The sequence below is a fragment of the Chiroxiphia lanceolata genome, chromosome 1, assembly GCF_009829145.1.
Source record: "Chiroxiphia lanceolata isolate bChiLan1 chromosome 1, bChiLan1.pri, whole genome shotgun sequence".
Classification (NCBI taxonomy): Eukaryota; Metazoa; Chordata; class Aves; order Passeriformes; family Pipridae; genus Chiroxiphia; species Chiroxiphia lanceolata.
Window position 1 is genome coordinate 26,107,324 of NC_045637.1, and position 55,365 is coordinate 26,162,688.

The window sequence follows — 55,365 nt, forward strand, 5'->3', positions numbered from 1 at the left end:
AATTGGAATCTTACAAAAATAAAACACATCAGCTTCCATTTAATTTAATGTTTTGGTTATTTCTCATAGACTCTCAAATACATTAATCAGTTTTTTATAGAACAGTTTGATTTCCTAGAGTCAAATGTGAAAAACAGTTTCCACAGAAAATTTTCAACATGATGCAAGAAAACCTATTTTATTACAAATTGTATTAGGGACAGAATATGACCAGCTTGTGAAGTCTCAGGCCATGATCTCTTCTTTACCCACTTCTTACAAAAACATTTGCCTTCCACATAAGGTATTTCAAGAAGTGTCTTGCTTCTGGGTAATCACACCGCATGGACATAGGGTGGCACTTGGCAGCCGTGTCCACTTGTGTACAAACTGCTTTTCTTCTGCTGTTACTACAGCCTGGCAATCTCCGACTGACGGACAGTAGAAGCACATGATACTTGGCTGACTAACATCTGCTTTATCTCAATATAATCTGAAAAATTAACCAGGGAAGGCTATTTTCCCGCTTTGCCAGAGACTTCCAGATGGTGCCCGAGTGCGCTGTCTAGCAGAAGGATATTAAGTCCTTCCGTCCTGAGAGAGCTCACTGACACTGAGAGGTTACCCAGTTGAGCAGATTTGCTAACGGGTAGATTTATGTCCACTCGTTTAGAGCGCCCTTAAAGGTTACCACCACTTTCACACCTGGGTAAGTGCCACCTGAGTCGGTCTGCATCCCCAGACTCCTAGGAAAGGCAACTGGTTCCAGTTAGATCAACTATAGCACTTCCTTGGTACTGACGTCCATATCCACACACAGAGCTTAAAAAAAAAAATAGAACACCCCCCTCCCCAACAAAACAACAACCAAGAAAAAAAGAACAACCCAGCAAATGCACTTTCTTTTGGAGAAATTTATTTACAGAAGAAGGTTGTTACGTTCCTCCTGCAGACACCGCCCCCGGCCCGCCCCGCTCATTAGCCCGTGCCGGGGGGCGGCCGGCCCAGCCCCCGCCCCGCCGTCCCTCCTCCCCGCCTCACTCCCATTCATTCCCAGCCCCTTCCTCTGCGCTCCTTCCCCTTCCCCGGCGCCGTCGGTCCGGCCGCCTCCACGCCGAGCGCCCGGCCGCGGCCAGGGCCCTCCGCGCCGCAGCCATGGCCGCCGAGGGGGTGGACGAGCGCTCCCCGCTGCTCTCCGCGCCCGGCTCCGGCAATGTCACCCCGACCGCGCCGCCCTACCTGCCGGACAGCAGCCCCCGAGGTAAGGCTGTGCCGGGCGGGGGGCGGCGGGGCCCTGGGGGCGGCGGGGCTGGCCCTGGCGCTGGCAGGGGCGCGGCGCCTCCGCGCGGGTGCGGCGGTGCGGGGGCTCCCCCGCCTTGGCCGGCGAGGGGCGGCGGGGCCGGGCCGGGGGAGCCCCCGCCCTGCCCCGGCTGTAGGGGCGCGGGGGGAACAACAGGTAACGCCGCGCAGGGCCGGGTGTAGGCCCTGCTCCCCGCCGTGCTCCCCGGCCTCGGCGCCTCAGCAGGAAAAATAAAAGACATTAAAATAATTGTTTGCAGGGGCAGAACAAGCCCGAACCGGTCTTCTTATTATAACTCTCTCGCATGCCGCAGCTTGCAGAGTGATTGCTGGACTTGGGTTCCCCCATTAATTAGGAGCAGGATTAGGTGGAAGATCCTGAGCCGAGCTGGGCACTGGCAGCTGCAGGAGGGGCGCAGCGCGGGGGCTTCACCGCGGTGTCAGGCGCAGGTCGCCGCGCTGTGCCGTCCATCGCAGTGCCACAGCCCAGAGGTGCCCAGCTGCCATCGGCTCCTGTGCTGGCAGTCGGATTGAAATAACGAAGGGACTCGGTGCAATGTGGTAGTTGAAGTCCAAAACCACTAGGATGTCCTTGCAAACGCGTTTCAAGGCCATAGCTGGCTTTGGCTTTATTTTTAAAGCAAGTCAGATGCTGTGGTTCCAAATCTGTAATCGTGGCATAATTATATGGTATTACCTTTCTTGCACAGACTTAAGAAAATCATCTTGTTGATCAATACTGAATATTTAATAAGTAGGTGAAAAGATTTTACTTAGCAACTATAAATCAGGATGTTTACGAAGTACATTAGTAGGTTTTTTTTGGTTTTTTTTCAGTTAATGTTTTAGAGCAGAAAGTGAGGTGTGGAGAAAGCTGAAGGAACAAAGAATCAATAAGATTAGAGTAGCTTTGCTAGCAGTAGCCTTTAAAATGTAAGATTACAGTCCTTATCTCCATAGCTCTGGTGTGTTGGTCTTTTCTTGTGGATTTCTATGTAATTGTATATGTTTATGACATATATGTAACTAGAATGAGTGAGCATCTGTCTCTTTTGAATAATATTTAAACTCATGGAAAACTAGTCCTCTTTGTCTTAATATGAAAATATATTTCAGTTAGGACTGTAACTGGTATTGACTGTTTACTTTCATTTGAATTGGACAAAGGAATATTGCAAAATCAGCAGAGGTTGGGGATTTTGTTTTGTTTATTTGTTTTTTCCCTAATCAATTTGTGTAGGATTAGCATAATCTCCTAAATTAAAAAAAAAAAAAAAATAATCCAGAAATCCATATGAATTTGAATTCTGGTGTTTGATGTTTTTATTCTTAGTAGTCTTTATCCTGTAACCATTACTTTTGTATGCGTTTCAATCTGTTGGGGTTTTTTTTAAAAGTTTTTATAGATTTAAAAAGTAATGAAAATGCATTAGATCAGTGACTCTTGTCTGAACCCAGGGTAAAACTCATGACCTGGTAAGGAGCTGGACCCCAGATTCTCATTTCAGTTGGTAGCTGTGTCCTGCTGAGCCCTCTGTGGGCATCTGTAATTCGTGGTAACTGGCTGGGCACCTGCAGTGGGGTGTGGTGCTTGAGATAAGTGGCTTGTTCCCAGAAGTGAGGAGGAACCAACTCTAGAGCTTTCTTAAACATCAAAGACCTTTTGTTCAGTTAGTCCACGAGCAAGCGTACTAGGTAGCCCTTCAAAACTGCTCTACAATACTTACAAAAAGATAGCCGCAGAACAAAATCTTGCAGAACTGTGATATAGGCCCAGTAGCTCTTCTTCCCTTGCTCTGTTTTCCTTAGTAGAAGGATCTATGCAAACTAAACCACCTTTCTAGCTAACAGGCAGCTTTTATCTCTCTCCCTAGTACAAGTCTAGATGTAGAGGCAACAAGCATTCTTGTGGAAAGTTGGGGTTTGCTTCCAAACCTCCTTCTGCAAGAGCGTCTTTGTTTAACATCACCTGACTGGTGTGGAGTGGCAGAGGAAGGAGGAAGAAGCCCTTTGCCCTTAAAACTACCACCTGAATGTACATTAATAGACTTATCCGTGTAATTAACTACTGTGCCCAATATGTCATCCTGAGCTTTGAGAGGCCACAGTCTGAAAGTAGCCTTCTCTTCTCTTGTTGGGCTGCAGCTGGGAACTAGTTGACCCTTTTCAGTATAAGCTGAAGTGGTTGAATCCTGGTAATGGCTCAGTGTTTGTTCCTAATGATGGAAAAAAGCAAGAAAAATCTTTTCAGTGTAGATGCAGGCCAGAGAATTTGAGAAACTTTTCACATAGACAAAGGGTGGGACTGTCAGCTCTGCTCCCTGTAGTAAGGTGGTTATTCAGTGCCTTTTTTTTTTTCCAGGGTGCCCTCTCCCCTTCCCCCCCAGGCTTTCTTAGTTCTTAACTACCTATCTCTGACATAAATCATTTAACTTTTTCCCCTCACCCACCCCCTCCTGGGTCATGATTAAGAATTATTTAATTTTTTCTTCTAAATCAAATAAACAAAACAAACTCATTTGTTTGACCCAAGTAAGCTGCAAGTGGTTCTCTGTGGTTTCCGCCCTTCAAATACCAAGGGAGGAAAGTGCACAAGCACCACAAGGAATTTCTCAGGTTGAATATGGGATATCTTCCATTCCATTGCTCTCCTGTGGGGGTGAGAAGGGACTCAGATGTACTGCATGGTAGGGCATTTTGCTAATCTTGCTGAACTAATTAGTGTTAAATTTTCTTTATTTTTTTAAAAGAAAAATTGGTAATATAGCTGCAAATTGGTATGTCAGCAGCAGGAAATTCAGTATCTCATTAAATGTCTCATGGTGTGTATGTGAAACTTACCTATAATCCAGTCGTGTCCAGCGTGACAGACCTTTATGAACTGGTTTTAGATATTATAGTTAGGCTGAAATTCAAGCTGTCAAAAAAAAGAAAGGTCATACCAAAGTATGTTAATGTGCTTTGAAACATTTTTATTAAGGGGTAATAAGCAGCAAACTCCGAGACAATGCCTTTATTTTCCTTTTCACCACCCCCATGCCCTCACCCTCTCCAATATACTTTTCTTTAAACTTAATTTTGGTGGCTTTTGCTGGTTTTGTTTTTTGGAGCTCTTCCAAATGCATGTTTTCTTTAAGCATGAAGGTTGCAGTGCCAAGATACTTCTGGCTTTCTGCTCCATAGCAAATGTCATTTGCTGCAGCACCACTCTGAAAAGCAGCCATTATTTCCTTGCTATCTGATATTTGCTGAGCCAGCAGGACAGGAACAGCGAGGCTGCTTACCTGGAAGCCAAGCAGCTCCAGTATGAGGCTGGAGAAGTGGCTGGCAGTGTCTGCAGGGGCTCATGCACCTCAGTTAACTAGCTTTCAAACTCCTAAGAATTGTCACTTAGAAATAGGGTACAGAAAATTATAAATGTCTAGAAGGGTATAGTTACCAATTTTTAAAGTATTCCAGGATCATGGAAAGCTGAAAGGCTGGGGGCTGTATGTCCATTTTTACGTTCTGGTACCCTTCCAGATATTGTTTGCCTTTCCTCAGTACTGCTGCCCTATTCCCAGCTGATAGAGTTAAGAAATTGCACTTTAAATGGAGAGGACAAAGTGAAAAAGTTCCAGAACACAATTGTTGCTTTTCAGAAAAGCACCCTTAAAGCTGGGAGTGAACTGTAGGGGTGTCTTGACAGAGTTTGATATGTGGTCTGCTGAATGTGCCTGTTGTTCTTTTGCTACCTTTTTCCCAAGCCAGAAAGCGTCAGCTGCTCGCTGCAGGAGCAGTTAAGCAACCTGCTGACTGCCAAAACCCCCTTGCAGCAGCCTTGACTTTGCCACATTGCTGTTCCTATCATCCAAAGCTCTAACCTGGTTTCTCCAGTGATCTAGTAGACTTGAGGTTGTTTCCAGTTGCCAAAGTGTGTGTGTATTGGGGTTTTGTCTTGTGTGTGTTTTGTTTTGTTTGTTAATATCTTTTAATATCTCCTGTCCTATATGTGGCAGTCTTACTTAAAATAGGGTATCATAGTACTGCAAAACATTGTGGTGTTTGTTTTTTTTTTTACTGGATGCTGTATTTTTTCAGGAATGTTATTCCTCAGAAACAGAAGAAATCACAACATTGTTACCTCATATCTCTTAATGATGTTGGTTTCTCTAACTGGTCTATCAAAGCTGAAGGTGTGAAGTTCACTTGCTCAAATAATGGAGCATAAGTGTGTGTTGTTACTTCAAAATTGTATTGCTGCATATAAGTTAATTTTTTTCTCATCTGAAATAATTCAAGTATGTTGGATATGATTCTGACACTTTGAAGGTATCCAGTGTTCTCCTGCTGCCTCTGTGAGTTAAAATCAAGCACAGGTCTGGGTCATTTGTAGACCAAGTGGCAAAGAGAGAGAGTGAGAGCACACTGAACAGCAATGCTGGTTCAAAGGTGTGGGATGACTTTTGGATCTGAAGGGCAGACAGGGTTTCTTATATCTCTCCAGCTTATGACATTCACTTTAAGAAGGTGAAGGAGTGATGAGTGCTTTCTTACATGCTTAAATTTAATACTTTGGCTTGTCAGCTTTGATAGCAGCCCGTGATTTCCCTTGCCACCCTCCAGCAGATACTGTTCTGGTCAGTGCTGTTGGTAAACTGAAAGTAGGCTCATCTCTCATTGCTGCTCTGAAGAATTTATTAGCTGCTTGGATGTAATTTTAAAAAAACTTACTGAAGTCCAAGGCTGCAGGTATTTCAAACTACTAGTATTAAAAAAAGCTAACTATGAACTGCTGAATATGCCAATTCCATATTTGATTACCTGAAGAGCCTTGAACTTGGTGAAATAAAGTTGGTGCTATTACATGCCAAATAATTGTCATAATAAGCTTGTGAGAGATTGCCATGTTGAATTATTTTCATTCCATGGATTCTTAAACCTCGAAGGTTCTTTAGCGTTTCTTCCCTGTTGCATTGTGGACTCAAGACTGGCAAAGTTGAAGTTTGCTCTTCCACAGAGGCCTAAGGCCACTATATCCTTCCCTGTGTTAGCCTACCCTGATTGACTAAAGACCACCTTGTCCATCCACACTTTGGCTCTTGGACAAGAAAAATATGCGGAACCCTTAAAAGCACAAACTCTGACTTCATCTTTTTTTTTTTTTCGAGATAGGATAAGTATGCTGTTGTTGTGCTCAAAAAAGAAGCATTTCATGCCACTTCCCATCCAAGATTTGTTTTCTTTACAGGACTTTTCTGTGTTTTTACCTGTAGTATTTGTTACTATATGATAAACACTTGTCTATGTTTCAGTCTTTTCAGATGTTTGTAAAGGCTGTTTATGACTCCTTTGCCTACCTGTGTCTTATTTTCTGGGGTTTTTTTCTTCCAAAACCAGTCTCTGGTTGCTACTAATCTGTAGTAGGTTTGGGATTTATTTGAGTTTCCCTCCCACTGTGGTTTCTAAAGACTGTGAAAAGTTGGTATGAAAATAAAGTTGCAGAGATGAGCATTTCGTTGGATCCTCATTTCTGGGCTGATTTTGTGTATTCATAGAATCACAGAATCAGCCAGGTTGGAAAGGACCTCTGAGATCATCAAGTCCGATCCTTGCTGTGTTTGTGTTGCTAGTTTGCTTTACCTACAACTATGGGTGATGTTTGTTTACACAGAAGCTGTGGAGTAGGGGAATGCAAACTTAGGTTTGTCTTTCTTTATGCTAACCATTAACTTCAAGTTGTTTGGGGTTTTTTAATATTTTTTTTTCTTTTTTTGAGACTGTGACTTAGGGATGATATTTGCTGAAAGTGTTTTAGGATCCTCTAGTGTTTCAGCTGAGATTTCCTTATCTCTTGCAGCAGAGCTTCCTCCTCCATACACTGCTATTGCAAGTCCAGATGCCAGCGGTGTTCCTGTAATAAACTGCCGCGTGTGCCAGTCGCTAATCAATTTGGATGGCAAGCTACACCAACATGTGGTTAAGTGCACAGTGTGCAATGAAGCTACGGTAAAATGGATTTTTAGCATTTTCTTTTTGTGGAGGGAAGTGGGGGGAAGCTGAAGTATGTGGTTGGTGGAATTCATGTCCTCGCCTACAGAGGGTGAGTCTCTTCCTGCCATCCCTGCAAAGGACCTGTGAGCCCAGCTGACTGCTGGTGTAGCTAGTGTGCAAGCTCAAGGGTTGCTGGCACAATAAATCTTCATCGAGCTGGCTGTTCAGGATGTCTCCTGAGGAGGACAGAAAGCAAAGATGTCGTTTAAGTAATTACTCTTCTGTAAAGAAGGATGAAATTGGTTTTGATGGGACAAAGAGAAATGAAGAATGTAGTTATTCTAAGTGTGGGAGATGCAAAGTAACTACCCCACACCTTTCCCTGGATGTATGCCTTCTGCCTGCAGTACTATTCAGTCAATTGGTTAGCTTGCCAGTAGACTACAGTACAACAACTTTGAAATGCATAAGTTGTAGGTTCTTTTCCAGTGATCACAGACCTATTTGTTTCTCCTTCTCTTTTGTTAGTTCATGTCTTCGCTATTTAGCTCCTGCTTCTATTTTTTTTTTCTTCCTGCCAGTTTCAGTTTCAGGATACTGTAGTGCTCCACAGCTACTGGAAGCATTCGTATGAAAAAACACAGGATTGGATTTATTATATGAAAAACACTTTAAATTATATCCAGAAGGCAGGTAGCCTTAAAACTGCAGGAAAACTTTTTTTTCCACTTGAAAGAGAGAGTACAGAACCTGCCATTGATAGTCACTTTCCCTGCAGATATATAACATTTCAAACCAAAGTATCTTGCAGCTTTTCAATTGCTGTATGAAAGGGACACTGAAACTTGACTCCGAGGTTGGAGACAGATAATTTCAGTATAAAGTAAGATTAGAGTACAGTGGTGTCTACATGTTCCCTTAGTGACTGAGAACCAGACTGTGATCCTTTCACTGTTGAATGAAGCCATTGTACCAGGCAAGGAGACTTGTTTGATGTTTTGACTGTTATTTTTTTTTTAAAATATACCACTCGTTAAGCTCACATTTAAAAAACCAAAACTGAACTGAAGCCTTGAATTGTCATTGCTAAAATATGAATTTTTTTTCCCCTGAGTTTGCAGGATCTCTTGTTTTTTCTATTGAGGAAATTTTTACTTCTTTGTCTGGGAAGAGAGAAAAAACTTCTAATTTTGTCTTGACTGTGAAATTTCCTCTGTAAGAGGAACTGTATTTCTCTGTTAGCAAGAACTTGTTGCTGAAGTTGTTCTGCTTTGTCATAATGTTATGTGGAAAAAAATGAATTGCTATGACTTCTGATTTGTGTTCTCTGGTGGTTGTGTTGTTTGGTTTTGTTTTTTTTTTGTTTTGTTTAGCCAATCAAAAACCCTCCTTCAGGGAAGAAGTATGTTAGATGTCAATGTAACTGTCTCCTTATCTGTAAGGATACGTCTCGGAAAATAGGCTGTCCAAGACCAAACTGGTAAGAATAAAATACTCTAAATGCGTTGTGATAGTTTTCTTTAAAGCAACAATTCTCTTTGTGTTGAATTTTTAAAATTAAAAGATGTTCAAAGCTGGGCCTCTGTATGTGGACACTTAACAGAACATTACTGAATTACTACAGACATAGGTAGTGCTAGTGTCAATTTTGAATATTTTTTTTTTAAGATTAAAGAGGAAAAAAATTTTCTTCTTCTTCTATTTAGTGTTAGTCTCAGATGTGTTTGTCCCATTTTATCTACTTCATAAGGAAAAAAATAATGTAAAGAACAACAGAGAAGAAAATCCACTTCTTGTTTCTGGGACTTAACATTCACAATTTCTTGCAGACTTAATTATTATAAACACACGGGATGCTCCTTTTGCTTGGTTCAGAGCAGGGACTCGAGAATGAAATGGGAGAGGAAGCTTCAGTCCTGTTCTCCCTCCTGTTTATGCTGAGTTTTCATTTTCCTCTCAGCTCTTGACTTTTGGTGTTAAAGATCCCACTGAGGTAGGAGTAGTTTGATTGTAAGTAGTGCAGCTCTAACAGGAGAAATGGAGGTGAAGGCTAGGTCTGCAGACACATGAATGGAAGCTCTACCATACCAAGTGCCCTAGTCACCAATGTATTGGCTGTTCTGATTTGGAAACAGTTTGAGACTTGTGGGAATCTTTTTTTTTTTTTTTTTTTAATAATGCAGTGTTGGGGAGGACTTCAAAACATTCCAAACACTTTCTCAGAGTGCAAGAATGTTCATGGGATACTTCAGTTATCACATGGTTGCTAACTAAACTGAATCAGAAACTCTGTAATTTTATTAAAATAATTTCCAAAGTATATATCTCAGCAGTTTCCCTAAGATAGTCTATGTATTTGTCTTGCTAGAAACTGAGCAAAACTGGTGTACTTTGAAGGAGAGAGTTGGGAGTAAGACTCCAGATTGAATGAAGGGAGGCCATCCAGAACACAATTTTGATTGTATATGGAGAGAGATGCAGTGCAAGTTAAATAATGCTTTAATTTTTCCCTTCACTTTTTCATGCTAAGAAGTCTCATCCTGATTCTGAGTTGGTTAATTTGGTTACTGTCCTTTTGGATTGACAGATTTTATAATTAAACTTGAAACAAGTTAAACATAAAAGCAAATACTTACAGACTGTTTTTTAAAGTAAACCGATTGCGTTTAGTCAACCTGGGGTGGTTTTCTTTCTTAGTTTACTCAATTTGAGTTGAATTTTTACTGTACAAATCTGGAAATGCTGCTTATATTGACGTGATTGTCAGTAGTGTGGGAAGGAGAACTAGGTTATGGAAGAGTCCATACTCTTTCTACATGTTTCACGTAGGTACGTACATTTCAATTCACGGGCTTGCTCAGCTCGGGTATTAAGATTTCATTTTCCTGATGAGTGTTTCTGCCATATTCTGGCAAGTCTTTGATCTCTACAGGGTTCAGGCTTGCATGGCTGATCTTGGAGTGAAAGCGAATGTTGTCAAAACTGAAAAGGAAAACACTTCGGAGAGAGACCAAAACTGGGTGCATCAGCTGTTTTTAACAAGCAAATTGTAGTCTAAAAGTGTAAAAATATTTGGTAGCGAGTTGCTTAAATTGCTGATTGCTTAAATGCATCGCCCTTCTCTTTTACGAGCTTAATTACATGTGTATCTAATGTTCTTAACGCAGTAGACGCATCATTACTCTTGGTCCAGTAATGCTGATTCCAGAAGAGCAGCCAGCTCAGCCTGCCTTGCCAGTTCAACCAGATGGAACTAGAGTGGTGTGTGGGCATTGTGGAAATACGTTCCTTGTAAGTAAAGCACCAGGTTCTCCTTCTCACCTCACTGTGCTATCCCTCAAGGTATTTGTTGTAAGCACTTCTAAGGGGTGTATTGCCTCACTCTCTGGCATCAGTGAGGAACTAAAGCTTCTTCTGTCCTCATATTGCTATGGATGTATAGTCTGTATTTGGTTATTTTTATAAGCATTTCAGGAAAACTTTCTGTGTATGGATGGATAAAGCTTAAAGTCTGTCTTATTGCTTAGTGATGTGAGAGTGGACAGTGCTGAAAAATGAAGTTTTGCTTCCAAGTTCTGTTTAGTCTTGCAGTGGTGGCTGTGTTCTGCAACAGCAAAGAGAGCGGTTCTGTCGTTGCTGTATGGATCCCTGAAAGCTGTTTATGGCACTTGCCCACTGGCATATCTGTCAGTTGTTACAGACTGGAGGTTTTGGTTTATATGTGAGGCTGACAGTTGATCTCATTTTTTTAAGTGGAAGGATGCAAGAATATTTTTGTGGTTTTGAACTGTTTGCAGCCTTCTAAAGGGATAAGAGGCTGCCATACTTGAACAGTACACAAGTTAGCTTTAGCTTCATCGTTCAGCAGTGCTTGAATCTCTGTCAGGTTTGTGAGTTATGGGAGATGGCTGTGATAACTGGTACAGCTGAAGGAACCACATAGTCCTGACAGTGGTGTTACGTTCCTGAAACAAAGGATTGTAAGATACAAAGACCAGAGAATACTCAAGGAAAAAGGAAGCTTAGGGAATGGCACTCCATGTTGGCTTGCAGCAGGGAGAGAAGGGTTTGTTTGTGATGGGCTCTATAATGGAGTAGATTTCTACCTTCAAATCTTTACTTCAGGTTTATGGATCAGTGAGGCGCTTTCGTGGCTTAACCCAGGCCATCACTGCAAACACCACCCAGCCCCCCTGCCCAGATAGGGAGGAAAATTGGACAAAAGGCAAAACTCATGGGTTGAGGTAAAAACAATTCAATGGTTGAAACAAAAAACCCAGTACTACTAATGATGACAATAGTAATGAAAAGAGAGGGAGAAAGGAATAAAACCCAAGAGAAACAAGTGATGTGCAATACAACTGCTCACCACCCGCTGACCGATGCCCAGCCAGTCCCTCAGCAGCAATCAATGTCTCTCAGCCAACTTCCCCCAGTTTATATATCAAACACGATATTCTATGGTATGGAATATCCCTTTGGCCAGTTCAGCTCAGCTGTGCTGCCTGTGCTCTCTTGAGTTCCTTGTGCACCTGGTTTGCTGGCAGAGCATGAGAAACTGAAAAGTCCTTGACTTAGGGGAAACACTACTTAGCAACAACTAAAACATTAGTTTGTTACCGACATTGTTACTGAATCTAAAACACAGCACTGTGCCAGCTACTAAGAAGAAAATTGATAATCCCAGCTGAAACCAGGACAGGTGTGCTATAATGGTTTGACTACTATAGTAGATGATGAATGCAGGAAGCAGGAAATAGCCCTTACACTTCTCATTTTATTTTTCCAGAGGAAATTAGAAATTTGATTATGAATTTACAAGTAATGTTCTAACTGAAAAGCCATTAGAGAGATGCTTGAGAAATATTATGTCTACTAATTCTACCTATATATTGAAATAAATATATTTCTCTTATAACCCTTGCTGAAGAGCAGAAAGTAACGGAAGGTAACCGAAAGTAGCTGAAGTGGGTTTTCTGCTTGCCTTTTTTTTGTCCGTCTTTGGGGACTTTCATAAGCATGGGATTTTTACTTGGCTTTATCCCCTATTTACTTTATATAAGTACAGACTAAATCACCTTTGTACTTTACACAATGAACTACTTCAGGTGAAAATAAGAGGAAAAACCTAAACCCATAAGGGCTGTTTTTTCCTGTAACTACTAGATTATGCCTTAAAAGGCTAAGTTTTTTCTATTTTGGGATTTGTGCACGTGACTTCAGATCTAATTATTGCTTTAGGGAACTGTGACATTTTGAACTTCATAGTTCTATCTGCCACTAAGACAAATTTGTTACTTCGTGGTACATCGAAAAGAAAATTTCCAAATCACTAGAAATAGGAAGTTTGGTATTCTTTTGTGCTGAGTTATCAAGACACAAACCCATTTTCTCTCACTTCATGCAGCTTTTTCACCAGACTTTTGCTTCCCTTGTTTTCTGTAATTAAGTCTGAGATTCTCCAAATAAAAGTTTTAGTTAATAAAAATCACAAAATTGCTTGGATTTCAGAGTGAGCAGAGCAAGTGTTTTAGCCAGCCTGGAAACTCGGCTTCAGCGTAGGTATTTCTGCCTTTTGCCATCTCCACATTGTAAAGAAGATACGTAATGCTAGATGCATCTCTCAGCAATTCAGTAGGTTATCCCTTTTATTTGGCAGTTAAAAAATAAATAGAATAGACAAGCAAAACTGGAATCCCTGGAGTGGGAAAATCAAATTGTCATTTGCATGTTCTGTGTTATTTTAAGAGTATCAACTTCTTGACCACTTTCCAAGTTTTTTTTTTTCCATATGAAAGCATCAGTATGGGCTGTGCTTTCTCTGCCTCTACACATGTGGGGGTGTTTTTACAGATTATGAAAAGCACTCTCCATAGTATGGAGTGCCTTAAAGTTTGTCTTAGTTGTCAGGCTTAGTACTAAAGTTATACTGTAGCTGAACTATCCATAGTTATTCACATTTTATTAATGAGATCTTTTTTTCCCTTGGTAACCTGATAGAAGTTTTTTCTGTGTTAAGATTTCTACTGTTTCTGGGAGATTTGAAGTTCAGACAACTGGAAAAAGGGGTAGAATAGAAAAGGAGAGCAGGACAAGGGTTTAACTATGTTGCTAATTCACGATTTGATCTGGTTTGGGCTTTTTTGAGTGCTTCTGGACTTGGGCTGTGACAGTTACTGTTTCTGCCAGCAGTAAGTCATTCCCTGCAACCCCCCCTCACCTCCTGAGGGACCTCTGCCTATGATAGTCTGTGGCTGTCAGAGACTGAGTTGCCTTTGGAAATGGTGGTGGGCAAGGGATGGCTGTCCCTGTGTTGTCCCCCTCTCTGCTGTCTTCCTGCTACAGTCCTGCTTGCAGACACCTCAAGGACAAAAAGTCAGGAGCAAGCTATGGAAGCCACAGGCTGTGAGCTAAGCAGTGTGCTTTGTCAATTTAATTTTTTTTTTTAAACTAATCAAATATGAAAATGATTTCTTCTGAAATAATTGAATAGAAAACCCTTTAAACTTTCCAAAAAACTTAGACAAGTTTTAACCTGCAGAAGTATTTTGCTTTCTCAAAGGACCTGAGGGGAGTGGAGGGGAAGCTTCTTTTGCAGAAGTAGCTGTATGTAGGACTCTGTGTGCATAGAATTTTTCTTTCTCTTTTTTTTTTTTTCCTCTCTATCTTATATTAAATGCACTGAGAATTATTTTAGGCTCAGAAGGAAAAAAAGTTTGACATATTCTTCTAGTAATACGTTTGATGGATGCCTGGTTTTGTCCACAGTTGAAATGAAGAGCTCTGGAATCCTTATCTCCTCATTTGTGTTTCAGTACATCTAAACAGGGATTTGGGCCATCATTTATTCTACTGTTTCAATTAGAAAAATACAGTTTGTATTCTCAGCAGAGAGATAAATTTCATGGTACTGGAACTTGAAGTTTTCTTAACAACATGAATCAATATTAGGTACTTTAAAGCACTCTGGAATATGTGTAAAAAAAATACCAGCTTAAGCATGATTTTTAACTACTTGTTAAACCCACCAAAGCTCCATGACTTAGAATGTACATGAACATGGCCTTTCCCCACTGCTAATGTGATCTAAATTTTTGTAGTTTGAATGTCTTGTCATATTTTTGCTCTTTTTTTTCCTGCAAATATTTCTGGTATGTGCAGAAAGCATCTTAACAGTTAGTGCTTCTGTTACTTCCAGGTAACTCTCTATGAAAACAGATTATTGCTACCTCTCTTTTCCATCTATACTTGAAGCCCAACTCATGCATTTGAGTTTGTAGCCATTAGTAATTAGGGCTAATAATTAGAATCTTAAGTAAAATTCTAGAAAGACCATTAATGAGTAACTTTGGAAATGGAGTAGTCTACACTGTGATAAAACTAGTGCACAGAAGTGAAGATGAAGTAGTCTAAATCAAGAACTTATATTTAACATATTTCTGTCTTCTGTTTCTGGAATTGTAGTTTCAAAAGCTGGAATAACCCCTCTGATGAGGCCTATCTCCATTCCCAACATTGACAACTGCATCCAATTCCACTTTCATTGAGTTTAGAACTAAGGGAAATTGAGTAGGTTTTTGACAGGGATGCAGGCGAATATCTAACTTGCTCCTCTGCCAGGAATGTGGAAGTAGAATTAATGCTCCTAAAAAGCTTTGCTTGTGTGGGGAGTATTACAGAAGTCTTAAGGGATAAAATAGAACTATGCTAAATCAGTTTGGCCAAGTCTTGTAAACAAATAATACCAGTTACATAGTTGTTCTTTAAATGCGTTATTGGATACTTCAGAACGGAAAAAGAAGGATTTCTTTCAGTGGTGAAGTATCCCCAAGTAAATAAAATTGAGAAGTAAATAAAACTGAGGGACACCTTCAAGAGGCAGGAAAATACACTCTAAATACTATTATATTTAAATACTACAGATCGAAACTTTATAGCAAAATCCGCTGATACTGGCAAGGCTTGAGAAGACACATCCTCTTTCTTTACACATAAAATCATAAATATTTTCTTAGTTTAAATGGTGCTGTGCTGTAGGCTGGTCCTGTTTTCCATGCAAGGGCAGGCTTTGATTTTGATTTGTGGTTCTAGCAGTTATAACTATTCACTTCAGTAGGCCAACTTCAGATTTCTCACAGAGATAAGGCAGATCCTAATGGAGGTGAGGCACTGGTGATCTGCACTGTGGCTTCTTCCCCTGCTATTAACTTGCAGTGTGACTTTTGCTTAAATCCAGAAGGGAGGGGAGAGGAGAACTATATTTCACCAGGAAAACTGTGAACTAACCTCCACTTGAGAAAGGCAACAGAAGAGAGCTGCAATTATAACTTCTTAAAGGGTGAAGAAAAATAACCTTATCCCCTTGATCAAGGCAAACATGTTTAAAATGCTTGTTTAGTACTTCTGTTATCACAGAATGAAATTTAACAGAACATGCTGTTTTTAAATGAATATATCACTATGTATCCCCTGGTAGAGGTAGTTTTAGGCACTACTTTCACTAAGGCTGTTTCCCACATAAGTTTTTGTCCGTGCATGGAAGGTTATGACCATACCACGTACAGTTTTATATATCATCTTTTTAAAAGTCACATAAGCCAACAGTGTTCTCTGTTTTAACAATATAAAACTTAGATGCCTACTTTCTAAAATATTCTTTAGCTAATCTTTCTGTGCACCCATAACTTAGTTTTCACAAATGATGCAAGGATTGGGGAAAGATGGGAAAATGCTCCCATTTGTAATTGTGCCAAAGAAAACATAGTTATTTTGATTTAGGGTATATTCATAGCTGTTAAGTAAGAGAAAAAACCAGTATTATAATGTTGCCCATAGTATGCCTGTGGATGCAACCACATTACGTCAAGTGAATTTTGTAATACTAAGGCAAGTCATGGGAAATGCTCACATGGAAATCCCAATCCTATGTTGCCACTGACAAAAGGGCATCCCATTTATGGAAGAAAGCAAGAAACAAGTCAAAGGAAGTCTGAGAAGCAAAATATTTTCCTAGTGACATTTAGGATTAAATACAATAAACATTTTTTCAGGTCAATTTTTCAACCTTTTTCTTTTTTTCTTTTTACAGTGGATGGAACTGAGGTTTAACACACTAGCAAAATGCCCACACTGCAAAAAAATGTAAGTTTTCTGAAAACAAGGTTATGTAAATTACTGTGAAGTTGCCAGTGTTTCTTCTGTAAAAGTCTTTGGAGTAAAATATGTTAGCTGTGCTGATTATTTTGCCGTGCTCATCTGAACTTCAAGGCTAAAGCGCATGTTGCGTGCACATGAATTCTCCACTCTTTATGCACAAATCAGTAACTCTGACAAATCCAACCTGCATTTATGAAAAGTCTGATTGAATTGATAGAGGCAAAAATAAGCTACTAACAATAGGCAGGAATGGGTGCTAAAACTGACAAGTTATGTCCTTGACATTTTACATTTTCATGCAGCAGTAATCATATGTCATCTTTAAATTTAGAACTTTACCTGCCTTATTGTAAAAGGAGGAAAGGAACTAATCTTAATTTGAAAGAGGTTTTACTGATATTATAAACTCAATAACGAACTTGTGTTAAGCATCCTAATGCATTAGCTTGTTTAATGTTTATGAATTACTGTGAAATAACTTGTCTACTCATTTGTTATTTAATGAGAACAAGAAAAGTTAGAATACAAGAGCTGTAAGAGTTTGTTTTGTTTTTTTGTTTGGAACTCTCTTTTTGAGTATTTGGCCTTTATTATTTGAGGTCAGGAATACTTAGTTTGAATTGTTGCTGAAAACTACACTACTAACATACACTAACTCAACCACAGGATGTGAAATAAGACTTATGTATTACTTCAGAGACTTTTGCATACTGCTGATTTATTTAAATATTGGTCTTCCTTTGACAGGCAAGTGTGACTTCCAGTTGAAGGAGTAAATGTGTTTTCCACTGGGAATGGAGAACCACAGCTGTGTTGAATGTTGTAGGACAACTAGCAGGTCCCTGAGGAAGCATAAGGCTTAGCATAAATGTACTGTAGGTATGGGCATGACCTGGCCTTCAACAGTGATTGAAGTCTTTTTATTGGAGTATTTGATAGAGAAGTTTAGAAGCACTAAACACAGAAGTCTAGTGCTGTGTTTAACCTCAGGGCTGTAACCGATCATGTGTGTAGTAGTGGATATGTTCTAGTTTGCTTAAGTCAAATAAACTCAGTCTTGGTGAGATGCTTCAGGGATTTTTTAAGGACTGTAATTGCATTAAGTCTCTTCAGTCCTGAGGGAGGGGCTGATGTTTTGCTGTTTGGTTTGTTTTCAAACTAATAGCAACTATGTTTATATTTTATCATGTCACTCTTGATAGCTGACTCTCCTTAGGTACAAAATTATTTACTGTTTAATCTTAAAAAAAAAAGGCAAAACAAAAACCTCCAGGAAAAAACAACCAAACAAAAAAACCCAACTCCAACAATAACAGCAGCAAAATAAACCATACTCCAAGCAACAGTCGAAAAGTCACACCATGTGATCTTTTGGTTTGTCTTCTGTTGATTAATGTTGCTTGTACTTTAAATTCCAGCTGGAGTCTAAGGTTTTCTTAGTATCTCTGTCGATAAAGTGGAAAGCATGCTATCTGTATGTAAGGAAACGGGAGCCTCTCTGCAGTGCAATTTGTGATAATTACAGCTTGTCTGGCAACTGTACAGCAGAATACAAAACTAATTTTAACAAGTGGGCATGTCTGTCCTTGGGCTGAGGATGCAAACTGTGGAATATTGTAATTTAGCCTTGAATGAGTTGCTTGGTGTTTTCCCGCATTTGAGATGCGATGGTCAGGAGTTCTGCACTTCCAGCAGCATAAACATTTTTAACACTTGAATTTAGGGCACAGCATAGGTGAGACAGAGGTTTGAGTCGTGATGATGGAATAAATAACTGCGGTGACCTGCTTTTTCTCGGGCCTTTGTCAGAGGTCGTTGTAGCCAAGTAGTTAGAAGAGAATGTGGGGTTCTTTATTTCAGCTTATTAATGCAAAGCTTCTTTCTTTAGTAGCTGAGTGGTCAGATGTGAAACTATTCATTCCTTCTGTTGACTCAGTGGATGACTGTCACTGAAAAAAGGATAGTGTAGACTAAGGCACAAGGCACCTTGAATGACTGCAACAGTAAGTTTTTCAAGGAAGCATCAGCTGAGACTTTTAGATTCTCAAATAATTTTCATAACTTTGTTTCAAATGTTTTTAAAAGTGCAGTGCATCTCTGCAAATTGTTTGTTTGTGACCTTCTATTTGGTTGATGGAAATTAGATCTTAATATTAAGAATGTCTTTTAAAACTGCAGGGAGATCAGGAGTTATTACATGAAAAGGTCAATAATGAAACAATGTTCAGGGAAAAATAAAGCAATCGTGCCTTAGAGTATGTAAACAAAGGAACCTTTCATATCTGGATGTTGGGGGAAATAGGATCTTCTTGTTTGTTTTTAGTCCTATCTATGTGCTATCATTGTGGTTACAACTTTATTGTTTTGTGACATACTTTTTTTCTCTTGCAAAATAACTTGGGAAATACGGGAAATTAATTGTGAGGCAGAGAATAAAATCACTTATTTAGTAAATGACCAAATGTCTTTGAAGTAGGCTGTAAACCTTGCATGCCAATATAGGTAAGGTGTTTGCAGAAGCCCTAGTGGTTCAGTGCATAGTGGTTCAGCCTGTCTCAAGCCCTTAGTTGCACATTATCCACTGCTTTGGGACAACAAATGTAGCTAATGAGTAAATTGTTATGATACAGCTTTATTTTATAGTGACACCTAGGAATGAGAGAGAAACTGTTACTTTTTACTGATTGCAAAATAGCAGATGTTTCTCAGCCTGTTTCCCAAAAAAGCGAGAGATTTAAAGGAAGGCTTCTGGTATTTTTCTTGTTTAATGATGAAGAAACTTTTCTTTTATGTTCTCTTAATGTTCTTTTAATGTCTGCCATTCTCTTTCCCAAGCTGTATATTAAATCATCTAGAAATTTCAGGATCATGAATTCAGTTACTAGAAAGAGAATTGAATGCTACAAGTTATTATTTCAGAATTTCAAATCTTTTTTCCTTTAGAACCTACCTACTTTACTTTTTACAGTCTGACAAAACCGTGAACCCTAATGAATTTATAACACCTTTGCTCCATAAAGACTGCAGGACTTTTAGGAAAGAGAGAGATGTTGGAACCCCATCACTACTATGGAGGCTAGTTTCAGCAGTGCTATTCACCTTCAAAATACTGGCATTTTGATTTTCCTCTTAAAAACCCTCCTGAAAGCATGTCTGAAATCCTGGCTATAGTTCCTGTTATTTAGAGCACAAGAGACCCAGCATTCTTTCCTGTGGTACTTCTTTTATAGCCTTTGTCCCTTGTGGTGGTTTTCCCCTCTTTTAATTACTACTCAGTGCTAAATTGGCTCTGATGTCTTTTATATCTGCTGCTGCTGCTGCCCAAAGGTCTGGCAGGTGCCTTTGCTTCCTCAGCAGCAGCTCAGAAACAAAGAACCACTGCCTTCTGGATAGCTCTGTAGTGAGTTCCCTCATACTCCCACGGTGGAACTAATTGGCTGCTTCTGTGATATGAAAATGTTCTTTTGATCCCAGATTTCCAAATGTGCTTGTCGAAGTTGTCGCAGTTGGTAGGTTTTGAGGTAGAATTTTAGCTTTCTTTATTCAAAGTTAGTTTGGGGTTTTTATGTGGAATTTGGTGTGGGTAGAGGGAAACTTCACTATTTAGAGTGGGCCAGTGGCTAGTATTACTGTCAGGAGGTGAAAAATGAATTATGGTTTATTTGGATTGCTAAATATTCCCAGGTCTGTCATGTGACTGTAGAAACTTAATATACTTATTTCATGTTTGCTTTCTCTGGAAAGAGAAAAGCTGTTAAATTGAGATATTCTATACATTTCCTTTTTGTGGCATTTGAGGTGATGGTTTCTCCCTCAGCCTTTCTTCCTGGATAGGAGACAAAGCTTGAGAGAAATATGGATGGGAAATACACACAGCACCTGCAATGTTATGATTACAAAAACAGGATTGTAAGTCAGCTCTGAAACTGAAGGTCTCTTTCCCAGAATTAACTTTGCCTCTATGTGAAATACACAGCACGGTAAATATCATGCATGTTTTAGGTGTATTGAACATGACATTTCTACCAGCTTATCTGACGGTATCCAGCTCTGTAATAGAATTAACTTTCTGAGTGCGTAGCCAGGAAATCCTGCAAAGGAGGGAATCTGAGGTCAGTTTGGCAAGCATCTCCTTGCTTTCCCCTTTTATAAAAGTGCATTTTGATTTGATTATTTTTCTCCTCATGTAACTTGGAATTGGACAACATATCCTTTTTTCTGGAATGGCTGTAGGGTGGCTTTTGAGGGAGTGTGTAGAGGTGTGTGTGAGGATTGTAAGATATCATTATTTCCCCAACTGGGAATTCTCCCATACCGATGACACCACACACATCCCCCAGTTCCATCCCACATGTATATTCTGAGGTTTTTGGTAAAAAATAATTTCCCCATGGAAATTAATGAGCAGAACTGCTTTGGAACTTTTCCTGCTCTTCTGAAAATTACTTGAGTGGTCACTGTATTTCAACTCTTGCCTCGCAAGATGAAGCTCGGTGTGTTAGCTGGAGGACTGTGGTGGTGTGTGGTTTTGGTTTGGGTTTTTTTTTTTTTTTTCTTGGATCATTTTAGAAATTCTTTGTAAAGAAATAATGTTGGAGTAAAGCTGCTTAAACTCTGTTTGAAGGCTTTCTAAGATGAATGCTTAAAAAATTTTAGTCACATGCTAAGCATATGAGGCCTTACTATGTGGTTAATTAACTGGAGCCAGAAATTTGGTCAGTCATATGATGCATGTACTACTTTAATAGTTTAGTACTGTTTTTTTCTGTTATGCATTTATCTTAAATATGTTGAGCTATCATGAGATGAAAATTACTTTCCCTTCATCCTTGAATACAGAATACCAGCATTCCATTATTTCCGAAGGTGTGTTGATCTCCCAGAATGGGATGAAGTAACTAATGATAGCATGCTTCAGGATGCTTCAAAAGTACCTCTAATATAGATGGTACATGTTTTTATGAAAGAACCTCTGCCTCTGTAGTTCTTTTACTTGTGTTTCAATGAAATTAAATCGTGTTCCTGTTTTCCTCATTAGTATAGCTGCATGTCATTGCAGATGTGTGACTCAAGATGTATTTCCTAAACAATGCTAAGCTTCTGAAATAATTTTTCTAACCTGTAGTAAATAATGTTTTATTTGCATTTTATATTCTGTTTGACTGAAACACTGATAGCTTGATGCAGCAAGTAGAGACAAAACTGTCTGTCCTGAAGTTCATAGTCCAGATGATGAGTGACAGAACTTCCAGGGCATTTATTTACCTTGGTTGTCAGAAGTGATTTGTGCAGCTCATGTAACTTGTGGTAGAACTCTGAAAGAAATTGGAAAGTAAGAAGAACTTGTCATGTTTTTGAAGTTACTAAAACTGACTTAAAGATGTCTAAAGCATTTCAGTCTTTGGAGATGTTGAACATGGAAAAAAATTACATGTCTGTGACTAAAATGATTTATGTTTACCTTCAAGAAACAGGACAGTTTAGTTGCTGAACAGTATTGAGTGAACTATTCCAGGAAATGGATAATGAAGATTGTTATTAATGACATTTAGGGGGAGTAGAAGTGATTTCCAGTTAATTAGATGCAGTGAATATATTAAGGCCATATGCTGATGAATCAAGTCGAAAGGTGTCTTACAACCTACATAAAAGTTGCAAAGCCAACTTAAGTTTTACAATCCAGAGGCTATTCAAGGTACTTACCTGGATGTGCTGTGGGCACAGGAGGTGGGACACACTCAAACTGTAGGTGTGGCACCATCCTCTTTCTTGTAAGCACCTAGATTTTTAGGTATTAGATAATCACCAATAGTTCCCCTTTAAAACAAATGTGGACTGTGTCTTGTACTTTGTAGTAAAATTTTAAACTTCCCTACAACTTTATAAACTTCAGATGGTGTATGTCACAGAATCACTGAATATTCTGGGTTGGCAGGGACCCACAAGGATCATTGAGTCCAACTCTTAAGTGAATGGCCCATGCAGGGATCAAACCCTCAACCTTGGCATTGTTAGCACCGTGCTCTAACCAACCAAGCTAATCTCAGGGTTGTGTGTTGCCATTCTCTTTCCATCCCCTCATTTAGTTACTGTTGATGGCAGGGGTTGTTTTTGTGGTGTTTGTCATTTGGTTGGATGGGGGTATTTCTGTTTAATTTACAACATTATTTATTTCCTAACAGTTCATCTGTTGGAAGTGCGCTGCCACGGAGGCGCTGCTGTGCATATATTACAATTGGAATGATATGCATCTTCATTGGCGTTGGATTAACTGTGAGTCATGACCTGGGATGTAATTGCAACTCTGTGGGAGGGTGCGTGTTCAAAGGAGCGCTCTCAGTTGACTTGCTCTTCCTTCCCCAGCATTTGAGTAAACCTTCCAAAGGCTGTGTTGGTTTTGTCATCTCTATTAAAACCGTGGACTTAGCCAGAAAAATGAAATGTTTCTAAAAAAAAAAAAAAAGTGTTCTGTTCTGGCACTTTGAAAGTTTCTTCGTTCTTATGTTAAATTTGACTCTTCGTCTGTCTAAAACCTTCAGTGTTATGAAAAATGGTTTACTTCACTGTAGAAATACTGGAACATCTTGTTCTTGCTAGAGCTCTTAAAACTTCCAGGCTTCCAGAAATACGTGTTGCTGTATAGCCAGGAATGTAAGTTCCACTGCAGTAGAGGTGAATGGGATTCCAAAAGCTAGAAATATTTGTATTTGTAATTTGTACAAGCTATAAGGAGTGAAACCAGATAACAAGCTATGTACAAATTACAAAGCTCACACTGTTGTTGCTCTGCTACTTGGAAAACTGTCTGGCTTACCAGTATCTGGTACTGGTTACTAGAGCCAACCTTCTACCTGGCAATCCCAGAAAAGTACGTGTGAGGAAATACCTGCAGTGAATTTATGTGTGTAATTCTCATTAGGCCTCTAACTTGCATTTTAACTTGAATAATTATTTATATGTGAGTTTAAATGAGTTATGAAGGATTTTCCAGTTTCCCTAAAAGAAAAAAAAGACAACCAGAAATAAAAACAGTGAGAGATGGTTTTCTTTTTTTTTTTTTCCATGACCTTACTGAGTTTGAAAACTATGTGGAGAAAATTTTCCACGAGGTTTGTCCACAGGCTGATGTAGCCTCCATCCGTGGTAGTTTTTTGGGACCCATCTGGGTTAAAACCCTGAACAACTTGGTCTGACCTTAGAGTTGACCCTGCTTTGATTGGGAAGTTGGCACTAGAAGTCTCATGTCCCCTTCAAGCTCAATTACCCTATGGTTCTGTAATATTAAGCTAATAAAATATCTGATTTACCCTTACCAGAGTTGAAACGATGCTGAAATGCTTCTCCTTAATATAACTTGCTCTTCTCTGAAGAGCAGATAGTGCTGTGTGTTTGACACTTCTGTTTTCTCTTTTTAGGTTGGTACACAAGATTTCGCCAGGCGATTTCACGCAACATATGTTTCTTGGGCTGTTGCTTATCTCTTAGGTTTAATCTGCCTCATTCGAGCCTGCTACTGGGGAGCCATTAAAGTCAGTTATCCAGAGCACAGTTTTGCGTAGAGAAATTGTTAGGTTATAGATGAATGTCTAGTAATTCTGGATATTGCATCTTGGACACTTTTAAAACCTTTCCTGTAAGGATTCCATTCTGTTCAAAGTAGTTTAAAGACTGGGGGTCTCTAAGAACAAATGTTCATTGCACTACATAATATGCAAATAGTTTGTTTTGCTGCTAGATTCCCTAGCTCTGAATACTAAAGCTGTGTTTACATGTTCATAACTCTGTCTTTATAGGCGTTGAATTTTATTTCCATAGTCAGTATTAAGTTTTACATTTCCTTTGTTATGTTAAAATCCGTCTGCCATTTTTCTAGACAATCAGTAAAAGTTCAAAAGCAAGAGTGTTTATAAGTGTTTCTACAGTAGCTTCACATTTGTACTTCACATTTTAACTAAAATTATATTCAAGTGGCTTGCTTTAAAACCTAAGCAATAAGCGTTTTGCTTGAACTGCTTACTGTACCTTTTGCCTAAGATCATAGTGACCTTATTCAGGAAATGAAAGTTATGGGTATACTTTAAAAGACTGACACTGTTGCTAGAGAGACATTTGTAAACACTGTATGCTTGGAGATTTTTCAGGTAGAGAGATGCTATTTTGGTAGTCCAATTAAATTTCCATCTATCCAGGATTGGATTTCAGTTAGGATAAATGCGTTCTTCTCAAGGATCCTGGGACTGAGGTTTTGGGTTTTTTTGGTGGTTGTTTTTTTTTTAACTGGCAAATCCTAAAAGCCATGCTCGGATTATGGAACTTAACTCCAGTTATTCGTACAAGTTCCTTTACAGGGTCTAAGGGAAGCATTTCGTATGAATTGGTTTGTAATTCTTCAGTGTCATGTAGATGACAATAAGGTGGTGATGGGTTTCCTCTTACTTTTCTCTGATCATGTCAGATTTTCCCTGTTTGGGAGAGTTATGACACTGGTCACTGCAAAGGGAGACACTGTAAATTCTCATTAACTGCTGTAATAAGGAAATGAGTAAACTATTACTTGGACCATTCCATCCAGTACATCTAGTCAATTTAGCACTGACTTGCCAAGAGAATACGGAAACAGAAAGTTTTTTCTAATGATGTATTCACAAAGGATTGAGGGACCAGTTCTTGCACTGCCCATCTTTATAGTTTTAAACAAGTTTTTGCTAAATTCAGAAGGAATGTCCTGAGTGATTTAGACAAGTGTAGTAATTTAGATAATGGGGTCAGATGGGTAAATTAATATGGATGTTTCAGGGATACATGTAATTTAAAATATCTATGTTCCTGCTAAGTCAAAATGATATTCGGATAAGGATTTTGGAGCACAATAAATGTAAATGATCAAACTGTAAATGACCTGTCTTTGTATGATGCTAAATGTATAAAAGCAGTAGCTCAGGATTACAATGTACCTTTTACAAATAAACTAATAAATAAAGATTATTATTCAAACTTAATGTATTTTGTTACTTATATGTAAATAAAAATGGACAAGTGGAAGAATTTCCTAGTGTGATACAGAAACCACAAAGGTATTGCACAGCAAAGGCGAACTCTGCATTTTTACCAAATGGCAGCCTCAGGAATATAAGACAGCAATAATAAATTGCTCTTTGGTTGATGTTTTGGGAAGAATGAGGAAGTATATAAGGGATGAAACCCATGTTGGGATTATTTTATCAGTCAATTGCTTATGGATGGACTACAGTAATATACTGTCATCTTTTTCTAATGCTTTTCACATCCCTTCGCTGTAGGGATTTGCAGTACATGCTCGCATCTTAAACCTGTGAATACTCTTTTCTGTTATTTTGTGTTTCAAAATACTGCCTGTACTCCACATTCTGAAATACAGTAGGCTGGAGCTGTACAGAAAATCATCCACTGCTTTTGTAATTTCAGTGGGGGTTGGGGAGAGGCTGGGTATAATGTTTTAATGAATCTAAGGAATTTGCACTTTTTCCCCGTGTTAAGCTGTACTTTATCTCTTGTCTCGTGCTTCTCCTTTTTTCTTCTCAACTTCTTTGAGCAGAAGGGACAATATATGGACAAAGTAACTTATTTTTGTCAGTCAGGGTACTAGCATGGTTTGCCTCTTCCTTTTGCAAAGTAAAACATGGCAGTTATTTCTATTAAATGTGTCATGACATTTCAACCACTGCTGGATACACAGAATCGTGATATTTTAACCAGCTAAGAAAATTAATGGTAGAAGCTGATGGGTCTTTACAAGGGGCTCAGATAGGTCTGGCCATTTGTGAAGCAGGCTTGTTTGCAGACAGTTGTGATGTTCTGTGCTGAACTACATGTCAATCTGTTAAACTTCTCTAAGCTTTAAGTAAAAAAACACAAATATTAAAATCCTGTGCATACTGACCACTAGAAGAACTTTCAGTTTTTATAGTCACTTGTTGCTTTTGTTGCCTTTTAATAGTCTTTTCCTCTTGGTATTATTTCTGTGTTAGGTGTGGGAAGGAGTTACTTGAATTTACAATTAAGGACTTCTGTGCTTTCAGGTTTTATCTCCACCCTTTGCTCTCTTTCCACTCCTTCCCACCAAAGAGCTTTTTTATAAACTATGTGTCCTTGAGTAGGAAGCACTTCAGACCTTAAACTGTGTTTAATTTTTTAATTATAAACCTACTGATGCCTGAGTCTTTTACTGGTTTTGTTTGTACCTGTCATACAGGTTGATATGTTGTCTTATGAGGCCTAGGGGGTGGTAGGAGATCTTTGTCACAAGTAGCATGTTGAAAGAAGCTAGAGGTTTCAAATCAGCCTGATAAGAATTTCACCGTGAAGTGCTTGGAGAAAAGATGCTGGAGCAGCTGTGGAGTCATTAGTGGTTATTGCTGAGAAACGGATGGTGGTTTTCAAACAATTTTATGTCTTCATAAACAGAGGAAAAGCCAGGGCGGCAGCTTAATAAAAAGTACTAGAAAATCCTTGTAACTAACTTTAGGGACTTGAATAATAAGTAGGTGAGTAGCAGCAAGACAATTTGTCATGTTAGATCCATCTAACGGCCTTTTCCAACAGCAAAAATTCCACACTGAATGCAGTATGCACTCTAAAAATATCTGTGAAATAGTCTTCCAAGCAAGCTTGAGAAACACATCAGTAAAATTATTCAAAAATAGTGATTTTCAAATAGGGAAGATGTAGCAAATACATGTCAGCTATTTGGAAATACTTAATGTTTTTGTAAAGGTAGTATGCTGTTCATCTATTTCACTTCTAGCTGTTAAAATCTGAGAGCAAGCTGACTGACTGCATTAAGTTAACTCATCCTGTTTTCCTACTTAATTTCTTTATGTGTGATTTGGATTAACAGTGGCAGGGACTGAACTTTCCCTTTGTTGTGGAAAAATAGATCAGTGTTGGAGAAATGAGTGTCACTAAATTACTTGCAATAGAAAATTCTAATGATAACATTTAGTATAATGTATAATATTTGAAAGCTGGACCCTCATTATATTAAATCCCCCTTCATGCTGAAGATTATTCTCTTTATAGTGGGGTTACAAACCATGTTTGTTTCAGTAGCCAGATCAGATTAAACTGTCCCCACTCCTCAGCCTTCCACCTATCCTTCATCCCTATCCCATGGTTTACCACCAGAGCTGTACTGGAGGAGTGCGATCGACTGCACTGTACACCCATTGCTGTAGGGCAAAAGCCTGCTTGAAAATAATTTAGAAAGTGCTTCCTTAATTCAGATTTCTTTCTATGATTTTGTTGGTACAATTGCTGCAGCAGATTGCTTGAAGGTGAAGGAGCAAAAGGCTGGTTGGAGGTCATGAAGGAGAGGCGAGAGAGGAACTTAATCCGATTTAAGTTATTTGCAAGATTTTTGTTATGGATATTTGAGCCAACAAGAAAACAATATCTAGGCTCAATTTCCTACAGCTTTAATCACAAAAGGGCTTTTATTTTAGAACAATAAAGCTGCTTGTAACTCATGTTACACTTCACTGGAATCTGGAAGAGTCTACTAGGGAGGTATCCCTCCATCACTTCCTCTCCTTTTTCTGTTCATCTGTAGGCATTCATGTTGGCTGGTTTCGGGGGAAAAAAAAGGTCATGAGGCTAAACAGACTTTGGAACTGGGTTTTATGGTTTCTTTTTAATAGTTTATTAGCAAGAAGTGTGTTCAGCTAAAACTAGTGAACATAAGTAACAAATCTGACTACGGATTGGAAATTGCTGACCCAGATGACAAAGTTGTATGTCATTGCAATGACTTAGTAAAATGATTATCAAGTGGGTTTAAGAACATTTATAAAAAATGGCTAAAAGATAAAACTGGATGAGACATATGGGGTCATAAGGACAGTTGTATATTAGGGTTTTATCCAGTAACAGCGTGTCTTGTAATGGAGAAACAACAATTTATTTCTAAGTAAATTTAATACTCTCTCTTTTACATGGCTTTATATAAGTTTGTTATGACATGATTATAGTTCCAGCTGACTTAAATTTATGTGCATTGCTTAATGCTTAAAAAAATAACAAACACAAAACAATTGGGGCAGGGATGGAGAGACAGGTTAGAAAAACACTTCTGAGGGCATGCTGCTTATTTTTCTTGCAATATTTCCTAAGGACTGCTTTCAGTTAAACTGTGTGAGAAGGAAGTTGCTAACAGGCTCACAGGTCCAGACCAAATGGCATACAGCACATTACCTTCACAGAACGATCAGAATCAGTTTCTAGTATTTCCAAAGCAACATCTTTAAACTTTCACTGTTCATTAGTGAAGTTTCTTACCCATGTCTAATACATCTTTCTTGTCATGCTTTCAGTTTGTTTAAAAAATTAGCAGAGTTGCCTAGATAGGAAATAGGTAGAGAATTTAATTTTATATTATTTGCCTATGTAATATTACTGGAGTATATTGAGTCCTCCTTAATTTTGTGATGTGATTATCATGTTTTTCTTTGGATATTTTTAATTTCATATCTGTAACTATGTTGTATCTGACAGTTTCTTGAGATAAACTTTTGAAGTATACCAAATTCTTGCCTCTTAACATACAGTTTTACATACTGAACATAATTTGTAACTATTTCAGAGAGATAAAGATTGTTTTTTTCAAGGTATGTTATGTTTTAATACAGGGTTTGTGTTAAACAGTAATTTGAAAGGTATAACATACCTCCCAAGAAGTTCTATAGACTTGGAGCCTCTTGCCCTGAGCAGGCTATATGGCAAGGAACCCCAAACAGCCACCACATGAGCCCACAGAGAGCATGCAGGTTTTCACCAGAGTTCCCTGGCTGTATTTCATTGAAAATGCAGTCATCCTAAGTCTCCCCTTCAGAAATCTGAGTCTGACAAACTGGCATTATCTGCTTATTTTTTTCCCCCATCAAAAATTACTCAGCTCACTCTAATTATCAGTGCTGAAGAGGGTTGAAAGAGCCTATAGAGCTATTTATGGTTTGTTTACTTTTCTTACTTAGGAGTAAGAAAAGAGTACTTTACATTCCTTTTAATATAAATACACATTACTGATATTTTGATGGACAGGTCAATGAAGTAGAAAGCGTGCTTTAAAAAGTATTTAACTTGCCTAATGTTTCGATTGTTTCGATTCTGAGCTTTAATTGTCTCTTGTTTTGATGCTTATAATGTCAAATATTAATCTTTTAGAACAAAATTTTCCATTCCAAGTGTCTCAGGTATATTTTCTGTGCAGTTTCAGTTCAAATGGTACTGTTTTGCCAGGAGGGAGACCAGGGGAAAAACTGTTTATGCTTAAATCAAACCACATAGCTCTACAATTCCAGCTATCCCTGCACCCTGCTTTGGAGCAGTTTGGCAGGATCAGTTGGCATTTTTATCTCTCCTGCCAAAGTGAGCTGAAATATGGCTGTGTTATGAGGCTTAGAAAAAATTCACCTGTGTGCTTTCAGTAGACATTTGTTAGAAGTAGTTAGCTAAAAATTTCAGAATATCTGTTTTGTGCTGGATATCTTTCCTCTGAACCGGTTAAACCGGCACCTTCATTCTGGAGGTGCAGGAAATGCACGTGGCTTTCCTGTAACTCCTCCTTCTTCCATTCCTCAAAGAAGAAAGGACTGCCTCCACCAGTACTGCAGCCTATTTTGTTGGCAATCGGGCAGCATGAAGGAAGAAAATAAAGGGGAGTGTCAGGATGAAGTAGCAGCACAGAGGGGGATAGTGATACAAAACTGAGGCCAAAAACACAATCCATGAGAGTCAGACCAAGGAAGAGAATCAGAGGAAATCACACCATGGAAAATTAGGAAGAAACACCTAATAATTTATTAGCTACATTAAATTCTGCTTAAACCAACCTTTTTACAGACTGCTGCTTTTGTGGTTTTTTGGGCATGGTATGGTATGCCTTTTAGCACGATTATCTAGTCCATGAAGGATTGCAGCATCTCTGCAAAGATGCTTTTAGTACTCTCAATCACTGTCCACCTGACTTTGCGGCAAAAGGATGAGGACGGAGAGAACCTGGGCTATGAGCTAGTCTTCTGGACTTACTTTTTTACACCAATGTGTCTATATCAGCCTACCCTGTATCAGGTAATGGGAGCTGGAAGATCTGTAGCAGCAAAACACTCCTCTGAAATAAAGAGCGCACTTGTGTTGCCTACAAGTTCCCTCCATCAGCACTATCCTATGTAACCAAGGGACCCTGGAGTTCCTGGCAGAAATGCCCTGAGCTTGACAGAACCCACAGGCAGAGGGGGAGCCCATATAAACTGTAGAGTTGAATCACCTCCTGAGGGCCAAAACGACCAAGAAACAAGAACTACAAGGGTAATCTTAATTTTTGTGGTTTTTTTTTTTTTAAATTATAAATGCATAAATGTCACAAAGCTGTTGTATTTAATGTTATATTTACATTGTCTAAACTGGACACTAGGGAGGTAATGAAGCTAAGAGAAATTGTTAAAAATGCATGCACAATACAAAACATCCCTCCACAAAATAAATCGGAGTTTGCTATGAAACAGCTTAGATTTTCCTCAGAGATCTGGTGCTCTCATACACACACACACACAAACACACACAAAAGTTTCTCATAGTTGTTATGCATTAATCTCTTTCTGAGCTGGTTTGCAGTCAGCTCCATACCAGCTGCAAAACAATTGATGGGACACTTGTCACCATAGGCATCACTGTGTATCTACTGTGCTATGCAGCTCCAACAGGACAGCTACCCTCAAATCCATGAATTTTATTTTGATTAGAAAAACACTAAAGTAGTCTCATTTATGTATTGCTGAACAGGACAGAGGCTTTTGAATCTGCATTTCTAGTCAACATACTTTCAGTTTTGCTTAAAATGTTCTGTCACCAGGATCAGAAGAGATGGGCAATAGACTTCATGGACTTGTAGGCTTGCAGCAAATTACACCTTTTGTGACTGTTAACCGTGAAAAGAAGACATAACCTTAAAAATGTGGTTTTCTTTCCTATTTTGGAAAACATGACATAGCAGCTAATATCAATAATAAACCCCCAGATGTACAAACATACTACAATTCAGTTTGCAAAGGCAGAAATGGTGTAGTCAAAAGATACTGTATAGATCTGGTATTAAATCTGTGGCAGGAAGCTTAACAATAATGCTTTTTCCAGTCTAACAAAGTAAAAATTGGTGAGAATAAACCTTGGGATATATCTCATTTTAGGAGACAGGCTCTGTCAAACAAATTATTGACTTTTCCTATGCTTTATTGTTAAGAAGACAGAGCAGGTTGAGACTGCAGAGAGCTCACTGTCCTGCATCTCTGGACGTGGGAACAGTGATGTTTGTGTCACGCACAGTCAGCGAGGCACTGTTTGGGATAGTGCCCTTCTCTACCCCAGAGAAGCAGCCTGGCTGTCACAGCAGCCAGCCCTTGGTACAGTGCCAGCAGCAAGAACTTCCAGCAATGACAGAAAAGACAGTATTACCATTGCACAAGGCATAATCTTGTTATGCCCACAACATGTATTTTTTATATGCCCAGCTCATGTATTTTAATACAGCATTAAGTGTACCTGGACTGTTGCTAATACTGATTTGATTTCTGAGAGTAGGCAGAGGAAGAATAAAATGATGACATTTACAATTCCAATGTTTATACTTGTGAAATTTAATTTACCTCCCCACTAGGATTAACTGCTTTTAGTTTCACACTTGTAAGTGCACAGGCTAGCTGAGCTGGAAAACCTGAATGGAATTTTCAAGTAACCACAGATCCTAATCTTGGCTTGAAAGAAAGCCTTGGTGTGAGCTGATTTAATGAGATATTTACATGAGCTGACTAAACCCTAAGTTTCCTATTCCATTATTACTTATGGAATCTGTCATTTTTTAAGTCTATAATATTTTCTAAATTGTTGAGGAATATATGCTTTAATGAATAAAACAATTTCTAACTCTTTGACTAGAGTGACAGAACATTTTCTGTTTAGTACAACTATATAATATAGTCTTAGTGATGCCCATATTGCTAACTTTGCTTGGATTCAGATCATCAAGTTAGGATTTACTTCTCCTGCAAAAAATGGTATTGCTGATAAGAAACTGATACAACTGGAGACCCTGAAGTTGCTTTCCAGGAATGAGGTAAGACTGGATAACAAATTCCTGACCCAGAGCAGCGCATGCATAATGTTCAGAATGGGATACTGACAGCCGTGTTTAACTTTCCAAATACATGTGTCTACCCCTGGTTGGGGGAGGTGGGACGAGTAGAGAGAGGGTCACAGCAGCTCACATGATGAATTTTCATTGAAACTGATATCCTAGTGATAGATTTCTGTGAAGAATGGCTGTCAGAAGACTCCCTTTAAAATCTACACTTCCTAAATGCTTTTGTGCTTAATTAAAAACTTTGGATTAAAAATAAATAAATCTGAAAATGTGTTACATTTGTTGATTAAACTGCAATTAATATGTTATTTAAAAGATTATTCCAGAAAAGTACAGGTTTCTCATAAACCTTGGTTTTGATTGGCAGTGGCAATTAAAAGCATGGAAAGTAAAATACTTGCCTAAAAATACTTTTAATATTTACAGCCTTTGAGTCCTTTTATTTAGAGCTTATATAAAGACTTTTTTGCGAATTTCTTTCACTACATTCATATGATAAACATTAAATCTAAATTAAAGCTCCATAAAAATGCATTTTTAAAAACTTTTAATATAAGCTGTGGTAGAATATTATAAAATAGATGGATATGATGTAATGGTATAAATTTGTTCCAGACCAAGACATATTATTAATGTAATACTTCTAAAGCCCTAGAAAGTACGATTTATTAATTAAAACAAAGGAATATCTGTAACTGCCTTGTGGGGCCAAGTGTCTCTGCAAACTTATGCTCAGAGACTGATCAACAAACTATTTTCTACATAGAAATGAGAACTTGATCTGATGTTTTTGAGGTTTCCTTTTTATTTTTAATAAGATGAATTGAAAATCTTTTAGTTTTTCCCAGTTAGGGGGCTTACTCTCACTGACATCAAAGACTTCAACTGTTCATTTTGCAGGCAGTGAATTGCTTTTTCCAATTCATATACAGAAGTAGAAACTTTTGCATATTCAAAAAATCAAATTTTTATTCTTGGGATGACTTTAGGGCTTCAGTTCCAGAACAGGATTTGTAGGTACTATTTTTGATTTCGTGTTTGGGTTGTTGTTTTGGTTTTTTTTTTTAATTATTCCTACGTTTGGTTAATGACAGCAGCAATTCTTTTGTTTCTGACTCGCTGTTGTTCCTTCTTCTCATTTGCTGTTTGGTGACCTTTGCTTTTTCCCTACCTTTGTCAGTGTTTCAGAGGCACACAGTAAATAATGGGGTAAGATCAAGAGCATCCAGGTGAGAAAAACCACCTTCTCAGCCAGAGCAACCTGCTGTCCTGAGTTACAAAAACAGGTGAAATTTGATGGGTCCATTGCTACAGTGAAGTGGCAGGCCTAGATAACTGAGAATAAGTAAATGATGGGTGTATCAGAGCATAAACTACAGTTTCTGGCTTCTAGTAGGATGATCTGCAGTAGGCAATGCCAAGCCAAGGCACACAATGCGTTCACTTTCCCTCAGTGCACCCCACTGCAGGTCTTCTCTTGCCAGAGCTTTCCTGCTTTTGGCAATTAGTTTCTATGGCAAGGAGTCCCTGCCCAGGCAGGAGTTAGTTCACTGACTCTATGAAACTGCTATTTCTGGCAGAGAAAAGGCAACCGTAAAGTGGACTGACAAAGCTTACAATGCTAGACTTTCTTCTGCACTCCTCTGAACTGCTTTTTCTCAGATCACTTCACACTACCTTGGTTCTCTCATGCTGGTTCACGTGGCAGGAGATGGCAGTTCCTCACCGTGAAGCACAGAATGATGTTTTTTCTTACATTCTCAGTCTTTGACAGCACACACAGCAGCCACATTATCTCTATGCAGTGAGTAGGTGTATGCTCCAAACTCTGTTTTAGGAGTTTAAGGCTCGTCCCCTGCCTCTTCCAAAATAGAGACGATGTATTTCATAATGCAGAAAGATCAAATACACACTAAAGTTACACCGACTGCTGCTTCATAATTATTCCATTCCAATATTTGGTAATATGCCTTTAGTAATTTCACAATTTATTTCAAGGTGACAAAGCAAATCTGGGTGCATAAAAATGGATTAATTTACGAAGGATTACTTTTCAATTAGGTCATTCTAACCCTCATATGTACATACACACATTTGGAAACATAACAGCTTTATTAATTTGAAATCATATTTCCTATTAGGCATATAAACTAAAATTGTCAACAGTTGTCAACAATTTTGATCACAATTTTTCTCCACACCTGTGACATAAACAATTATCTCAATCCAGAGAAGCATGAATGCATAGTTTTAATGGGTGTAATTTTTATAATCGCTACTGTTTTGCACAAGGTGTTTCCTTATGTCACATTCCAAGCTTTGGCCTTTATTTTTAACTTTTATGCTCTTGGTCCTGACTTATTTATTCGCATTTTACTCTATCTTTATTTACCAGTACAGTTTTGGTGCCATTTGCTGAATCATGCTGATTTAGTCTGAATCTAAAGGTAGCAATGTCTTAGTCATAAGACCCTATATATACTCGTGGTATTAAAGCTATGACAACAATCTCAATCAGCCTAAGAACTAAAACCAATTCCCATGACTGAAATACTGGAAAGCAGAATTCCTCATTCCATTTTAGCAGGAGCTGATTTCTCTTGAAGTTTCTTTTCAGATTCAGAGACTAACTCCAGCATATATAAAGACTTTTAGGTCTTGTAATTCAGCTATGATAGCTATATCTATCAGATGTAAGAATTCAGAGTAAAGGAATCTATACAAATAACAGGTGAAATTCTGGCCCAAACCCAGAAAAGAAGTGCAAAACTTTCACTAAATGTATTAAGCCACGAATTTCAGTCTCCCAAAGCAAATTGAACTCTTCTAGGATTATTATTATTAAATGCATGAGTCTCTTTCCCTGTACATATCTAAAAACACACAAGAGAACTATATGTGTGGGGGTTTTTTTTGGTGTTTTGTTTGTTTAATCTGTCTGTTACTATGTGCATGTGCATATGGATTATGAAACTTTATTCTGGATAGTGATAGATGTGGATGAATTTCTATTGATTGATTCTATGCAGGACCACAAATCTTAACTTCTTTCTCTTATGCCTTTGTTAATACACAAAAATAAGCAAACAGCAGGTGCTTTGATACTTTCTGATACCCTGCTTCCTATACAAAGTGAAGTTCATCAAGCTGTTAGCTGCAGTCTTACAGTTTTCCTTCTCTAGGGATCCACTGTCCCATGGCATCTTCTTCCACTATCCAATGCAATCATAACAAACTAAAGCTCTGCATCTGAACCATGCCCTCCATGTGGTAGTTCCTTCAACAGAGGTACAGTTTTGTGCATCAAAAAAGGGCAACACTGAGAAGGGAGCAGTGCCTGAGCTGCTCCAGGCACTAAGGGCAGACCCTGCTACCCTGTGACATGGCAGAGCCTACAGGTTTCATAGGCCATCCTACTTCTTAATCTTCCTGCCAGTGGCTTCTGGGATCCCTTTCAAGAAGCAGGATGTGCAGCTGGTGTTTCAAAGGCTATAAAATAGGGTCAGTTGAAATGCTGATGTTCAGTGTCTGCAGTTACTAAGAATATTCAGTGCTTCCTGAATGCACTGTTCAGTTCAGGTGCAATAATTAACCTCTGCAATTCAGTATTGCCACCCCTCCATGATGAGAGATGAACCTCCTCCAAAATAATGAATGTTTAGTTTTCGTAGGTCTTTTATATATTTATTTATAAAATTAATTTTATCTGTCATTTAGGGATTTTTTTGATACTTGTATGGTGCCTTAGATCCATGTTGTTAAGATTTTCTCCACATTCAAAAAACCCAGAAATTAAAGGAAAATGTTGAGAATCTGTTACAATTAATGATCCCAGAAAATTAATTTTAAAGGAAAATATAAAATCCTAATTCAGGAGAAGCATGACAGTTGATAGATTTGAAAGCATTTTTGTATGTGAAGAAAATATATTTGATATATGAATGTATGTAGTATTATATGCTGATCATAAACATTTGAGCCTCTATTTAGTTACATGTGGTAAGCACCAAATGCAGTACTAACTTCCCATTTTTAATTCAACAGTTTCTGTAGTCAAAAAGAACAAGATTATTACCCATGATTAATATTCTGAATTCTCAAATCTATTGAAAGAAGAATATTAATATATTAAACAGCTCAACTTTAGGAACAGTCAGGGGATAAAAAACTTTTTTCATTCTTTCCCTGGGCTGCCTCCACAGGACAAGTCACTAGTTTAGCTGAAAGCAGCCACTTCACAAAAGTACAACTATAATATTCTGTGTGCACATATGTACATTTACAAGTACATTCTTGTCTCTCGGTGTCCTGTTGACTGACTTAATAAAGCATATAACATTGGAAATAATGTTTGGTTTTGCTTTGTGATGAAATTACTTTAAAAGTGGCTTTAGGAAAAAAAAAAGTTTCCCAAAAAAGTGCTCATAAATAAATCACAATTACATATGCAATAGGCTGATTACATTTGGCTGCACAACTGAATAACAAATTATAGAGAAAGTGGCTTTTTAATCTTGCAACTACAAGTCTGCCCTCAGGCTGACCCAAGAGTCCTTTCATTTCAGCTCAAACCCATTACTTTGCTGTTAAGTGCCATCCACTACAAAACTAAAATCATGTGCAATTAGAATTACACGCTCATTTAGATGTGCAATTGGTCATTTTTTACACATGCAATATTGATACTGTCTTTCATAAATGTTTTCTGCTTTCCTGAACCAAATCTACTACAGGGAGTGTAACTGTGTGGCTTTCTCAAATCTACGGCCTTTAGGAGGGCAATCAGAATATTAAAAAGAAATGATCTCCAATTAGTTCATCAAATAGAAAAAGACATTTGGGTTGGGGGTGAGTTTTTTCTATGTATATATGGATTTTGTTCACACATCTATTAAACCTTTAATATTTATATTTCCCTATATACAGTAAATCTCTCTTGGCTAGACCTGTCATTGGCCCTTCAAAATAATTACTGTGTATATCAAGTATTTGAGAGAACACTAGATTATCATCATGTAAGGACATAGACAATACCAAATGAAGTAGAAATTTTCAGTAGTGTAATTACCAGCACCAAGCAAACTGGGAGACAACTGATAAAAGCTAAAGTTTTTTCCACTTTATGCTTTCATTTCCCACAATCAGAAGCACAATTCTCTCTAGGCACAGGCAAAGTTGCTTAAGACAGCAGGTTGTTGGGATCTGTGAAGTGGCTGCAGTCCAGCACTCCATCTTCCTCTGCCAGAGGCTGGAAAGCCTCACTGCTGCTGCTGGTATTGCCAACTCATGGGTGGCAGCGTGTGAGGTGATAACTATTCCTGCTGGGACAGTCAGTGCCTCAAAAACCAGCCATTACTTGCCCTAATATTCCCATCTTCCCAGCAGGCTCAGGAGCAACAAGCTTTCAAAGTAACTGGCACACACCATTTTTTTCCTCTTGCTCTATTTCTGCTCCTGCCCCTTCTCTTTTCCTTACAGATTAAAAGCAGCAGCCCAGTTTACAGCCCCTGTGAAAAACACAAGTGAGGATTTTTACTGTTCAGTTTATCCTTAGCATATTTAAATCTGCAAAAATACTGGAAGAATATGTAATCCTACATCTCTGTGATACCATTTCAATAAGTCAAGAAGGGTTGTGTTGATCTTGTGTAAATCTGGTTTGCAGTACCTGACATGCTTCTTTGAAAAAACACAACAGTCCCATGAAAAAACATACCTTTATCTTAGTTGCCCCATTGAATTTCCCATCAGTAACAGTTCTGGAGTAGCAGCCAACATTAATATTTATGTGCACTTACATATTAATAATTGATAATCAGTTCTGATTTAGCTAAGACATGAATAGGGGAGCAACTGTTTTACATGACAATCTTGTGAGAATAGATGCTGGCTTAGAAGAAACAGGATATGTCTGAGTATAAACTAACTCACTTGGGAGAAATTACTTTAAACAGGACCTTAAATGGCAGCAAGTGGGTCAGTGAGCATGCAGATGTGCTGCATCAGTGTCTGCAAAAAGAATGTGATAGCACACCATGCGTGAACAGTTGAGGAAACCAACTGGAAGATGATGTTAGGAGAGACTGTAGGAGCATGACATCTGTATATAATAGCCGCTATTTCAAGGACAGTTTCAACTCTGCGTACCTAAGTTAATAAAATTCAGAGACTGCAGCAAAGAACCAATATGCTTGATGAAATAAAACAGTCTTTATAAACTAGCCAGGACTGTACATCTTAATGTGGAATATTAATAATTAAGTACTTGCTATTTATACAGTTATGTACTTGATGTTACCTACCTGTTCTGTACAGTACCTCTGGACTCCCTAGCACGTGATATTAAATACAAATTAAAAAAATTAACAAAAAAGTTAGGACTTTAATGTTGTGTACTTAAGTAAGATGACTACTGAATCTAGCAAACAACTAATGCCAGGAAATTGTAGTCTGCTCCTTTGGGAGTCAGCAGGGTGTTTCCATTGTTAATTGTTGATTACATATTGTGAGATAAAATACACTTGAATTTCCAAAGCACGCAGGATGCCATCCCCTCTGTTGCTGAGAGGCCGTTCTCTGGTCCCTCCTGCCCATGTCACTGGTTGGTGCTGTGATAAACAAAGTCTCGAGTTTCTATAAGTTTTTGAATAATAGTTTATTATATGGTAAAAGCAAGCAGCCGGCTGGGTGACAGAAATGGGACCAGTTTCCCAAATCTGCACACCCTTACTACAGGGTACATTTAGTATTTATCTTAGCTACTTCATACATATTAATTATATCATATACATATACATTCTACAGGTTTTTGCTAAGTATTTAATATATGGGGTTTCTTACAGCTAAAGCTAAAAGGGCTATCTCTACAACCAGTCATAATTCATGCATTCTTGGACGAACAGGCGCCTAAAGATTTAAAGTTCTACTATATTTCATTCTTAGGATAGTAAGGAGGGTTTAGGCCTCTTGACCTTGTGAGGGTCTGTTTTATTTATGGGGGTGCAATTAAGTTTTACAATCCATTTGTTTTATTTTGATGTAATTACCCATTTGTTTCACGAATCACGATTATTTATATATCACAGTGCCATGGGGCAGGTTGGCGAGGGCAGTTTTCTGACTCAGTGACAGCTCTACAAGGCCTGTGGGTTTCCCTTTTCTTTCTGGACGAGGTTAGCTGTGGACGTCCACAGTCGTGTTCAAGAGTCGCTTATTTTCTCCTGTCTTCTGACAGAACATGACTCACTTTGAAGGCCAGAGGAGGACACCCCCTTCGCTCATTTCCAGCCCCTCTCAGACCCGCCCCCAGAGGGAGCTGGGCTGCCGCACCTCCCCTCGCTCTCCCCGCTCCCCGGGGAAAAGGCTCCGCTCGGCTCCGCAGCGCCTCCCTCAGGGCGACGTTCAACGGCGCCGCCCAGCACGCGGCCGAGCCCCGCGCGAGGGCCGCCCCGCCCCGCCCGGCGTGAGGGAGGCACCGCCACAGCGCCACCGACCGCGAGCGCGGCGCGGAGCCCACCGGGGTCGTGGGGCAGGGGCGCTGCCGACGGTCGAGGTGGGCTGGGGACCCCCTGGCCCAAAGGAGGGGGCGAGGAGGTTTTGTTTCTCGGGGGCTGTGGGGCTCCGGGTGCGGTGCCAGTTTGGGCTCGGGGGGCACGGTCAGTTTCTGGGGATTTTTCACCAATATTGCGTCAGTTCTCTTTCACGCATTCAGGAAAGAGTCTTCCAAAGAACACTTCAGGTGGGCCCTCGTAAGATGAGGGCTGCTGTCAGTGTCCAACTTGTTAAGATACTAAAAAAACCCGGGTCCCACAGCACTGCTGCTGGGCCTGTTTGCTGGTGCCAGAGGGATTCCCTTCTCTGGGCAAGTCTCCCATGGTAATAACTCCCGAGAAGCAATGTGGTCTTTATAAGGGGGAAGTCTTGGGATGCTTCCCCTGCTGCACTAGTCTCTCATGGAGGTAGTTTATTTCTCCGCTATTTAAACTATCCTTTCTCCACTTTCCTGATCCTGGTCAGAACACTCCATGAATCAGGAGGTTGGGCTAGATAACTTGTTGCGATCTTCTCTAGCCTTTTCCCAGCGGGGTGGGGCAAGAGGGGCAAAATGTGTTGTTTTGCTATCACCACACAGCTTTTTTTATTGTCAGAATGCTATAAAAATACAGATGCTGCATTCTAGAAACTACTAGCTAGCCTCTTAAACAGTTTTTCCCGTTTTTACAAAGCATGCGTATCATTTGCAATCAGGGTATAGAGGAAAACTTGCCCCCCCCCCCTTTTTTTTTTACTCTTCCAATGCAAATCTGTATTATTACTACCTCGCTCTATGTGGAAATTTATTATAAATGTGGTTTAAAGAAACATTCCTAATCTGGGTAAAATGAAATATGACATCTGTGTCAGTAGTCTTGCTTAATTGAGCTGCAGGAATTTTCATTACTGCTTTTGACTACAGCTTTCAAGTCTTCCTTTTTTAAGATGAGCAGGTAGGAAAAGCAGGGAATCAAACCAGAATTTTTTTTCTAGCTTTAGTTGTTTTAATTCAGACAGTAGCCATTTAACAGTTGGTTTCTAGACCTGAGTGGATTCAAACTTCATGTGTTGGAAAATTGTTACTTGACTATATTAGAAGTTCAGTGTTCAAAAAATTATAGTATAGTAAACTTGCAGGTGATTTTTGGTTTTCTTTCTATAGTGCAAAGACCGGTTAAAGTGGGGTGTGATACTGGGCATATTTCAAAAAGCCTAACTTGTCTTTTCCTGTTCCCTGCTGAAAATGGATAATGTAGTTGTAACTCTTGCAGTCATGATCGTTTCTTTTGATTTTTTTTTTGTTATAACAATTATTCCCTTGTCTCGTAAAGTTTCCTAGAGAAAATAGATTTTCAATATCGTTTTTATTGTGTTGATAGTTGTTTCTATTATTCTTTTTCTCTAAAAGAAGCTGAAGTTCCTTCAAATCATAAAATCTCCCAGATGACAAAGGAGATGGAAGTGGGAAGGTGATATATTAAGATATAGATGTTACAAATGAACATTTTACAACTGATTGTTTACTTAAAGTGGGAGATTTGTCTGCCCACCATCACCTTTGCAGTTTTTGGTGCTTCTGTAGTAGCTAAACTGAGTGGGAAGATACAAAACTGAATTAATGTGACTAAAGTAGATATTAAAAAACAATTCTGTAGGTTTATATATGTATGTAAGAGAACTCCTATCAAGACAGCAGAGTGTAAGAGGTGTGCTGATGTTAATTCATTAAAAACCCATTGAATTAAACTGTTAGAAAACACCTTCATTTCCATCACATGTCCCCATCTCCTTTCTCCAAATGTACACACAGATATTCAGGGAAAAAAATTTTTTGGAGAGGAAGCTATAGGGTAGCTCAGTTGGAAGGAAAAATGAGAGAGGTGTCTGATTCTGTCTTCATGCAAATTTTATCCAGCATATTCAATCATATCAAAAAATTTCTGCATCAGACCTTTTCTGCTTTTTCCTGCCCAGATGCAGTAGTGTATTGCCTTGTCAAATGCAGCTAACGAGTGGTAGGTAGACTGCTCTTCTTCCTTAACATCCTTTTCTTAAACTGAACAGTCTCTAATAATTTCAGCTGCTTTTTTGAAGTGCAATGTTTCAAAATGTTGCAGAAGCAAAAAAGTTTATTGGCAAATCCCTTCAGCCAGCACGACCTGTGCATCACCTGTCTTCTAAACAAGGTGAGTAGCATGGCTAAGGTACAGTTCAGTTTGCCAAAGTTTTGGTTATGTTTAATGAAATAACAAGGACTTGGTTTGTTTTGATTTGGTTTGGGTTTGTTTTTTTTAAGGACTTTGTTCAAACTATAGTGGTGAATAAATATCTTGCCATGTATTGATCTTATTATATTATCTCTGTGATAAAATCAGAATTTAAACTTCAGGGTTATGCAGAACTCTTTGGTGCTGTTCTTCTAGCTTGGCATCTGAAATCTGGCTTCAGAAAGCTGGATCAGGCTTCTCTGTTAAATTTGGATTTCTTGGGTTTGTTGACACCTGCTTTTGAAAACATAAAGCACACATAATTTAACAAATAGATTTTTTAGGTTTTATTGCAAGTCCAAAGCACTGCACTGCTCTGTTCTTATCTAGCCTTCATACAAGTTTAAATCAAAAAATTCCCAAAAAGCTTAAGAAAAATAAAATCCTGCAATATTTATGTCAGGTGAGAATATTTTAATTTTATTTATTTTTTTTTTAAATTTCTATGTGCCTCCTAGATATTGCAGTATTACAGCTGTTATTATTGTTAAGTTAGAAATTTTCTGGCTGATGTGGACTGAATCTAAGTGATGTGATAAATTTTGACTTTCTATAGAATTCTTGCAAGAAGTGGGAAAGGGGTCTTGTGATGAGCTAGACCTTTTAGGTTGTGAATAAATGCCCACATAATCTCTTTGCAGTCAGGAATGTTCTTGTGGTAAGTTGTGTGGAGTCTGTTGAAATTATTTTTCCTTAATGTTTTATCTTCAGCAGCATCAGCCATTGCATTAAACGTTCAGACTGAGTTACCTGGCAGCACTGAAGTATGTTTGCAGAATAAGGTTAACTGGGTGAGTACTGAGTAAATAGTAGATGATAAAGTTGATGGCTTGTGTTCTAGCATGTTATAAATTGGAGGTCACTTGATCCATTATGCTACCAAATGAAAAGCAAACTATTTCCCGCTAGGAGTGTCCTTGAATCAGGAGGTTTTAAACCGGGAGTGTCAGAACTGTTAAAAAGAATTATGAGTTTCAGGAATGCCTTTCCTTGGTATTTGCATGCACTAGTAGCTGAAAAATGCAGCTTAGGAATTTAAGATTCTTATGCAAGTCTGTGTGGCATTACTTTAGTCTTCGTTGTGAATTTAAGACAGCTCGTTTGAAGTACACATATCTAGTCTTTGCTTATTATGTGTAAATAATAACATTAGAATTCTTTTTGTTGTTAGCACATGCACAAATTCATTTGAGACTTCACAAAAGTAGGAAATTTAACAGTTCCAGTGCATTCTGTAATTATGTTTCATTCGCTGTGCTGGTCTGGGCAATAAGTGACCTCTAGCATTCAGAAAAACAGAAGCACTGTAGTGCTTTATTGCCAGAAATACTTGGTTTTGGGCATGGTACAGTGCGTCCTTCAAACTTTAAATTGGTTCTAGCTGTTTGCTGCAAAATGAAGTTTGAAGTCTTCCAACTGGAATGCTTAATGTTTCATAGTCTGAATTTGATTTTCTGTTGCTTCTGATGTCAGTGTTCTTCAGAGTTTATTGCTAGTTTGTGTGGGTTTTTTTTGTTAGAACAAATGCCTGTTCCTTCTCTTTTCCTTTTTATTTTAGAAGACTTTTAATAATCCTTATTGTATAAAGCTTCTGGAAGCTGCCTTTGACTTAAAAAAAAAAAAATTAAAATCAAATCAAGGTCTTAAGAACCTGTCCTTGATCACATATAGGGAAATTAACAGTCTGTTGAGCAGTAGTTATTGAGATGAACAGAAAACAAACTATTCCCTTTTAAATAAGCCTGTGGTCAGCAGTGTTGTAGTCCTCATGTCAGTATAGCTGTATTTTTTATATTTTTTAAACTTTTTCTTTGGCATAGGATATGAAAAAAACTCATTAATAATACGCTTGGCTGTAAACTGTTTCATGGGTAATCCAAATACCATCTGAACAGTGAGTGCCCTTCTTGATGGGCAACATGGGCCTGAAGGCTGGCAGAGTAGCTTCATAGAATATTTTTCTAAACAGAAACATTCTGTATTTTGTTCTGAAGATACTAGGACCTTGATCTCGTGACGAAGAGTTGCCTATTATCACTATTTAATCAGTCTTGATATTGTAGAGCAGTTGGCAGGATGATGTGATGGGACGTGGTGCAGGAGGAAATGCAAAAATACTGTGGTGACATTGGCACATTACTGTAAATTGTGCTTTGTCATGGTTGTCTTCTTCTTATGGATTTGAGAACATGCTGAGAGGGGCACCCTGTGCTGGGTTAGCAACTGGCTGGAGGGCCAGGCCCAAAGGGTGGTGATGAACGGTGCTGCATCCAGTTGGCAGCTGGTCACTGGTGGTGTCCCCCAGGGATCAGTGTTGGACCCAGTTCTGTTTAACATCTTTATCGATGATTTAGATGAGGGGATTGAGTCCACCATCAGTAAATTTGCAGATGACACCAAGTTGGGGGGGAGTGTTGATTAGCTGGAAGGCTCTGCAGGGAGGGCTCTGCAGAGGAACCTGGACAGACTGGAGAGTTGGGCTGATCCCAATGGGATGAGGTTCAACAAGGCCAAGTGCCGGGTCCTGCACTTTGGCCACAACAACCCACTGCATCGCTACAGGCTGGGGACAGAGTGGCTGGAGAGCAACCAGGCAGAAAGGGACCTGGGAGTTTGGGTTGACAGGAAGCTGAACATGAGCCAGCAGTGTGCCCAGGTGGCCAAGAAGGCCAATGGTATCCTGGCCTGTGTCAGGAACAGTGGGGCCAGCAGGACCAGGGAAGTGATTCTTCCTCTGTACTCAGTGCTGGTGAGGCCACACCTTGAGTACTGTGTCCAGTTCTGGGCCCCTCAGTTCAGGAAGGATATTGAGGTGCTGGAGCAGGTCCAGAGAAGATCAACAAGGCTGGTGAAGGGACTCAAGCACAAGTCCTGTGAGGAGAGGCTGAGGGAGCTGGGGTTGTTCAGCCTGGAGAAGAGGAGGCTCAGGGGAGACCTCATCACTCTCTCCAACTACCCGAAAGGAGGTTGTAGCCGAGTGGGGGTTGGTCTTTTCTCCCAGGCAACTATCAGCAAGATAAGAGGGCATGGTCTTAAGCTGTGCCAGGGGAGGTTTAGGTTGGATATTAGGAAGAAATTCTTTCTGGAGAAGGTAATTAGGCATTGGAATGGGCTGCCCAGGGAGGTGGTGGATTCTCCATCCCTGGAGGTTTTTAAGATGAGACTGGATGTGGCACTCAGTGCCATGGTCTAGTAACCATGGTAGTAGTGGATCAAGGGTTGGACTTGATGGTCTCAGAGGTCCCTTTCAACCTGACTGATTCTATGATTCTGTGTTTCTGTGTAAAATCTTTGGATTTCTTTGTTGGAAAGAGCCTTTGAATAGCTAAGGCTTATGAAGACTAGTTGCACATCACAAAGCAGTTAGAATTAGCAGTATGGGCTCTCTGTTAACTTCCTTCTCTGAAATACCTAGATTTTTCAGATTTTTTACCAGAAGTTTTAGTTTAGAAATTTAGTTTAGTTTAGACAAATCAGGAAAAGACAAATAAATTTCAACCAGAGGAAATGGAAATGTGAGCAAGGTGAATAAAACATAAATATTTTGCCATTTCACAATTTGTAGTTTTAACACACCATGAAAGCTGGTGAACTTACAATACCAAGTGTTAACTGCTGTCTCTGTGAAGAAAATAGGATCTCTCCTCTTTTCGACAAATGCTTCCCAAAATTTTCAGTTCTTGTCTCCTTCCCATCTGTCTCAGAATGTTGTAAAATTCCTCAGCCAAACTTGTGGAGCCTCTCCAGAGCTAAGACAAACTGTTGATAAACTGCTTTCCTACTTTCCAGAACACTCTCTTCAAGGTTTTGGCAGCTGAGGGAACTCAGCATTATGTTGTAGATGCTGTTTCTTGATGCTTATGAAACCTTTTTTGCCAAGTGAGAGAATCCGAGTCCATCCTTTGGTCTTAAGGAAAGTCCTTCCTGCTTTTCTTATTCCCCAGTGTAGCAGCTTCTGGCTGCATTCTGGGTGAGATAACAGAAAAGGAGGAGATAATTATGTTCTTTTTAAAAACTAGCAATACCACTGTAAAATTCTGTGTAAAAATGGCTCTCAGTTGTGTTTACCTGTATTGCTTTGTTGAACTGCTCCTTTATTGTATGTAGTAAAGAGTAACAAACATTCTGCAGGTTCAAATTAAACTGCTACAACTGTTATTTTTAACTAAGAAACTAAGAAACATACATCCCTGTTTTAATGTGCCTAAAGGAGATAAGCTTCATAACTTTCCTTCCTATTTTAGTCATCTGAAATGACTGAAGTGAAGATCTTAACTCAAACTGTGATGCTCTGTCAACCAAAACAACATGAATCAGGAGCAAAAAAAGGTAAAATTCTGTATGGAGAACTGTGTCAGGATTGCATTTTCTGGATAAAAGACGCCTGAAATATGAAGTGATGTGGGTTGCATTTTTTTTTTTCTGATTAGCCAGTGCATTGGTAGTTTGGCTCTCTTCTGTACCACAGTTGGAGAGTAATATGAAACCTTTCTAGTTTTAACATAACACTCTAGAGAAGGTGTAAAATTTGACCATAACTGAGGTGGGAAATTTCCACTGGTAGACTTGCTTGCATGTAAGAGTGTAACTGTCTTTAAAAAAAACCAAACAAACCCAAGAAAGCAAACAAAAAACAAATGCAAGAAAAAACAGACCTCAGCCATAAAAAAATACTTTACACAAAATCCTGGTTTTGTGTAAATTGCTTGTGTGTGTAGAAGTACAGATTTGAGTTGCATCCTTTAGCCTGTTACAGAGGTCAGTCATGGCATACAGACTACTGCATGTAATCAATTAAAGAACTCAGGTTTTTGGCTTACTTGTCCTACTCTTACTACAGTGGTTTTGAAAAACTAATATTTATATCATGAAAAATGAATTAATTTCTCTAATGATGAGTCCTGGGCAGGTGATTCTTGTGTGAGTACTGTCCTTAAGGTTTGCTCCTTATGCTTTTCTCTTTGTACTGCCTGTCAGTACAGGTAGAGCATTGGTAGTAGCCAAAATTTTACTCTTTTTTTTTCATTAAGGAATAATCTCAGATTTCAGATGAATTCTCAGAATACTTCTCTGCCCTACTTCCTACCTAATTCTTCATTGTTAAATATGTCACAGGAACTGCATGAGTGATCCAGCTCAGGTCATTGGTTCACTGAGACAACTTCTTTTGTCTGTATCTTCCTGTATTTAATCATCCTAGATCTCCATCTGTAATCTCCAATCCTTAAGTAATCTTTGAAGACTTGTGTTGTTCTGTTACTCTTAGAACTCAAGAATTGAAAGAATTCTATTAAGTTTTATTGAGCCTTTCCTATTTCTCTCAGTCTGAGAGAGGTTACCATCTCTCAGGTTCTTGAGCAGTAATTCTACTCTGTCATTTGTTACTGACTTGAAAGTAAGTCCATTCAAGCTCAGGTAAGTCCATTCAAGTTCAGGTTCATTTCTTCTGATCTTGATTAATAGATTTCTGTGCTTTGGGTCTAGTCGGATGTCAGTTGGATGTCAGGTTCTGTCTTTTTGCTGGTGGCATTCTGATCCTTTTCTCATCAATTCTGCTTGTGGTTGTAGAGACTATTGTGTTCTACAAGATCTTAAACAACCTTCATCAGATCCTGGTCTCTTGTATAAAAGTCATCATTTTGGATGTTGTTCTGTGGTTAATTGCTCTTAGATGCCTCCCTTGAGTCTACTACACAATTTTCCACAAGTGTTTTCTCACACTTATTTTCAAAGGGCTTTTGTTTGCTGATTGTTGTAATCCTTTCCTTCAGAGTAACATAACTTTAGAGGTTCTGCTGTTCAGCTGCTGCTTACAAATAAGTCTTTTGTTTTCTTCTTTTTTTTCCCCTCACAGTGTAAAATTTCTTCTGGAACTCCTTTTATCTTCAGCTGTACTTTAAGTTCTAGATAATAATTTCCATTTGATAGCTGTTCAGTGGTACTCTGTCTCCAATTACCTGTCTCTGCAGTTGTTAAATGCAGCATAAGGTTCCCATGGGCCCACTTCTTGAGTTTTTCCAGGTCCTTCTGGGTGGCATCCTCTCCTTCAGGTGTGTCAAATGCACCACTCAGCTTGGTGTTATCTGCGGATTTGCTGAGGGTGCACGTGACCCCACTGGTTGTGATTGATAAAGATATTAAACAGTATTGGTCCAAATATGGAACCCTGGGGTACGCCACTTATCGCTCACTGATCTCCATCTGGATATTTAATTGGATATGCTTTGGACCGTAGAATGGTTTAGATTGTAAGGGACCTTAAAAATCATCTAGTTTCTACCCCCTTCCATGGGCAGGGGGGGCACCTTCCACTAGACCAGGTTACTTAAAGCCCCATCCAGCCTGGCCTTGAACACTCCCAGGTGTGGGGCATCCATATCTTCCCTGGGTAACCTTTTCCAGTGCCTCACAAGGAAGAATTTCTTCCTTATATCTAATCTAAACCTACTGTCCTTCATCTTAAGGCTATTCCCAATTGTTCTATCACTGCATGCCTGTGAAAAGTCCCTCTCCAGCCTTTTCATAAGCCCCTTCTGGGTACTGGAAGGCTGCTATAAGGTCTCCTCAGAGCCTTCTCTTCTCCAGGCTGAACAACTCCAACTCTCTCAGTCTGTCTTCACAGACTGTGAAGTTGACTGTGGTCAACTTAATGACTCTCCTTTGGACTCACTCCAACATATGATTGGATGCAACTGTCAAACCAATTCCTCATCCAGCAAACAGTCCACCCATCTAATCCATTCCTTCTGATTTAGAGAGAAGGATGTTGTGGGGGACTATCTCAGAGGCCTTATAGAAGTCCTAGGTTTTTATTCGAGGGAGGGAAAAAAAACAAGCCATAAATTTTCAAGTATTCTTGTATTCTTTAAACTGTTCTTTTTAAAGTTACCCACATGCCCTCCCATAGGTTCAGCAGTTATTGCAATTGCCTGTGGTCAAAGGCAGAAAAAAATCCCAGTCATAGCTGACTTTGTCACCTTGTCTTTTGTCAACATCCTACAGTCTGAGAAACAAAACTGTAGTCCATCAGATGACTGTGTAACAGTCTCGCAGGCAGCCCATGATTCCTAAAGGAATAAACTTCTTTGTCACTAAGGACCAGAGATAAAACTTGTCCCTTCTTTTCCTAATTCCTTTCCTCTTGTTTCTAGTCTTGCTCGAGAATATCAGCTTAAAATCCGGACACAGCTAGACTTGTTGTATCCAACACTGTGCTGGAGTAGAGACACTGCTATGAACTCAAACAATTACCTGCATGCTTTAAGCAAAGCCCCGACTCTTGTTAATTTGGTGTAATACCCTTAAAACTATTTCATTGGTTTTAAACTGTTTGCCAGTTTACATGCAGCACATCTCACCATTACTTTTTGGTGTTAAAGGCATCCAACTTAATAGCTCCAAGAAAAGCGACACTTTATTTCTGTTATGTCTCCCTTAGAAATATGTACCACTTTGGTGTGAGTTATTAACAGTTTTTAACACCACCAGTGAGTTATTAACACCACCAGTTTGTGGTGTTTCTATTAACTAGAACAAGATACAGGAGTCTGTCTCTAGTGTAAGGTTAGATTCACCTTTTTTTTCTTCTTTTGTGTTAATTTACTGGTGAAATGCTCTGTAGTTTACTACAAATTGTGCTGATGCAAGGTGAGATTGAAATTACTCCTGATTTTAATACTGATTTTTATATTTCACATGCAACATTTCCACCCTTCTAGAAGTAACCAAATAATTTTTCTGAATTCCCAATGTTAATGCCTTAAACAACAAAGTCGAATTTAGTGATTTTGTATATTCACAGAAAGGATCAAATACAGCAGAGATTTCCTTCTGAAGCTTTCAAGTGTTTCTCTCTCTCAGAAGAAGCCAGAGTTTCTTCCTGATCATCCAGTTGTACTTGAGAAGCCAGTAAGTGCATTTTTTTGCATTAAGTGAAGTTATAAAAACATTCATGGAGGTTTTGACAACCCATTTGACAGGAAACATTTTCCCTCAGACTAGCCTGCCAAATTGGTAAAACCTTCAAAAGACAGATTGTGCAGTTCAGCTCTGTTACTTTTGTATGTAACTCCCCCAATTGGTATTTGACATCTTACTGTGGTAAGTACCATATAAAGAGAAAGGGGTTTTTGTTTTCAGGAAAAAGACTGAGTATGTTTCCATATGTTCAAAATAAAAGAGAACAATCTTGATAAATTTCCAGCTTGGTGAAAGTCTGAATCCAGTGTTTAAGTTGTCCATGCATCAGTGTCCACTACTAAACTATTAATGAGCTTATGCAATTTGCATTATCAATATATCTGGTCTATGGTTTTGGGGAGAAATTAATAGAAATGAGTGATGAATATGAAGGATATCCAGGTGTGCTACCTTAACCTCTGTGATGAAATAATCCTCAAATATTTTGTATCCTAGGAGAAAAAAATCTACTGGTTTGCATTCCACAGCTTAAGTTTGGGAAAATCTTCAGGGTAAATATTATCATGTCAAAATAGGCTACATACTAGGCTGCTTTTGAGGTTATTGGGATGTAGTTCTGCTAGAAATAGGTTCCTATTATGGAGAAATATGTCCAGATGATTACTATGTTGGCCCCATTTAGAGGTATTTTTAAACTTTTAAAATTTCTACCCTTTTAAAAAACAAAGTTAAACTAATATATGACTGTAATTGGCTTTTGCTGATCTTCCTTTTTATGTCTTTCTATTTGTCCTCAAGATGAAAGCTTTATTTGTTTGAAAACCTGCCTTCAGATAGGGAAATTTCTGCTCTTGAATTTCCTTACTTCCCCTTGCCCTGTCACTTGAGTTTCTAAGGGGGGAAATTTCAATAATCTATACACTTTCACATGGTTACATTCACAGGAGAAAGGAGGACCCCAGGAGAAATTAAATCAGTGATCGAATTAACTCTAAAATTTCTCATGACATGACCAAATGGGAAATAACTGGGTAGAGGGAAAGAAGGATAGTAAAAACTGGTAGGAGCCAAGATGGATTGCATGTGTTTGGAGAGATTGTTTTGGGGCTGGAGGATGTACACCTGTAGCATGATGTCATAAATGTATCCAGTTCTATATATATAGTCTTGTCTTTAGAAATAAGGCTATCTCATGGTTTGTGAGGCCTGCTGTTAAAGTCTTTCCTCTGCTTTGTGTTAGTCATATGTTTGTAAGCCCCCACCTGCATAGGCTAGTGTTGTCATATAGATACAAAAAGCAGTGAGATTTTTGATTCTATTCAGCTTCAAAAGGAGATGGGCAAATTACAAACCCTTATTAGTCAGGATATTGTGTTAGAGTAACATAAAGTGTATCACTTAGCTATTGTTATTGATGTCTTAAGCGCAAAGTATGGGTGGTTGTGTAGGAAACTGAAGGAAAACAATCTCATTAAACAAAAGCAAAAACTTTCAGTTGATCTTGAGGAGTGTTGAAAAGGATATTGCAAGTATACTGGTCTCATCAGTATATGAAGGTGATATTAGGTTGCCAGTCATGCTTCAGAAGTTAGTTCCACATTTTGATTGGTGACAGTCTGTTTTTCTTTTTTTTCCTGAATCGACTAGAATAAATATTTTGTTGTTAATATAGGATAAAACTATCCACTGGTGTATTCTAGTGTTGAATGCTAGTGTAGACATTGAATATTTAGGAATTTGGGAGGTTTTTTTGGAGGCACAGTAACACAAATTAAACACTTAAGCTCTGTGAATGTGGACCGTCTTAAGATGTACTTTGTATGTCTGTGTGGAAAGACCTACTTGCATTTCACTAAGCAACTTCCTCATTTGGAAGGAAGGCAAAAAAATTACTATTGCTTCCAATAGCATGGTAAGGTCTCAGTTACAGTATACAAACCTTTTTAGAATTTCTGAAATGTACTGAAATAAAAATTTTGCTTGTGAGACACATGAACCCTACCGAGTAGTCACTTTCTTTATTAAGATTGAAGCAGTTGGAGACACTAAGTTTTTCTGTATGGGAATCCAAATACGAGAATCTGTGACTAGAGTAAAAGCTGAATCTTACCTTGGAACAGCTTAAACTTGACTTGGCCTGACGACTGATAGATCTTACTTTCAGGTCTTGTATATTGGTGTGAAAAGTCACAGGTTGAATTTCAAGTATGAGGAGTGATAAAACAGATGTTAGAATAAGAAGGGAAAATGCGATAGCGTGAGAAGGCACCTGGAACCAAAGAAAAAGTGAAGATAAGTTCAGAACTAATTTATCCAGAAATGACAGTGATTTCAGGCTCCTAGTGCAGTACAGAGTCATCAGCCTGGCATGTTAAATTGCCTGCTTTGTGTAACACCTTGCTTATCAAGACAACGTGTCAGAGTCAGAGCATTCTACATGGAAGTAGAGAACAGATTGATTAAAAGTGGGGAGCCTGTAGGACAAGTACAAACAGCTTTAGTTTTGATGTGAAGTGTTTTCTGGGTGCTGTTTCTTTCTCATCTGTTTAGTTATGAGACAGAATTATAATCTACAGCCTTGGTTTGGGTTTGTGTTTTTTTTTTTTTTTCTTGTTTGTTTTTTCTTTCATGAGCATGTTTTTGGTAGCTTTCAATGAATTTTCCTGGAATTGTTTGGTTTGGAAAGGACCTCTTAAGATCACCTAATTCAACCCCTCTGCCCAGGTAGGGTCAACTAGAACTGGCTGCCCAGGATTGTGTTCAATCAGGTTTTGGATATATCCATAGGCAGAGACTTCACAATCACTCTGTGGAGAGATTGCACAACGTGTTGCAGTGCTTGGTTACCTTCACAGTGAAAAAAGAATTCTTTTGGGGAGGCTGTGAAAACTGTGTCTCTTTCATTAGATCTTACTGGATGCTTCCACTAGTTAAGAAGAAAAAACTAGATAAAAATCTTCTTCATAGCCTCTGTAGTTTCTAGAAAGTTGTAGTTTCTAGGTACAGACTGATTTTAACATCCTGTAGACGGGCTTACATGGTAGTGAGAAATTAATTGAATGTTGCTTTTCTGAGATCTCTACAGTAAGTGCTTAGGTGGATTTCTGTGCAGTTCTACTTGTGACATCCTGTTAACAAGTCATCTAAAGACAGTACTCTTTAATAGAGCAGTACCAGAAATGGCAGTAGAACATTTGTATCTTGATATAACTGTTCAGGTCTCGTTTTCAATGGAGTGTGCAAAACCATTAAATTTACTTTTCTGAACAGTTGGTGGTCTTCACTTGTTCCATTATCCATCCTATTTCCTCTACACTTTGGTTTTCTTCATGCAGCAGAAATAAGACCCTGTGAAATTTTAGAAAATGCCTGTTTCTTCTTGTCATTGCCCAAATGCTTTAAGAGACAAACCTTTAATTTGTAATGCCTGAGATGGTAATATGATTACAGTGAAAATAATTAATTTTACATATTACTGTGGCAGAATTTTGTCCTTGAATTGTTTGTGTTATGTAGCCATTGGTTTTCTTCATGCAGCAGATTCTGTGTGAGAAAATACCAGTGTGTTGACTGATCCCATGTCATCCATTCTTCTACAGACAAAGCAGAGGGATTGATGAGACGCATGTGTAAATTAAGTGAGCGATGCCTAAAAGTGGCAGAAGGTGACCTCCAGATAAATTTCTGATGACAAACAGACAATCCTACAATATGTCAGTGACATTGTTGACAACCACCTGGTCCAAAACACAGTTTGCCACTGAATTAAGTATTCAGGCAGTTCATGCCTCTCTTAAGACTTTCCTCATTCTGAATTTTTGAAGTCGCTGCTGAAGTATATGCCCATTTATGACTGAAAGTTGTATTTTCAGATGAAGAAAACATTGGTAAAGTGACTTGTACAAGGGAAATGCTGTTGTTACAGTTAGTGGACTGTGGACTGTGTTTGTCCCAAAGGACAGTGACTTTTTTTTGTGATATGGGACTCAGGGTTGCCTACACATAGCTCAGCATTTGAACAGATTTTACTGTATTGACAAAGTCTTCTAGGAAAATTTTAGATTAAGTCTCTATGATTAGTGAAAATAGAACTGTTTGCTATTAAAAAAAAAATCAAATTGTTAAATGTACATGGAATAGGAAAGAGTTATAAGTGGACCCAAATGAAAACTTTGTTTAAATGACCTGTTATAACTGAAGTAATTTGAGAGTTGGTTTGTCTTACAGGTAAAGAACAAACCTTTTATTGACATATGCAAGAAGTGACATGTTGTTTGGAAGATCAGAAATCCATCAATGAAGGAGCTACATATGATGTAGGTCTTCAAAATTTTTGAAGGTATTTGGGTGCCTGCAGATGGAAATAGGACCCTGTGAAATTTTAGAAAATGCCTGTTTCTTCCTGTCATTGCCCAAATGCTTTAAGAGACAAACCTTTAATTTGTAATGCCTGAGATGGTAATATGATTACAGTGAAAATAAATAATTTTACATATTGCTGTGGCAGAATTTTGTCCTTGAATTGTTTGTGTTATGTAGCCATATGTTTTGCCTGACCATAAACTCTAAACCAATACTTGACCAGGACTTTTTGCTTGCTCCCAACTGCCTTCCTAAGAAATAATGATGGAACAAGAAATACTGGCTGTGTCATATCTCAGATGTCTTAGGGTATGTACTCCCCTAGTTTGTTGGGGTTTTTTTTGACAAAACTTCACTTGTTTTCTTTCTTAATTTGAACTCTTCATTTTGTTACAAGATATTCCTTAATATTTTATGGATATGCATGCCTTCTTTCAAGGTATGAAGTCTCATGTTTCACTAAAATGAGAAATCTTCTCTCATCATGGATCAGAACAGGAGATATGCCTGTGTACTGCATTCCTTAAAGTTCTTTGTAAGTAATGGTCCAGTGTTTTTGACTTTGAAAAGTGAAAGCAATGGGCAAAACTGAGCAACAAGACAGATTTTAATCACATCTTACATGGGTAAATGGGTATACCACTGCATAGTTAATTCTATCACTTTTTCCCTTAAATTTCCCTTAAATCTAATAGTGAATGAAAAGCA

The 55,365-nt window shown here is 38.7% G+C and overlaps 2 protein-coding genes and 1 long non-coding RNA gene across 6 annotated transcripts; 2 read left to right on the forward strand and 1 right to left on the reverse strand.

The window, feature by feature from the left end:
- The first annotated feature begins 1,023 nt into the window (after positions 1-1,023).
- Positions 1,024-25,406, forward strand: PIP4P2 (phosphatidylinositol-4,5-bisphosphate 4-phosphatase 2). The gene is made up of 7 exons (XM_032695667.1): positions 1,024-1,240; positions 7,118-7,266; positions 8,625-8,731; positions 10,419-10,542; positions 16,340-16,392; positions 22,590-22,680; positions 23,823-25,406. The coding sequence occupies exons 1-7, from the start codon at positions 1,135-1,137 to the stop codon at positions 23,964-23,966; spliced, it is 774 nt and encodes a 257-aa protein (XP_032551558.1). The 5' UTR covers positions 1,024-1,134; the 3' UTR covers positions 23,967-25,406.
- LOC116790574 lies at positions 21,531-39,970 on the reverse strand. Its single transcript, XR_004358408.1, has 3 exons — positions 39,822-39,970; positions 35,993-36,064; positions 21,531-21,722 (listed from the first exon to the last, which is right to left on the reverse strand). It is a non-coding gene; the product is annotated as an uncharacterized LOC116790574 (long non-coding RNA).
- Positions 39,971-40,021: 51 nt separating this feature from the next.
- On the forward strand, positions 40,022-54,804 carry C1H8orf88 (chromosome 1 C8orf88 homolog). Of its 4 annotated transcripts, none has more exons than XM_032713488.1 (6): positions 40,022-40,127; positions 42,189-42,294; positions 43,090-43,166; positions 46,620-46,704; positions 50,177-50,283; positions 54,523-54,804. In XM_032713488.1, exons 2-6 carry the CDS (start codon positions 42,207-42,209, stop codon positions 54,559-54,561), a joined length of 396 nt encoding a protein of 131 aa, XP_032569379.1. In that variant the 5' UTR covers positions 40,022-40,127; positions 42,189-42,206; the 3' UTR covers positions 54,562-54,804. The 4 variants fall into 4 exon arrangements, with proteins under 4 accessions (XP_032569379.1, XP_032569406.1, XP_032569396.1 ...); XM_032713515.1 differs by lacking the exon at positions 54,523-54,804 and adding an exon at positions 50,372-50,473; XM_032713505.1 differs by having other exon boundaries at positions 40,046-40,127; positions 42,203-42,294.
- The last annotated feature ends 561 nt before the right edge of the window (positions 54,805-55,365 follow it).

Excerpts from the sequence above, each read along its gene's own strand:
- PIP4P2 (XM_032695667.1), top strand. The coding sequence starts at position 1,135 with ATGGCCGCCGAGGGGGTGGACGAGCGCTCCCCGCTGCTCTCCGCGCCC. Across the intron at positions 1,241-7,117 it reads GCCGGACAGCAGCCCCCGAG|CAGAGCTTCCTCCTCCATAC; the intron begins GTAAGGCTGTGC and ends TATCTCTTGCAG. Across the intron at positions 22,681-23,822 it reads TCATTGGCGTTGGATTAACT|GTTGGTACACAAGATTTCGC; the intron begins GTGAGTCATGAC and ends TTCTCTTTTTAG.
- C1H8orf88 (XM_032713488.1), top strand. The coding sequence starts at position 42,207 with ATGTTTCAAAATGTTGCAGAAGCAAAAAAGTTTATTGGCAAATCCCTT. Across the intron at positions 42,295-43,089 it reads TCACCTGTCTTCTAAACAAG|CATCAGCCATTGCATTAAAC; the intron begins GTGAGTAGCATG and ends TATCTTCAGCAG. Across the intron at positions 43,167-46,619 it reads TGCAGAATAAGGTTAACTGG|TCATCTGAAATGACTGAAGT; the intron begins GTGAGTACTGAG and ends TTCCTATTTTAG.